At 47.0% G+C, this 71,522-nt stretch overlaps 2 protein-coding genes across 2 annotated transcripts; one reads left to right on the top strand and one right to left on the bottom strand.

Annotated features, from left to right (window-relative positions):
* Positions 1 to 31,843: 31,843 nt before the first annotated feature.
* Positions 31,844 to 32,395, bottom strand: LOC113407278 (immediate early response gene 5 protein-like). The gene has a single exon (XM_026655602.1). The coding sequence runs from the start codon at positions 32,393 to 32,395 to the stop codon at positions 31,844 to 31,846; it is 552 nt and encodes a 183-aa protein (XP_026511387.1).
* A 20,890-nt stretch (positions 32,396 to 53,285) lies between these two features.
* On the top strand, positions 53,286 to 71,115 carry LOC112114871 (syntaxin-6). The gene is made up of 8 exons (XM_024211789.3): positions 53,286 to 53,324; positions 56,738 to 56,907; positions 57,593 to 57,687; positions 60,898 to 60,960; positions 63,458 to 63,580; positions 66,201 to 66,307; positions 67,772 to 67,866; positions 70,792 to 71,115. The coding sequence occupies exons 1-8, from the start codon at positions 53,290 to 53,292 to the stop codon at positions 70,866 to 70,868; spliced, it is 765 nt and encodes a 254-aa protein (XP_024067557.1). The 5' UTR covers positions 53,286 to 53,289; the 3' UTR covers positions 70,869 to 71,115.
* The last annotated feature ends 407 nt before the right edge of the window (positions 71,116 to 71,522 follow it).

The following is a 71,522-nucleotide window of genomic DNA, read 5'->3' as shown; positions in this document are numbered from 1 at the left end:
CTTTAGTTCCCATTGCTGATCCAGCCAGGGTCATTGTTACAAGTAGTGGCCTGTGCAGGGATTTGGAACTGATGTGGACCCGCCCTGAGCAGGGGCATCTCAACATAAACAGTGTTAGGTAGGACAGTAGGCTGATATAGCTGGCTGGCAGGTGGGCCTGGCTCCAGAGAGGCACACACTGACAGAGGCTGGGATCCTTAGGGCTCCGTCTCAATCAGCAGGGTTTTCTAAGGTGTGCATTGAGGGTTCAGCCACCGGAAAGTGCCGAGTGACCTTAATTGGCACAAAACTGTTACTGTTTGGTAATACACAAAGACTCCCAGTTCCAGGTTCTTCAGATTTCTAGGGCCCCAGTGCACACAACCAATGTAAGGGGTCAGAGGGAGAACCAAGCCTATTGGCTCATTTAGAAAATGAGACCGTCATCCATAGCCTAACCACTAAGCAACAAGAAATTACCTGCTCTGCCCACACCAGCAGAAGATACAAAGATTGCATATGCAGGATGCGACAAATATACAAGAGTGTCCTGAACAAGGACTGATTCTTTCCCAAGTGATCTGTTCCTGTCTTGCATTGTCTATGTATGTTCTTGGCACTTTTGGCAGCAGGGGTGTGGAATGGGGAAAGCTCTATAAATAACCTCGTGTAAGCCAACAAGGAATGTTCTGACATGGTACTCCTGCCTCCCACCTCTTCTAAGAAAGCGGTCCTTGTGTATTCCATTATACCAGATGGCTTTTTATCTGGTGTGCCGCTTCAGATGTCCACTAGAGGTCTTTGCTGTACAAGAAAACAAAAGTCTGTTATTGGAGATAAAATTTCCATGTGCTTTTGGCTACAACACCAAGTATCTCATATACCTGCTGTGCATCTCTTTGCATTTAAGGTTTAGTGGGTAAGCAGCAGCAGAAGGGGCCCCACAAGCACAAGCACAGCATGGTGCTTAAGAGTGGGTAGAAAAAACTACAAAGCAACTATTTCACCCAAGGACATAGCATAGAAAATCTCAAAGAAAAAGTCTGAGAAACTCAGGGGGAAAAAAATCAATGGGCTAGTCCCTGCAAACAATGAAATGGACCAGTATCCACCTAATCCAGCATCCTGCCTCAGCCAGTAACCAAGTCCTTATGCACAGGGATAGGACACCCACAATGTACCTGGCTAGTTATGAGGTACTATACCAAAGAGGGGAAGTTTCCTCCTGACCCCAGCTGCTGAGATTAGTTTATGCCCTGAAGCATGTGGATTGTTAGCCTTTAGATTATCTTCCCTGGTAACACTAGGTGCTATTCTTAATACCTATTCTTCTCAAAAACAATACTATTTGCCTCAACAACTGCCAATGGCAGCAAGTCCCACATTAACTACACACTGTGTGAAATCTGTTATTAATTTGGGATACTGCAGCAGCCCTTCCTACTCGCCAGTCCAATGCTTAGGCTTTTGGAAAGGATAAATAATGGTATACTATTGTCACTCTCTCATCTGCAGCATTTAAGTTAAGGGTTTCCTGCTATCGCAGTGCTTCAATGGTATTACCATAAATGGTTTGTTTTTGAAGCATCTGCAGGGTAATTTCAGGGTGACCTACGCCCCAATGGCCTCAGGAAATCTAGCCTGACTTCCAGTCCCTCTGTGTGCAGCTGACACACCAGCTGGAGTCTGGAATGGCTCAGAGGACATTCTCAGGCACATGATGAGCCTGCAGCGACAAGCGGCCTTCCCTGTTCTTCCCAGAAGGGGTCAGCATGGTAATGAGTTTGGGGATGAAAACCATTCAGATCGGAGGTAGGTTCCACTCCCAACAGTTAATCAGAACCAAAAGCTACTGTCCAGGGCAATTTAACTGCTCAGTCAGCTTGCTCTACTCTCAGGTGCTGGTATTGCTACTTCGATAGCTGAATGGATGTCACCAAGATGCATCGGCACAGCCCAAACAAAATAGGTTGCTGCTGCTGGTTCTGTAAAGATCATGCTGTTTCCGGTGCCGCTGATCAAGGGTGGGACTGTTTTCCTTGATATGCAAGGCCTGGAAATTAAAAGAAGCTGTGTTGTTGGTTACCACATCACGCAGAGAGAGAAAACTTTCCTAGCAGCTGGATTTCCCTGCGAGACACACTCAGTGTCAATTTCCAGAAGGAAGCTTGCGTAAAACCTGGTGCTCAAGCACAGAACTGGCCCAGAGAAGGATGCAAATGCAACATGGATAAGAAGCTCATGCACAACATCCTCCAAGGCTCAAAAAGAAGCATACAAGCTTGCCTCCTACAATCTTATCTGGCCTCCATCACTGTAGTATCTGAGCATCACGTATTTAGTCTCTCAGCACCCCTGGGAGGTGCTGGTATCCCCATTTTACAATTAAAGATTGAGGCACAGACAACTAAGTGACCTGCCCACGGTCACACAGAGAAGCTGTGGCGGAACCAGGAATTGCACCAACATCTTCTGAGTCCCAGTGTAGTGCCCTAACCACTAGACCAGGCCTGCACAACATGCGGCCCGGGGGCCACATGCGACCCGCGTGGGCTCACTGTGCGGCCCGCGGGGGTTGAGTAGGTGGGCTCACTGTGCGGCCCGCGGGGGGGGTGAGTAGGCAAGCAGCGGGTGAGGGAGGGGGGCTGAGTAGGCGAGCTGGGGAGGGCGGAGGGGGGGCTGAGAAGGCGAGCAGGCGGGCAGGCAGGTGAGCCGGAGGGGTGGGGGGCTGAGGAGGCGAGCGGGCAGTGGCTGGGGGTGAGGAGGCGAGCCGGGGGAGGGGGACTGAGGAGGCGAGCGGCGAATCGGTGGCTGACCTGTTCTACTGATCTGGTCTGGCTCCCATCCCCTCTCCCAGGGCCGGCTCCAGGCACCAGCAAAACAAGCAGGTGCTTGGGGCGGCACATTTCTAGGGGCGGTATTCTGGTGCCGGCCATCATAGGCGCCGACTCTGGGGCATGGGGAAAAAGTGCTGCCGCCCCAGTTTGCCACCCCAGCTCGCCTCCGCCTGCTCCCCTGAGCGCGCCACCGCCGCTCCGCTTCTCCCCCTCCCTCTCAGGCTTGCCGCGCGTGAAACCACTGTTTCGCGCAGCAAGGCTGGGAGGGAGGAGAAGCCGAGCGGCGGGGCGCTCGGGGGAGGTGGCGGAGGTAAGCTGGAGTGAGGAGTGGTTCCTCTACCCTCCCGTTACTTCCTGTGCAACCCCACCCTAGCTCACCTCCGCTCCGCCTGCTCCCCTGAACGCGCCGCCGCTCTGTTCCCCCCCCCCCAGGCTTGCCGCGCGCAAAACTGCTATTTTGTGCAGCAAGGCTGGGAGGGAGGAGAAGTCGAGCGGCGGGTGCTTGGGGGAGGCAGCGGTGGTGGAGCGGAGGTAAGCTGGAGCGGGGAGCAGTTCCCCTACCCCCCCCCGTTACTTCCTGCGCCCTGCCACCCTAGCTCACCTCTGCTTCGCCTGCTCCCCTGAACGCGCTGCTGCTCCGCTTCTCCGCCCTCCCTCGCCTGAGAGGGAAGGGGGAGAAGCGGAGTGACAGCGCGCCCGGGGGAGCAGGCAGAGCAGAGATGAGCTAGGGCACTAGGTCGCGGGGGGCCCGCAGGAAGCAATGGGGGGGAAAATGCAGCACGCCGGGGGAGGAGGCGGGGCTGGGAATTTGGGGAAGGGGTGGAGTAAGGGCGGGGCCGGGGGCAGAGGGGCACGAAAAAAAGGGGGGCGGCCAAAATTTTTTTTGCTTGGGGAGGCAAAAATCCTAGAGCCGGCCCTGCCCTCTCCAAGGGTTGCAGCTGTCTGGAGGTGCCTGCTTTCCACGCCTTCCTCATTCACACTTCATTCATTCAACAGGGCAATTGATTACAAAGTGGGGGGAAGATCTTATTCTACTTCTAGCAAAAAGTTCTTCTTTTATCTTAATTATACTACCTTAAGGGCCCGCTATAACAAATTACCGGGGTTCAATACTGCTGTTTCGGTGGGGCGGCGCTGGGGAAGGAGGGTTTGTTTCCGTGGGGCAGGTGGCGCTGTGGGGGGTGTTTCGGCAGCGCTGGGGGGGTTGTTTCCGTGGGGTGGGCGGGCGGCGCTGGGGGGGGGTTGTGTTTTGGGGGGGGCTGGATGGCGCTGGGGGTGGTTGGCGGCGCCTGGGGGGTTTCGGCCCTCGGCTGTTTTCTTTGGAGTAATATGGTCCTTGCCGCTTTAAGAGTTGTGCAGGCCTGCACTAGACCATCCTTCCTGCTTCATAAGCAATACAGAAGCATGTTCTCCTGGTGGTATAAGTCATTTGTGCATCTCCCTCCCCACGCACGGTAGCATTTTCTTGAGCCACAGCTGCTACCAAGTGAGCTAGTGGGGTTTTGAGTCTCTATTTACTGATTTTCTAGGGGGACTAATTGACTAGCCCCTTTACATTGCTTTTCATTTACATTCTTTTCAGCGTTTAAAAAGAGATCCAAATCATTCTGAGAGGGGCTTTGGTGGTAAAGTCCTCAGGGCCAGGTTAACGGCCACACGTGAAGCCAATGGGGTTGCACCTGCTTGTGCCAGCCGGCTCTGTTATTTATATTACAGCAGCACCTAGGCAAATTTAAGTGCATTTGTTTGGGTATCTATTGACTCCTGGGTGTAACAAGCGACTGCTGGAAGCAGAACCTTTAAACCAACGCCCTCCTCCCACACTGCAGTGTTCTCACTATGATGGATCTTTAACCACTCCTGATTTTGGTTTTGTAAGACCCAAAGCACAGCCCATCTCTAGTTGGTCTATCCAGGCTGCTATCTTAGGATATCAGCCCTTTACAGACAGGTATCAGCATGCAGCCAGCAGTGGGGACAGGAGTAAGGTCAGAGGGGGTCAGATTATGAAATAGAAATGACAACAGGCTGTAGAGCCAGCAAGCTGCAGGAGGAAGTGGCAGCTTCCCTTTCAAAGTCATGCTGCTGTATTTCCCCCTGCACCTGAACTCCACTGGGCAACCCTGAAGCTGAAGTTAGGCTAGGGAGCCGGACTAGGAGCTGGTGTAAGTATCCCAATTCAGTTGCTTAAGAATGAGTGAGGGAGGGAAGAGAGCCCAGGGGGGCAGCCACTTCCAACCCTGATATTCTATGATTCTATGACCTATTCACTGGCAGTTCTGCTTTCTCTTTCCTGCATTCCTTGCAGGTGCCCCCTAAGGCTGGGTGAGCTGGTGCAGGATATGTGCTCAGTTCAATACCCTCAGACGATAAGGTGTGACTTAATTGCAAAGTGCAGACAGGTGTCCTCTGGCAGGGACCCCAGATGGAATTCCTTGTGGCTAAAGGGGATTCTCCTTCAGACCTTTATTGAGGATACTCCACCCTTTCACCAAGAAAAGCAGATTCTGCCCCCTCTCCCCATCACGCAGACATTCATTCAGACACTCTGGGGAAGGTTTGAGCATGAATTCAGGGCCACCAAAATTCCCCAGCTTTCTAACCTCCCAGGAAGAAAGTCCAGGGGAAATGAAAGCAATCCTCCAGCTCGGGCCAAGTATGGGGGATTTCTCAGCCGGCAGCCCTGGTGACCAACTCTGAGGTTAGTGCTGGTGGGAAAGCACCAGCCTAGCTCAGTACCCACATCCTGGTCCTGTATGCTTCTGCGCTCACTATCTAGATTTGGAGGAGCCACGGGCAGTTCCCAGGTAGTGTCCTCAGCAGCTGCTGCTATCAGTCCTGCCACTTTCTTGACTCCCTGCCTTGTAAGCAGCCTTGGGAACCAGGACATGAGGATCTCATCACAAATGCAGGCAAAGGAAACATAGGCAACAAAGAAACATGTGACCATAATAACCTCTTCTCTGCTCTGTCAGGGAATTGCTGCTAATACCTCATGGGCCTTTAACAAAAACATGCCAGCCACTCATAGGGCTCATGCCCGCTCCTCCCATCCTCCCCATTTGCCTCTCACCTTCCTGAACTTAGCACCTTCGTTCCCACTTTTCAGATGGGACGAAAACCCAAGATCGTGACTGTAGCACGATTTATGACCCAGGAAGGCTCTTCTGGTGACCCACCCTGCTAGCAAAGATAAGAAGCCTGCAAAAAACTATTAAGTTCTGCCAAGACGTATTGCCAAGAACTATTAAGTTCTGCCAAGAACTAGGGGCAGAAACAAGGTGATCTTGCAGGATACCCTATGTAAGCTTGGGAAAGCTCAGGCTGAGGTTAATATTCTGTTATCTGACTTGCCAATCAAACCAGCCCCAAGAAGGGGAGCATTTGAACCAACTTGTGCAAGTTTTATTTAGGCATGCTTACATCTGCCTGATAGGTTTCCCCCTTCCAGTCCCACCACCTTACCCCTTTAATTGTCAGCACCTTTCCAAGATTGCTGTGTGGCTTCCGCCTCTGCTTGGCTAGATGAGATATAGTGTCTATTTTAGGAGAGATCCTGCAGGGGGCAGCAGCATGTGCCTTAAAAATTACTGGGTTTGCGTGCTGGAAAGATGCAATCTCAGATCCGGAACATCAATGCCAGTAGGGAGCTGTGGAGGAATATGCGCTGTTCAATCCCAGAAACAGAACCTGGTAGATGGCAGGAGGACCAAACCAATCGGCAGCAGCATTCACCAAGACAACTAGATCTATCCCCTAAGCTCATGCCCTCTAAAGCTCAACTCCCCCAGCCCCCTACTGGGGAAGTGCCCAAGGATTGGAGAAGTCATCCACAGGTCCAACAGCTTCTAATGAGAAGCTGGAGTAAGAGAGAGGCCAGCAAAGCTTGACATGGGGCAGGGTCGTGAAGAGTCATTCAGGTAGTCCTGGTCACCCATGAAGGCACGGGACATCTTATTATTGCTGGCTTGACAGACCTGGAGAACTCAGTCCTCTCTTTAGCCACAAGACAGATAAAACATGGGCAGCAGCCCTGCAAGCTTCGCTATCATTACTCAACCCAAACCTACAGGAACCACCTTTAAGCCTTAGAAGATCTTTCACTCCTCAAGACCAAGCAGAATTGATCTCCCTTCTGAGAAGCCAGGGCTCCAGCTGGTGTAACTGGTTGCTGGTCAGTGAAGGAGCCACCTGGCTTATTGAATTGGATCGAGACTCTCAACTCATTCCCATAGGCCATAAAACAACCCAGATGCACTGATGACTTTTGCCCACTACTGACCTGGGCTGCTGCTGAACTTCTCTATAGTCCATTGCCAATCCCATCAAGCCACCTGCAGCTATTACTAATGTCAGGCATCCCTAATGTAAAAGAGGACAGCTAAGATGCTGAAACTTGGATCTTCCAGGCTCTGCTCCCCTCACCCCTGCTACTGCCAGAATAGGCACCAAAAGACTTGCAGCAGAGGACAGCCACACAAAGGGGTTGTTGTATACGTATGAGCACAAGGCTGGTTATAAATGCAAGATACACGTGACCTAGTGGCAGTGTGTTCAGATGTCAACTACTATCTAAGGACTCCTGAGCATTCAGCTCCCACTGTCAGGCCATCAACCTTTGGCTCAGCAGCTCTGCACAGACAGTGGCCAATTTGCCCATTCCTGACCAAAGCACCTAGGAGCCTGCATTTTATCCCGAGGGCACAGGGGATGTGTCTGCACCATCTGGATTCCTGCTTTGTGCTTCTCTTTGCACCCTCTTCCCATCCCCCCCAGTCACACTCTGATGCTGCCAGCAGAAGCTGTCACCCAGGGCCGGCTTTAGGCCAATTCAACCAATTCCCCTGAATCGGGCCCCGCCCCTAAGAGGGCCCCGCGCCCAAGCCCTGGTACCGGGGTGGCCCAACTTCCCCAGGGGGCAATTTAAAGGGCCTGGGGCTCCCAGCAGGGGCTGGAGCCCCAGGCCCTTTAAATTGCCACCAGAGCCCCACTGCTGGAGCCCTGGGGTAGGGCTACGGGGCTCTGGGGGCTATTTAAAAAGTCTGGGCTCCCCTTGCTTCTACTGCCCTGGCCCTTTAAATAGCCGCTGGAGCCCCGTCGCTTCCCCAGGGCTCCCTCGGCTATTTACAGGGCCGGGGCGGTGGAAGCAGGGGAGCCCCGGGCTGCTGCTGCTGCTACTACCCCGGTGGGGGAGGGAGGAAGAGGGGGCACTTACCGTACAGGGTGGGCTGTACCTGCACCCCCTGCCCTGCCCGCAGCCAGCCCGTCTCCAGCCAGCCCCTCACCCCCTACCCTGCCTCCAGCCCCGCACCCCCTGCCCTGCCCGCACCAGCCCCTGTCTCTAGCCAGCCCTACACCCCCTGCCCCGCCTGCAGCCAGCCCTGCACCCCCTGTCCGCAGCCAACCCGTCTCCAGCAAGCCCCGCACCCCCTGCCTGCAGCCAGCCCCTGCCCGCAGCCAGCCCCTGCCGCCCCCCCCTGCCCTGCCTGCACCAGCCCCGCACCCCCTGCCGCACCCCCCTGCGGCCCTGCCCGAAGCCAGCCAGCCCCCCACACACACCCCTGCCTGCACCAGCCCTGCACCTCCTGCCCTGCTTGTAGCCAGCCCTGCACCCCCTGCCCTGTCTCCAGCCAACCCCTGCCACACCCCCCTGCCTGAAGCCAGCCAGTCCCACACTCCTCTGTCTCCAGCCCTGCCAACCCATTCCGCACCCCCCTGCGGCCCTGCCTGAAGCCAGCCAGCCCACCCCACACACCCCTGTCTCCAGCCAGCCCCGCACCCCTTGCCCTGCCTGCAGCCAGACCCTACCTCCAGTCAGCCCCTGCCCTGCCTCCAGCCAGCCCCATGTCCACTGGTGCCCTGCAGTTCCCAGGCCAGTAACCCTGCACACTTGCTTCAATGAGGGGGGCAGGGAGCAGCTGGGACCCACACATGTGCACACCCTAGGGTGACCAGACAGCAAGTGTGAAAAATCGGGACAGGGGGTGGGGGGTAATAGGATCCTATATAAGAAAAAGACCCCAAAATCGGAACTGTCCCTATAAAATCGGGACATCTGGTCACCCTAGCACACCCCCAGGGAGTGGCGGGGACCCACACATGTGAAACGGAGCTCATTTCTAGTTCAGGCCCATCTTTTTAAAAAAGAACTTTAGGTAGGGTTAACATACGTCCGTATTTTCCTGGACATGTCAGGCTTTTTGGTTCTTAAATCGCCGTCCGGGAAAATACGGACGTATGTTAACCCTATTGGTACAAAAAATACATACTGTGGCACATCCCTTAAATCAGAACTTTTTATAAGAAATGAAAGGCTTTTTTTTACATGTTTTTTTTTTTTTTAGTCATCCCTGCTGGGGCCCCGCCGAAAATGTTCGAATTGGGCCCCACACTTAAAGCCGGCCCTGCTGTCACCCACTGTCCTCTTCTCCCCCCCCCCCCCCCCCCCCCCGTGTGCCCTGGATTAAAGGGGGCAGGTTCAAGGTTTAATCAGAGTTCATTCCAGTTGGGGACAAAATTCCAGCTCAGATTCTCCTACCAGGAAATAAACCCACTGCCCTTTCCAGGTGGGGTCAAGAATCCAGTTCTGGCTCCCCAGCTACTGCTTCCTGGTGTGCTTCAGATGCTGTGCAAACATTTGCATCTGAAGAAGTGAGGTTCTTACCCACGAAAGCTTATGCTCCCACTACTTCTGTTAGTCTTAAAGGTGCCACAGGACCCTCTGTTGCTATTTGCATCTGAGATAGCCATGTGGAAACCCACAGCTGGGCTTCTTGTCCCTCTCTGGGAAAGGCCTGGAACACCTCCATTTGTGGGCCAGGAGAAAAGGGGGATGGGGAAGATCAGCAAAAGGATCAAATCTGCCCCCTGGCCCCCAGTTCAAGTGCAGATTCCATGGAAGGATCACAACACGCACTGGACAGGGCTGTCCTGAATTGTTACAGTACTGTATTGCCAACTGCATGTGTTCCAAAATCAGGAGCCAAGGCCTGGCAAAATCATGGACTGGCTTAAAAATTGTGAGGGGTTTTTTTTAAAATGTATTTTGGGTCTTTTTCATCAGTCTTCTGGTGCTGAAGCCTTTAAAGGTGTCCTATTTTTCAAGCTTTTCTGTGCAACCATGAATGGTAGAAGCTGCCTTCTTTTTAAATAGCTGCAATACTGACATAATCAGATAGCAGCCATCGATTGCAAAGTGCTTTACTCAGGTGAGTAAGACATCTCATCACCATCCCACAGATACACAAACTGTGATGGGATTTGCCTGCACCAATATAGCAGAGCTATAAACAGAGCCCAGATTTCCTGCGTCCCAGCCCCATGCTCAGTCCACTAGATCACACCTGTGCCCCTTAACCTGAGTATTTTAACACTCACATCTCTCTCCTTAGAGAAGGAGTTGGAGAGATCATATGGCCCAGTGTCCCCACGCCTATCAATTGGTGTCTTTTTCACCTCATCATCTATGGGGGCTATTTATTTTTACAACCCTTCCCTCCCGGTGTCTGCCATTCAGCCAGCTGCTCCCTCCCCTGGCACATCCTGGACAGAACCTTCAGTCTTGCTGTGACCTCTGGCCTACATGGCAAAACCTTCTGGTATTCTCTCTGCACTAATCCAGCACTAATCTGTCTTCTCCCACCGTTATTCAAATCAAGACCAGACAGTCACTGGCTGGCCATCAAACGGGGACGATACATCACAGCCTCTCAGCCAATGCAAATTGGTGCGGGGATACGGATGAGCTGAGCGCATGGTGCTCAGAGGTGTGAATCCATGCAGCAATGGAGGCAGGGCAGGCACACAGATGATGTCTTTACTACCAAAAAAGGTGGATTTGCACAGCGAGGTAACTAATGCGCATGAGCTACCTCACCACAAAGTCTTAGCAGAGATGACGTGTGGGCAGATTTTACCCATATGTAGATAGGAGAGCTCAAAATCCGCCTTCTCGCCCCCAGCTTGCAAGTGGATTTGATGCAAGATTCACCACAGACTGGGCAGGACTGGCCTGAATTGTTACCATAGCACCAACCACAAGTGATCTACAATGAGGGCCAGAAAACCATGTGATTGGCTATAGTATGAACTCCACCTTCCCTAGCTACAGTGCAGTAAAAGGTACAGGTGCCTGGTCTCCACATGGCTTTGACAGTAAGGTAGCTAATGGGTGTTAGTTATCCTGCTGAAAACGCCACCTTTTTTTGGCCTTGAAGCCATAGCCTGAGAAGGAATCCTTGCACCAATGTGCTGGCAGGTGGGTAGATCCCACTGCACTCTAAGGTTTCATAGCGTTGTCCTATGGAAGCCAAGGGGTAAAATGCTAGAGTGGCTCTTGACTCCTCTCGGGCGGTGGTATCTCATGAAGAAAGAGCTGCAGGGGAAGAGCAGTGTCAGCGGTCAGGCTAGGGAGGCCATATCCTAGAAATGGGGATCAAACCCATCCTGGGGAAAGTGAACAGAGAGGGTTGGTGCCTTGGCTATCCAGCTTCTCAGAGGAGCCATTACCACATGAAAGGTCATTGAGTGGGTAGAGATGGTGTCTCCACTTCTCCATTTCCAGCATGTGTAATATCCAAGGGATAAAGGAAGCACAGCTGAAAATGCGGGAAGGATCCCAAGGACGTGGACACAAAATCTCTCCGTACAGAAAGCAGCACGTGGGAACACATAGTGATGGGGGAGATTCTGCGACTCTCTAGTGGAGTTTTTAACCAAGTCTCTCTGGATGCGATTTCCGCCCCTTTGATGTTTGCTTTCCATGAATATTCAAGTGGAGCAGCAGGACTGTCCACTGACTGCAGAAATTAAGCAAATGGCATGAGATATTTGCAGCTATTTGTAATCACACATTCACAGAAGTGATCGGATTCCCAGACTTATGCCCCTCCCATTAAGGAAGAGGAACATAACCCTGTGGCCCACAAGTCCAATCAAAACAGATCACATTTAAAAAAAAAAAAAAAAACATTCAATTTGAGCTACAGCCCAAGGATTAGTCACAAAAAAATATATGGCAATTAATTTCATTAATTCAAGAGTCACTCGCCGGTCACAGATAATTCACACCCACAAAGAGAACTGTGATATGCAAAGACTACCCAGGTCAGCAACAGCAGCAGCTAATGGAAATAAGCTTTCAAGAAGAGTTAGATAACTGTATGAAGGAAGTATCAATGCTTATCAAAGGGAGATGGCCCCGCAGTGGTATCACCTCTATCTGTGGGCCTGTCTCCTCAGCCAAGCTAAGTAGAGCCAGTAGATGGATAGGGCAGGGGCCACTCAGGAAAACCCAGCTGCTGCAGGAAGCTGTGTTGGTGATTCAATAGGTGGCACTCTTCCTTCTGTGTCAGAACTGATCCATGGTGGAAGAGCGCACTGTGCTGCAAACCGCAGCCCTGGCTCCTGCAGCGACAACGAGGAAAAGGGTTAAGATACCATGAAAGGTCCCGCAGCAGTTTTCTCAACTGTACACGTTAGGCTTTCCCTCCCCACACGCACACTACCACATCTTCTAACCAAATACCAGCATGGGTAATTTACAACTCTCTGGATTCCCCCTGCAGTTTCAGTGGGATGCAATATCCCTTTTTCACTTCCTGTCCTAAACTGTTGAATAGTTTCTGCCTTCCATCCCAGAGGTGGCTGCATTTCACAGACGTGAAGGGATCCCTGCTTGTTCTTTGGGACATGATTTGGGATGTGTGACAGTGTACCCCATAAGGCTTTATGGGGAGGGGGTGCTTATAAATGTATGTATGACATAACTGAAATATGTTTGGTGCTGCCTGTGCCAGGTAACATATCTCCGTAAAGGTTATGGTCTACTATATCTATTCATCCTATTTGTACATATATATATCATTTTCTACCTGAGGTTAAGAATATGGGCTGTATGCTTGCTTGGTTTCTAAGTAAGCTTTGGGAGGCATTTGGTCAGCTTCTTTAGGAAGGAATTCGCCAGGTTAAGTACCTGATCAGGAAACACTTGGGGGAACAATGCATCTTGGAATGCTCCAATCCACATAAGAAGTCTTCCTGGAGACATGCAAGATTCCATGTGGGCAATGGCTTCAGCCTGTAAAGACTGAGTCATGCAGGGACATGTGACTTGCCCAGGTGACTCCAGAACTCCATCTTGGAGCTGGACTTTGCATAGAAGGGAGGAGGGGGGTCTCCTCCCACAAGAGAGAGTCTATTTAACCCTGGGGGAGACCCCTCCATTTTGTCTTCAGCTGGCTAAAGAAGGAGCCTCTCCAACCCCCCAGGATGCTTGAAGGGAACTGAAACAAAACACAGTAACTACAGGGGTTGTGAGAGATTGCTGGACCCAGGCTAAAGGGAGATTAGCCTGTGAAAGGGAGCATTCTGGAACTGGTGAGGAACTTATCTGTATTTAGTTTGATTAGGCATAGATTTGCGCATTTTATTTTATTTTGCTTGTGACTTACTTTGTTCTGTCTGTTACTACTTGGAACCACTTAAATCCTACTGTCTGTATTTAATAAAATCACTTTTTATTTAGTAATTTACTCAAGAGTATGTATTAATACCTGGGGGAGCAAACAGCTGTGCATATCTCTCTATCTGTGTTATAGAGGGCGAACAACTTATGAGTTTGCCCTGCATAAGCTCTATGCAGGGTAAAACGGATTTATCTGGGTTTAGACCCCATTGGGAGTTGGGCATCTGAGTGCTAAAGACAAGCACACTCCTGTGAGCTGTTTTTGGGTAAACTTGCAGTTTTGGGACAAGTGATTCAGACCCTGGGTCTGTGCTGAAGTGGACTGGAGTGTCTAATTCAGCAAGACGGGGTGCTGGAGCCCTGAGCTGGCAGGGAAAACAGAAGCAGGGGTAGTCTTGGCACATCGGGTGGCAGCTCCCAAGGGGGTTTCTGTGATCCAACCCGTCACAGGATGATAGTGCTGTATCAATAGAAAGCTTATTAGGTGGGATACTTCATCCCTAATTGTATATGATCTCCAAGCACTGGACCAGAGTGTGGGGGCAAGCCAAGCCAGCCAGGGGTCTGGTGACAAGGACAGCTACTAGAGGAGATACAAATGGAGACAAACAATGAGTCAATAGCCTGGAGGTTTTTAGAGCACTGACCTCAGAGACTGGGACCTCACCCCTAGCAGCCTGGACAGTTATCCCAAAAACCAAACGTCACACTGCAAGAAAAACGTTTTCAAACCCCAGTCATTTGAAAGGGGCACTGAGATTTGGAGGCGGAGAGCAGTTCACAAACAGGAGATACTGACAGAGTCTGAGCTGAAAGGTATGCAGAGTGAGGGATGGGGAAGAAAGCCAGAGAGAAGGGATAGGGAAAACAGATCCAGACTTAGACAGACAGGGAAGACTGTCTGAACTTTGCCCTCTAGGCTCATATCAGCCCAGGCAGCTAGTGGCTGGGAATAAATACCATATGACAGCTGCGTCCTGTCCTGTGTAAAATTAACTAGTCTCATTCCGGTTCCTAATGGACAGGTGTCCACACTCCACGTGGCACTAACTAGCCCCCTAGTTGATATTCTCTGCAGAAGGGGCTATGCCCCTAGAACAGGTCCCTCCATTTGGGACAGGAGTGAGGCAGGTTGGTGGGGAAGCTGCTGCTGCTGCCCATGCTGTCCCTTGCTCTACGGATAAGGAACTGCAGGGCTTTCAATTCGGCCCCTTTCATCAGCAGCGATTTCACCAGTGTGAGCGTAACACTTACAAGGAAGGAACATTGTCCTATAGGTGATGTCACTGTGAATAAATCACACTGCAGACATCGCTGTGGCACGGCACAGCACAGCATGGCCTGGCCACTCAGTTCCACCTGGGACCCGTCACAATCTCCGCTGGCCACATGAAAACAGGCCACTCACGGGCCTCCCTGTACCCACGTCCACATTTAAAGAGCCAGCGGCTCAAGAAGCCTTGGCTACAGGCCTGTTAACGAGTGGGCAGCCAGCTGGGGCTAGACTTTGGCTCTGCATGAGGCCAGCTTGCGGTCTTTCAGTCACAAGGAAAAATAAATGCCCCACTCCTCCGCCTCCTCTTGCTGCTGCTAGACCCTTCCTTCCTTCCCTTGCTCCCTCCCTTCCTGTGGGAGTTGCTCTGCTGGGCCTTCCTGCGGACACGGCTCCTCCCAGCTTCTCTGCAGCCAAGGGCATCCACTGTCAAATATTCCCTTTCTGAATGAACAGCATGATTGGGTGGAGGAGGTGGGACAGGAGAACAGAGAGCAGCTCTTCAAAGCGGTGCAAGCCAGAGCTCAGCCTCAGGGGAATAGCTCTTCTCATTAGTGCCTTGCTGAGCCTGGGGGCCAGCAGCCACCTCCTCCAAGGCACCAGATGTACCCTAGGAAGCTTAGCTCGCCAGCACAGCCCTTTCAGCCTGGGGATGGGCCGCTGGCATGGTATGAGGGAGATTAGCCTGCTGTGGCTTTAATTGCTTTCTCTCTGCATTCTGTGCTCTTCTCACTGCAGTAAGTGGGGATCACTGAGAGACAGACAGTTCTGGTAGGGGGCAAGAGATGGAGCTCAGGAAAGAGGGGAGAGACGGAGCTGACTGTGGGAAGGGGGAGTCTGGAAATGGGACAGAGAGAGGGAGAAAGGGTTCTGGAAGGACTAAACAAAGAAAGAAGTAATATATGGGAGAGGGCAACAGCAGTAATGGAACCAAGAGGAGAGAGCCCTGGAGGAAGCATGGAAAGAGAATTTCAAGAAGCATGAGAATGTGTCACCAGAAAGACAGCAAGGAATCACCATGAGTTACCAAAATTCCACCCACATTCACAGCCAACTCAGCCACCTTGGGCTGAGAGTCTCCTACCCCACTGACAAAGGGGTCTCCTATCCCAGGATCAGGGCACCAGCTGCAACCCCTCTTTTGAGCTGTCTTAGCCCCCCCATCACCACCATGCCCAGCAGGGAATCAGTCACTTGTTTATGTTTCGCTTCGCAGCCGCTTGCTCCTGGCCTGCGATAGAATTACACCCTGGGAGGGTGCCATTGGAATCTCGCCTGCATTGAAAATAGCAGCACCATTACCATGGAGACAAAACAGCTACTCCTTCCCCAGGCCCTGTCTCTCCCTCCCTCCTGCCAGCGCAGCAGGCTGCTTTCTCCTCCAGTTGTCACACAAGTTACCCTGGTAACACATGGCATGCAAGGGCAGCTCATTAACCCAACCAGTGACTCCCCTGGCTACAGGTCCCACTGCACTCCCACATTCTGGATAAGACAGGCCAAGGTTGAGGTCAGCATGCTGCTCACAGCAGCAAGGGCAACTGCATGGAGAGCCTGGGCTAGGGAAGAGCACGGCGCCACATGGGCATATGCAGGAAATCCTCTGTCCAGCCCTGGCCCTGAGCTCTGAAAAGTGGAAGGGAGTCAGCACCGTGATAATATTTCCATCGGTTCCACCTCATCCTCCCCTTCTGCCTGGCATGGGAACAGGGCAAGGAAAGTCCTGCTCAGGGTGCCACTAGCACTACAAAATGTGCACACAAGCTGGCAAATCTCTGTCCACCTGCCTCCTCCAGCAGCCACCCCACACACTCCCAGGGCCAGCATAGTCATGGCACTAACTCAACGAGAGATTTATAGGTGTGGTCTGCGCCCAGACACGAGAGTCTGGAAGCTCTACTCCTTACTAACACTACTTCCCACTGTGACCTTGGCCAAGTCACTTAACCCAGCCTCATCAGTGTCTCCATCCGTAGACTAGGGATAATGGGCCAAATTCCCCCCAACTGTAATGGAGGTCCAGCAGGGATCATCTTGACCAAGTAACACCTCCCTCCCCATGACGGATCACCCCCGCCTGCCTCTAGCACTTTCACTCTTTATTCCATGCTGCCCCAGCAAGAGAGAAGAGTGCCCGAACTCCACATAGCCACCCCCTTATCCTCATTCAAATCCTTCTTCCAAACTCACCTCTTCTATACAATGCATTCCAGAAACTGCAATCTGCTAATGGCCAGGCAGGGGTGAATTGTGACAGTTGCTCCTAATTGGCTAAGAATTACAACCCTATTCGTTTTTTGTAATACTGTCTTCCTCGCACCCCGGTTTGAGCATTGACCTGCTAAACCCAGGGTTGTGAGTTCAATCCTTGAGGCCACTTAGGGATCTGGGGCAAAAATCAGTACTTGGTTCTGCTAGTGAAGGCAGGGGGCTGGACTCGATGACCTTTCGGGGTCCCTTCCAGTTCTATGAGATAGGTATATCTCCATATTATTACCTGTAATTCTTGTCTTTTAGATTGTAAGATCTTTGGGATAGGGAGAGACTACTATTTATTCTGTATTTATACAGCATCCAGTACAATGGGGCCCTGCTCTGGCTGGCCTCTAGGCACTACTGCAATCTCTATGTAAAATCACCACATTTTGCTCTTATATAGCACCTTTCAGCCGAACATCGCACAGTGCTTTGCAAAGGGGAGTCATTATTATTCTCCTTCGGTAGATAAATGGGGACACAAGAAAATAAAGTGACGATCCCAAGGTCACAGTGAGTCGGGGTGGAACTTACAACTACTGGCTTCTGGTCAGTCCCTTGCTCCAGCCACTGGACTTTCTGCCTCTAGCTAGCACAGTGTTAAGTCCGAAGACCAAAAATAAGTGCTCCTGACGACCATAACAACTGCTGCCCTTAGCGAACAAAGTGTGCATCAAGAGCTAGGATCTGTGCACCTGGGTCCAGACCCTCAAAGGTTTTTAGGCACCTAATTCCCATTGAAATCAATGGGAGTTAGGCACATCAGTACCACTGAGGCCGGGACCCCTGTCTACACTAATGTCTTCTATGATTATTGGACCTACAAAGTTATCCTAAGCTCAATTTTAAAAGGATGTGAAAGTTCATAAGATGTTACAATAATCATGAAAAACAGGTCCAGCTGTTTATAATGATGAAGTTTGTAATAGGTGCAAAAACCAATCAGACAGAGAAACCATATTAGTCTAAACAAAATGGCCTAGTAACATAAATCAAGGACTGTGGTGAGATTATAGTTGGTAAACGAGAAAATGTGGGAAGCAAGTTAACTATGCCAAGTTTGGCCTTACAGAAATGGGTTTAATTGGTGGACAAAATAATGAAGATAAAATATCCCACCCACTTTTACTCCTTCTGGGGGCTTTTAAAAAAAGACTTTAGGAAAAAGAAAAAAGAAAAAAAGCAGAATCATCTTCCCCGCAGCTCTGCAACTCATCTCAACTCATCTAAAGGACTTTCTTCTTGAGAGGAACTTTGTTTTCATCTATAAGTGCTGAAAGTCATCACATTATCGTGACATCCAGTTCTCAGCCCACCAGTGGGGATAACTAATTACCAGTAAAGGCAGGTAAAATTGTATTCGCTTCCCTTGCTGTGTTATTTTCTGCCCCCCAGTTTCTTTCCTCTTATCCTCTCTCACTCTCTTCGCTTTCCATCAGATCCTGATGTCATCTATTCTGCATTCATCCAAACCTGCCCTGTCTAAGGAGAATGGATCCAACCAGATGACAGCCCTGACCAGATCGTAACTAACCAGGGTCCAAGCAGCAAGTGCTGTGGTTGACTTCCAAGCCAAAGCATCCTCTCGTAACTCACCAGTGGTCCAGTATGCCAAAAACATCAACAAAAGCCACATTTCATCTATCTTTTCTATCCTGTCTCTCCTCTACCTTGTGTCTGTCTGTCTGTTAAGAACAGGATAAGTGAAAGCTCTCCAAACAGTAGGCCTGAGAGTAAAATTAATCTTTTCCTTTTCATCAAAAAAGGTTATTCTGAAAATAAGAGACTGATAGTTTGACTCCAAAAGGAGACTTTGATAAGCTCTGACTGTGCAAAACAATCACTCACTCAATCATAGTTTCAATAGAAATGCTTGTTGTTATATCTTGTTCTTTCTTGTGTTTAATCAATAAGCTTTTGGTTTGAATGAATGCTTGTGTTTGCCAAGTAATGGAGTAAAGCAAGGGCTCGGTTTAAAAATAACCCCTAACCCATCTGTCAAGGCTGATTCCCCACTTTGGCACTTCGAGTGCAGAAGGTGGGGGCCCGCAAGGATTATAAAAATTAATACTGGCCACTCCAGGCTTGTATTAAACTCCCAAGGTTACAGCTTTTCTCTGACCTTGGATGGGTAGATGCTGCCACCACCCAAGTGCAAAAACCCCTTTTAGAACCCAGGAAGGCGCACTTGGGAATTCCTTCCTGTGGGGTACCCTCAAGCCCTTTCACCCCGCCCCCGCCCCCTCCAGGGAAGAGCTGAGAAAGAAAACAAAAGAAATCAACTGTTGCCACCAGCTAAATAAACAACATGCACAAACCTCTTAGGGACACAAAAATCCAATCCTGTTCTTAAAAAAAAAATGTACATTTTATTAAAAACAAAAAGAAAGAAAATACATCTGGAATTTAGACTTTTTGCTAGGTTTAAAAAAAACAATTACAGGGATTAAGCATCAAGGTAGCTTCTTGAGGTCCAGCTTAAAGGTTACAAGCAAAACAAAAGCACCTGGGTTTAGCACAGAGGAGTCCATAAGCCATAAAGAAATAAAAGAGATAAACCTTATCGCATCTTCCTAGATATTTCCTGATCTACTTACATATCTGGGGTTTTAAATGAGTAGTTTTTTAGGTATGATCTCATGATTTCCATACCTGCCCCAAAGCTTTTTACAGCATAGTTCCAGCCCTGTCTGTGCTCTCCAGGAGAACAACACAGACAGACAAAGGGGAATGTTCCCCCCCCCACCCCATTTTAAAAAGTTCTAGCCTTCCCATTGGCTCTTTTGGTCAGGTGCCCACTCCCTTCCTTTTACCTATGGACTTTAACACTTTACAGCTAAAGCAAGTAGAGAACAGCTACTAAGAGGGATTTTATAGCTAACTGGCTGGCTAGGTGTCCATAAAGGGAGCTACACTCCCCCTTCATTTATCACACCATCTATCACTGTTTAATATTGGACAGTGAAAGAGTTAGTTTATAAACACTTTTAACACTTTCACCTTTGGGATCAATAGCCATAAAACATGTCTCAGATCAGTGCTGCTTATATGAATACTAGCTGAGTATACAATTGTATACCACAGCTGTAACTCAGAAGTAAGCTGCAATATAAACAGACTAAGCCCAGAGAAAAACTTGTTACTGGTGAGCTATGGCAAGGAGGAGATACAGCCCCGACTCCTGCCAGTTTCCCAGAACACCTGAACTGGGATTCCAGTGTCCCCAAACTCCCAAAACTTGAAGGGGACCCTTCCCTCACTCTGAACAAAGTGCCATATACACTGAAACATACCAAAGCAACAAGGTATCTAAAGGTAAAAGTAAAAGGATCATGGAAAAGTAAGTTAACCTGGGGAAGGGCTACACTGTCTATGCACCACCAAACCAAATACCCACCAGACAGGAGTAGAGGATTTCTAAGTCAATATCAGCTAGGCTAGGGGAATATGGCTGTTATACAAGAAGACATTTTCCATGCAGCAAAAATTAGAGTTTAACAGGGATCTGAGAATCACAGCAGTGATTTGAGCCAAGTCAGAAAAAGAAAACTACATTCTAGTTACAGATACCACAATGGCATTTAGGCTCCTAACTTATTTCAGTGGGATCTGGGCCTAAGAGCAAACGAGGTCTGAGCTCTGCACAAGTTGTGGTTTCCTTCCTTTTACAGTTGTGAGTGACTCAGTGGTTCATTTTTAATGGATCCTTTGTTGTAGAGTCAAGATGCCAAACAATCCTTCAATGGAGACTCCCATGCACGTAAGGGACTATAAATGGTTTCTAGCCAGTGGACAAATTTTGCTAAGCAGGCATCCTCCAGGCATCTTTAGGAAAGCAAGTGTGTTCTGACTTGCAGCATCCTTGCTAGTCAAATCCTGAGTTCCCACACATCTCTGCCACTGCACCCACATCCTCACCCATAATATCCACAGGGCCAGGTCCCCATACAGCCTTTGTCAACAAACAGCAGAAACCCCAGTCATAGACAGACTGCTTTGTATTTACTCAGACCATGGGAGGGACAGAAGAAAGTGTGTGCTGGGATATGCCCCCAAACTCCTGGCAGTTTAAAGGGAAACTCCCCAACTGGCTAGGGAGCATTTAGAGAGAAAACTGCCAGATACTGAGAAACACTGGCAAAAGTGACCAAGTCACTTGGGAACCTACTTCCCATTTTCAGACATGACTTAAGCACTTCGGAGGCTGGGTTTACTGAAACTCAATGGGACTTCAGCTCCTAAGCCACTTTATCACTTTTGAAAATGGCACCCAGTGTTCCTACTAGATCCCCAGGGCAGCCATCTATGCCAGTCATGGGAATTTCCCGAAAGACCACCACCACTCTCACTCATTTGTTGCCAGTATTTGGTGACTGAAGATTGATGGGGGTTTCTCTCTAAGAATGTCACTTTCTCCCCCGTCTTCCCAAGTGAAATTCCACCCCAGTGGCTGCTGAACATGAAGAGAGGGGGTGTGGAAGTCTGCATTCTCCCTGGCCTGCCTTGCTCTGTTGTCTGGAGCTTTTCATTTGTGTGGCTGGGAAGGAGCGGGAAACTGCAGCAAGCCCTCAAACCCAGGAGGAAGGGGGTGGTCAGGAGAGGAGGCATCCGCTGAGCCTTTGCTTCTTTTTGGGAAGTCGAAGAGGGAACTGTCCCTGGCTGCAGGAAGCATCAAGCTGCAGGGAAACAAATTGCACATTCCAACCTCTGTTCAGGCACAGGGGGGCTATTGGCTCAGTCTCCCCACTTTCTCTGGGCCTGCTCTCTCTTTCCTGTCCTTATGTGCCTCTGATTGTTAATACTTTCAGGTTGCTCTCCAGATTTCAATGTGGGTGATACTCTGCCCTCTGACTGGCTACACTCCCTCTCCTATTTCAGCTGCCTCTACATCTCTTTCTTTTCTATTCTCTCTTCCCAGCTCTGTGTTCACAGCCTTGTGCTTTCCCTTGCTCACTATTCACCTTATCTGCATCTCTGCCCTCCCTCTTCCTACACACCTATTTTCTCTCTGAGATTAAATCAGTCATTTTGTTGATGTGACTTTAATGTAAGCCTCACTAAAGAACACAGAGGACCAGGAAGAGCTGCTGAACTTAGAAGAGGCAAAGACCAGAGTCCATTACAAACAATTCTCTGGGAATCTTACTGATTGCACTCCCCACCACGCTGGTATTACATTAACACAGCAGTTATGGACTTGAGGAAGAGATTACTGGGTGAGTTCTGGCCTGTGTTATACAGGAGGACAGACTAGACTAACAAAACAGTCTCTTCTGGCCTTAAAGTCTATGAATTACAGTGACAGAGACCCTAGAAATACTGGGCAGAACTATTAGAGATGGGCCCAATCTGCACATTTCAGAGCCTGGAGTCTCGTGGATCCATGGATCCTGGACATCTGACTGTCCACAGATGTTCAGCTCTGGGGTTTGGGCTCAGCTTGTAGTGACAGGAGTCATTTCCAATATTCAGATCTGTGTGGCTTAAGAACCATCCCATCCCAGTGCTTGGAGTGATGGGAAAATGAATCGGGGGCTCAGATACATCTTTAACAATTTATAGAAGCATTTCTTCCTCCTACTCTGCTCAGCTGCCTTGTGGAGCTGCAATAGAATGCTTCATTGTCCTCCTCCCCAATGCTGTGTGCAAAGCTCTCCTGTGCATTAGACATGCCTGAACCTGTCCTGAGGCTCAGTTTAATCCCCTACAACATCAGAGACGACAGCAGAGGTCAGACACTGTCGGCTGAGGGAAGGAGGAGGAAATCTTTTCCCCAGGAAACCACACAGGTTCCTAACCAGAGCACTGAACATGAACAATAGACGGCCATGCCTGTTTCTCTTAGACCGTTAATACTGCTGGCAAGAGCCCAAAGCCTGCACAGCCACAACATGCTACTGAGTCCCAGTGCTTTCCACAGATCCATAGGAAGGGGAGGAAACTTACAATCCTTATGACACAGCTATAACCTTCCCAATGGGGAGACTCCAATCAGCTCCACTCAGTAGGGAGACAATTCTATTATTCTCTCCAGTGTTAGAGGGCACCCTGAAAAACAGCACAGGGGCGAATGACAGAGTCCTAGCCGGCAGTGCTGGGAGGCAGCCTTTGCTGCTGGCACTGACTGCCAAGACTCTTGGAGAGATGTAGCAGCATCTCAGGGCTATTTCTGCAGCATAAAGGAGAGGGTTAAATGGTTAGGGTAGAGGGTTATTGGTCTCAAAAATAAAGATCAGTCAATGTACGGACAAAGCTGAGTTAAAGAAATCTGGTGCCCTAGACCAGGGGTGGCCAACCTGAGCTTGAAAAGGAGCCAGAATTTACCAATGTACATTGCCAAAGAGTAACAGTAATACATCAGTAGCTCATCAGCTGCCCCCACCCCGCTCCCAGCGCCTCCCACCGGCCAGCAGCCCCACTGATCAGCGCCTCCCCCGGAATCCCCACACCTCCCAATCAGCTGTTTCATGGCATGCAGGAGACTCTGGGGGGGGGGAGGAGCGAGGGCATGGCAGGCTCAGGGGAGGGGGCAGGAAGGGGTGGAGTCAGGGCGGAGCCAGGGGTTCAGCAGTGAGCACCCCCAGCACATTGGAAAGTTGGAGCCTGTAGCTCCAGCCCCAGAGTCAGTGCCTATATAAGGAGCCGCAGATTAACTTCTGAAGAGCCGCATGTGGCTCCGGAGTCACAGGTTGGACACCCCTGCCCTAGGCTCACCATGACTCGGGGTTCCTCTGTAGCTCCCCCCACCCCCAACATGAGTGGGTATCTTTTCCCCACCCCACCCTGCAAAGAGGCAAGTGTGCACAGCCAGGGAGCCCCACAGACCTCATCCCAGCAACTTGGGTGGGCCCACTGCTTGCTTCTCCAGCTGTCCATACGGCTCCTGCTGCAGTGGCATTGGCAGCCCCCATACCACATTAGCAGACCTTGAAGATAACACCCCATTGAGATACATGGACAGATTTCCCCTGTTACAGCTACTGTTCCAGGCTGCCTGCAGACTCAGGCATACATAGCTACACAAGTCATGTTTTCAGGCTTTTCTCCATCATGGCAGCTGGATTTTTGTTTTTAAATGAAAGCTGAGAGTCTGCTTTTATCATGACTCCAGGGGCTGGGCCCTGGGCATGGGTCTATAATATCCACCTCTTGATCAAGCCTTGGGTAGAGGTAGAAATAGAAGATGTTCTAGCTATGCATTGGGCAGCATGGATGCACTCACCCTGCTCCACTCTCACATTATTGAAAGACCACACCATCCTGCCCCCCAGTCTCCGTCTTTACAGCTGCAGGCACGTAGACAAGGAGGGGCAGAAGACCAGGAGCAATAACTTAACCAGATCAGGTACTCTATGTATTTCCATTATACAGGGAGGGACCCATCCAATTTTCCATTCTAAAGCCCTTATTTTCTGTGGTTTCTACCACAGCTGTAGAAAATATTCACTCCAGATTGGAACTTGGCACCTTGCAAAAAGAAAAGGGAGGAGCTGTTCTGGTTTGCCAAGAGTGTTACATGTTTTTTAACAAACACCTGCCTAAATACAAGTCAAAACAGCTCCCTCGGTCTGGTCCAAATCAAAAAATAGTTTGGAAGTGAAGTGATCCAGGTTGTGACCCAGATTGACAATAGCCAGGAAATTCCAAATTAAGGCCAAGTGTGTCTGCCCTGAACTCACCCCATGTATGTTCAGACTAAATATCTTGGAAGCTTTGAATTAGTTCTAAGTGGGAGGCCTGGAAAATTCCCCCTTCTCCCCCCAAGCTATCTATTCACTATCCTTTCTTCCATGACTTCTCGGGCAAGGAATGCATTTTTTCCTCCTCCTCGTTCTCCCTGAAGTTTGCATTACTATTTGGGAAATACATTAGGACAGCTTCAGACTACAGCGCCAAGACTCGTCCACAGTTGTCCCTCTCCCACAAGTAACAAAATCACACACACACACACACACACACACACACACCCCCCAAACAAAAAAACAAAACAAAACCACCACCACCGCCCACTTTGGACAGGAGAGGAGAGAGGGTCAGCAGAAACATGAAGCAAAAGAGACCCAAAACTCAAATGGAGTTTTTTGGATTTGCTAATCAGAGAAGCGTGTCATTTCATTCTCTCTCTCTGTTGACCCCAAGGCAGCATATCTAGTTCTAGCTCCGCAGTGATGGCGGTCACATCTTCTCGTTGGTCTGGATCTGACCCCACCTTCTAGGGTTTACTGGCCCAGTTCAGTCTGGCACTAGTACTCCCAGGACTAGGCCCCTCGCCCCCTTGAACAGCACGGTCCCCTAAATGGCTAATGACACTTTCAAGGTAGCGTCTGCCATCTCACCTGCTTATGGCCATGTCAAGGTGAGGTACCCCCAGCTCAGCTGCCACTTCTGCTTCCAAAACAGGGCTCTTTCCACCCAATGTTCATGGCCCCACTGCTGAGCTTCCTGTACCCTGACTGGCAGTAGCATTTCCATGACTGCAGAGTCTGTACATGTCCTTTAGGGTAAGGTTCTCTCTTCTCTGGTCTTCTGAAAGCCCTGTCAGCAAACCAAACCCTACCCCTCCCTGCCAACCTTCCCCTCTTTTTCCATTAGCAACCCTCCCTGTACTATCAAATTCTTTCCCAATGAGCCTGTGTTCCCCCCAGAGCAGCAGCAATAGCCTGAGGCCAAGGCTGGAGAGCTCTCTCCTCTCTGCCCTAGAGAAAGCTCCAGGAGCCAGCAGGGAAAGCATTAGCCAGCTCTATCACCTTTGTAGTTTCAGGCACACAAAACATACCCTAACCTAACAGCACAGAGCTCAAGACGAGGGTGTAAATATTTGAGAGGGGAGGAAATTCTCCCTCTACCCAGGTTAACTAACATCTCTAGAGCATCAGAGGGATGCACAGTACTGTATAGCCAGGGAAGTCCCAAAGAGCTTCCAAGGGGCTGGGGGAGATCAGGTCCCCCCGCCCTTCAATTAACCCTTAGAATCTATACAGGGGCAGTATGGAAGGTTTTTATAAAGCACCAGCTGCCCCTCTTCCCCCTGCCCCCGCCCCCACAAAATGCAGGGAGCTTTTTCAAGCCTCTCCACACATACTTTTTCCCCTTCTCCATTAAGGCACCAGCCTGCTATTTAAACCTCTCCAGTCTTTTCCTCTCAACGCCCAAGTGTTACTGCGGCTCCAGCTCTCCCTGAAGTGGGCAGCAACCAGCTGCTGCTCCTCTCTAGGCAAGGGAGTGGCCGCATCAAGAATGCAGCCCCTGGAGGTTTCTCTCCCTCGCTCCAAGCAGCTCACTAGATTCCAGAGTGCTGAGACAAGTCCCATGGAGATGCTGCAGCAATGAGTCTAGGCTCCCTGAGGCAGGAAAAGGTATGTGTAAGCAGGGTCATCTTGGGGCACGTTCTTCCAGGGAAACCCTGGAGTGTGCCAAATGGGAGAGAACACATTAAAAGCCAAATCCAGTGTCCCTTTTCACCTCCCCTCTACCCACGCCTGTTTTGTCCACTATCTTGGATGGGAATACTGGCTGGCATCCGCTGAAATACATATTTATCATAGAATATCAGGGTTGGAAGGGACCTCAGGAGGTCATCTAGTCCAACCCCCTGCTCAAAGCAGGACCAATTCCCAACTAAATCATCCCAGCCAGGGCTTTGTCAAGCCGGGCCTTAAAAACCTCCAAGGAAGGAGACTCCACCACCTCCCTAGGTAACGCGTTCCAGTGCTTCACCACCCTCCTAGTGAAATAGTGTTTCCTAATATCCAACCTAGACCTCCCCCACTGCAACTTGAGACCATTGCTTCTTGTTCTGTCATCTGTCACCACTGAGAACAGCCGAGCTCCAACCTCTTTGGAACCCCCCCTCAGGTAGTTGAAAGCAGCTATCAAATCCCCCCTCATTCTTCTCTTCTGGAGACTAAACAATCCCAGTTCCCTCAGCCTCTCCTCATAAGTCATGTGCTCCAGACCCCTAATCATTTTTGTTGCCCTCCGCTGGACTCTTTCCAATATTTCCACATCCTTCTTGTAGTGTGGGGCCCAAAACTGGACACAGTACTCCAGATGAGCCCTCACCAATGTCGAAGAAAGGGGAACGATCACGATCCTTTATCTTTAAAGGAGGAGATGATTCACAGCATTAATGCTCCTTTACCATTAAATGTATTTTTAAAATGATTTCCTCTCTCCAGAAGGCATCCCTAATTAGAGCAATAGCTCATACACCAGGGGCGGAAATTGGCCATAATTCATTAATAATTACAGTATAGGAAAGGTGAAAGCAAATGCATTCCCCCTTCTCTCAAGATACATCTCCTTCATGGGAGAAGGACTTCACACCCCATTCCAGCCCAGCTCTTTTCAAGTTATTACTACCCTCTTCTCATCCTAAGTGAAAGGATTTTTATAGCACCTTCCACTCAGGCCCTCAAAGCCTTTACAAAACACTGATTAAACCTCATAGCAGCCCTTCCAGGTCAGCACTACAGCTAGGGAAACTGAGGCAGGGTGCTGAAAAGGTCACATACAAGTCCATGCAGAGATGAGAACAGAACACAGATCTCCTGCTGCCCTGCTTTAACTGTTCTTAATTCTTAATAATAGTTCAACATTCATTGCTATTATAGGAAGGCAAAGATTCTGCCATATTACTATTATGTCATATCCTTCTAGGCCTTGTTAAGTAGTTTCCATAAGACTTTTCCTATCTTTCAAGTGGTGGAAGTTTTTAATTTGTATCTGGTGTACTTATGTATTTCTCTTTCCTCCATGGGCATTTGCACATAAGTCGTATTTGGATTTGTGTGCCTATTCTTCATGTTTCTTCTCCAGCCTCAATTCTGTTTGTGCCATCACCTCTACTGCAAACTAAATGCACTGCCATCAACAGAAGAAAGTCAAGAGGCAGAATCAGAAGATAGAACAGATGAACTAAGGAACACAGGCCCAGAGCCTCAGATTTCAATAGGAGTTTGGCACCCAAATAACTTGGAAGACCTAGGCCACAGTTCCTTTTTATATGCCAGCATCCATAGTAATAAGAAAATAAAAGGTATCGGAAAATCTGATATAGAGTGGATTCTAGATACAGTCGACTATTTGCCACGAGGCTTCAGTGAGTCTAATGTCTCTTCGATGTGGGCCTGCTGTTTGCTATACCATCAGTATTCTTGTTTGCACCGGCTCCCACAGAAGAGGGCTAATGCTTTAGGAAGGTGCAAAGGATTTGCTAGAGAAGTTTGTACATTGCTGCATAGATCACAAGTCCAGAAGTGACAGGAAGCTTAAGTTCTCCCTCCCGGGGGGGGGGGGGGGGGGGAATACACGGCACTGCCTCAAGCACGAGGCCACGTGCAGTCTTTGAACCAGTGTCAGAGTGTGCCAATAGCATGAGGAGCAACTATAGTTCAGCTGATCCCTCCAGAGCTATAACTAAAGAACAGCCTCTCATTCACTATGTCCCACTCTTATGGTTTTGTCTAACCAGCACAGCCATCAAATAACCTCATCAAGAAAAACAAAATCTCTGCTGCACTCAGGCTTCCTGGTACATTTGTTTCCAGGCACTGGTGAAACCAACTTTGTTTGTAAATACGTTGTCTTGTTTCCCTTTATACCAATAAGTTCAGCTATTCTGTGAGTTGGAACCATACTAGTTGGTGGGGATGCTGGTTAGCTGCTACTCACTGCCCCACATGTGGATGCATTTCATTGTGCTTGTATTAGCCAAATGCTCTATCACATCTATGAAACCCCACTGAAGTCAGTTAGTTACCAGTATAACCCAGGAGATAGTTCTGGGGGCAGCTTGTGAAGTTGGACTGTGCCCTTTTTTGAGAGACTACTTATCATTTGATAAAGGAGAAATCACACATTTAGATGTAAACTGGATGGCTCACTGCAGTCATAACCAGAGTTGTGATATGTACCAGAATAGCCTTTAGTGCTGCCATTTCAGATGCTGCCAACCACCAAGCTATTTTGTTGGACACCAATTACACAACTCCTCTTTGGACATTAATTATATGACCACTGCCAAGCACTCTGTTGAAAGGATGTTATGGCTTCTCTACAATGTAGACAGGCATTCAGTGCATTCTGCCCAGCTGTAACATCAGACTTTCCTTCCTTTACTGGCTTTTAAATACAGAACCCCCATCGGGTGATGTGCAGACATGGAGTTTTACCTGATTAACTCCATGTGTGGACACTTATTCCAGAGTAGGAGTATTCACACAGAGTTAAGCAGGAACAGCTCCATGTCTACACAGGCCAATATTTTAAGAGATGCTTCAAGCTGTTTGGGAACAGCTTTCCAAAGAGACGAATCAGGAAGTAGGAGGATTGAAATCTACTTATTCAAGATTTGAATAGAAATCCTGACTGGACAGGAGAGACCTTGATCTTATGATCAACCCTTTTGCGCAAGAACAGGGCCCTCTCTCAGCCCAAAACTTTCCCCAGTGAAACCATGGAAAGGGAGAAGCAAGAGAGGGTTCCCATGGGCACATCCCCAAAATGGTATAAATTAAAGGATTAAAGTCTCCTTAAATCCAGCTCTCTTCTCCCCACCAAGCTCAGTTCTTTTTTCACCTCTGCCAGTTGGCAACCCTTTTCAGTAGAGGACTGAAGACTTTGTTTGAAGGTGACCTGATAAGGGAAAGAGGAAAAAAAGAGGGCTTTGGACCTTTTTCCTGGATGTATGAAGTTGTGAAAGCTTCCCCCTCCCCAAAAATTTAGTTATATTAGGAATTGAGTTTGTATCTACCAGCCTGTGTAGTTAGAGCCATACAGTATGACATAAGTATCACAAAAGTGAAACCCTATTGAGATTAAAGATAAAAAAGTACTTAACCCAGAAAACCGTTGGGAGAAGATCTGTCATTGTTAAAGGTAACATGCACAGGTTTGTTTGTTTTTTTAAAACCAGAGCAAGATGGGCCCAAAAGGTTTTTTTCCTCCCCATCAAAAGCAAGATTTTCCCCTCTGCTGGTTGTCTAGTACCCTAGAAGTGCCAAGTCTTGTCCTTACATGGTTTTGCTAGAGGACTTGGGGGTTTCAGGGCATAGTTTGTTTTAAGCCTCAAAACAGTGCATCTTTATCAAAAGCATCACTTATCCAAAACATTAAGGAATGTAACTACAACACAAAAAGCAATTATCTAGACAGCTACAAAAATCCTCTTTTAATTGCTCAACTTTCACTCATGATATCATTTTACTAGTTGTCCAGTCTTCCCAGACAGACTGGAACTTAATTTGTATTTTTAAAAAGAGGGGGATAAAAGATGTTTCAGACTATTTTGATATAAAACAGCAGCAAAACAGGAAAGCATAAACGCATTTCCACCCACATTTGCATGGGATTTTTAAGAATTAAATCTTTATTTATCAATTCCAGGCTGAAAAGACTCCCATTACCCAACTAAGACCAACAAAACAGGACTTTCCTTTGAAAAATTCTCTATGCATTATGAAATAAGGTTACACACCCATTTTCTCCCTCTCTAAGTCACCTTTAATTGTAACCTGAACACACTTTGGAAATAAGGACAAAAGCCCTTAAAATGTATAGCTATTTTGTTTTAAGTAGTACTACTTCAGTACTATATAGAAGGGCTGTTCTACACAATTACTTTAAGCACTCACAATTGGTGTCTACCACAGAAGTAGGTGAGCGTGTTCTGAGGAATAGGAAGGGGGGGGGGGGAAAGAGGAGAGGAAACCATGACTTGAGTTGGTTAAGTCAGATATCCCTACCTAACAACTGACTGCAAAATCTGACAGCTATATAGAACATTATGCAAGAAAAATTCAAGTTAGAGATGAGTAGTAGTCTAAGTGCTGTTTTGGCATGGAGCAACTGTTCTCAATGCAATGAAGTATGAGGTGCTAAGCTAACAATTTTGCACGCTGACTATTTTCTGAATAAGAGCTCAAACTGTTACAACCCCATCCCACTCACAAGTGCATTACTAAAAGTCTCTGGACCAATGAGCATATGTTATAAATAAGGAGAACTCGAGATCCATTCAGCACTTCCTCCTCAATCAAACCTCACTAAAGTCAGTGGGCAGTTTGCTTAAGTACAGCCCTGAACAGGGAATAGACCGCAGCAAGAGGTAGTTCAGATGACTTGGTCAACTCTTGGGAGGGGTTTTTACCATCTTCCTCTAACAGAAGGTCCCTTTATACACAGTTCAGACGAGTTGGAACCAAAACCACCTCAAGCCTCTAGCTGTGCAGGGTGGATACAGGCCACAGCCACATAACCACACCCACTCCATTGCTATCTACCCAGTCCTCACCCTCCCTCTCCCGCCAAGCGGCTACAAAAATATGACTACACTTAAACAGCTGCAAAATATTTAATACGTGTTTTACACGTAGAGTTACATTTATACAAAACAAAAATACATCAGTGGAGGAGAGAATACTGTACAAGAGCCCCAGCACATCCCCAAGCCTTTATAGAACAAAGACCAGGAGTGACCAAGCCTACTCCAAAAGCCACAACGACTTTCTATCAGTCTGTAAACTTTTTGTTAACTGCATTAACCATTTTAAAGCACCATGTAAAAGTTCCGACTTCCAGCTTGTCAAAACAGAAGCTTCCAATCAACGTAAGTCTTTCCCAACTTAAAGTATTATCTGGGGGAGTGCTCCAAGTGTTTAGGATGGAAACAGCCTCTGGAAGATGTCACTCTACGGGTTTGGGGTTGGGAGACATGAAATCAGTTAAAAGCTGGAAGGAGATTCCTGGCAGGAAAGGCGCCACATGGGAAGGCAAAGAGTCGCACAGTCAGATCCCTAGGTGGGAAAGAGCGCAGGGGGAAGAGATCGCGGCATGTCCGTGTGCGGGGAAGGGAGAAGTGAAGTGCTGCTGCTGCTGCCCAGGGCAGTTCCCAGGGCGGCGGGGTAAGGCCCCAAAGTTCCCAGCGCCGCCCAGAGCTTCCTGCCTGCTTGGAAGGAAGCCAGTCCCGGCCCTCCGCCCGCCGGTGCTGCGGGGCAGGGGCGGCCGCGCAGAGTGGTCAGTCCGCGGCGGGGCTCAGAAGGCCACGATGGCCGTGCTCCAGGGGTTGAGGCTCCGCAGCGCCGGCTGCTCGCAGCAGACCTGCCCTGGCTCGGTCGCCTCCGCCGCGCCACGCTCCTTGCCCAGCAGCCCCGAGAAGCCGGAGCCGAAGATGCTGATGAGGCTGGCCACGTTGCCAGTCTCCATGTCCTCCTGCGGCGGGGGCGGCTCCGCCTCACGCCGCGGCTTCTTCCCCGGGGAGCCCGCCACCTGGCCCCGCTCGGCTGCGCTCCGCTTCCGGGGGGACTCGGCCGGGAACTCCGCCCGCCCCCGCGCCGCTGCCTCCGAGCCCAACGGGCGGCAGCCGCGCCGCAGCCTCTCGCAGTCCGGGGGCGGCGGCGGGCCCGGGCGGGGCGGCAGGGCGCACTCGCCGCCGGGCTCGCCCAGGTAGACCCGGCGGGCGCTGCGCAGCACCAGCGACACCAACAGGTTCTTGTGCAGCTTAAGGCCGCCGCGCTGGCCCCGCGCGCTGTAGATCTTGCCCAGCGAGATGCTGACGATGCGGTGCGCCTCCAGCCGGAACTCCATGGCGCCGCCGGCCCCGCAGACCGCGCGCTGCCCGCTTGCGCCGCCGACTGAAGCTAGCCCACGCGCCAGGATCGCTTTATATAGCGCCCCTGCCCGCCGGCCAATCAGAGCACCCCGCCGGTTGCGCTAACAGCCGACTGGCCCCCCTCCACTGCCCTCCGCGCGCCCGCTCTGGCCAATGGGGAGGGAGGGAGAGGGTTCGAACGCTAGCCCCGCGTAGAGGGCTCTTAAAAGGGCAATGATAGAGCAGGTAGGGGAGTCCATGGCCGGCAACAGCCGACCCTGCGCGTGTCGGGCTAGGGGGCGCTCTGGCTGTGCAGAGCGGCGAGTGGCTGCCATCTTCCCCGCCGTGCCGCAGCCTCGGATCCTGTCCCAGAGACCTTGTCAGGCGGCTGGGCCCGAGTCTCCTCTCGTTCACCCCCACGATGTTCATGCAGCAGCAACCTCACTGTCTGCTGGTGCGGGTGCGAGGAGAACCGGGAGAGCAGTTTGGGCAGAGCACATGCAAGTCCCCCAGGACTCATCTTAGGCATAGTACATACTGAACCTCTGCCCCGCAGATCTTCCAGTGAGTCCTGTCCCTCCCCACTTCCAGAGTAAAATCCATAAGGTGAAAGGGAACGGGGAAAAGAGATAGGCTGTTTGGCTGAGAAAAAGAAAAAGGAGGCTCTCTCCCTCACCCTTCCAGGCACAACTGGATGCTCACCCAAAGCAGCCCCTCCCTTGTGATGGCATGGGCACCCCCCAGCCCTTACCTTATCTGACAGGTGTCCCAGATTTCCTTGTGCTCGTTTGTGTGAATTTGGTGCTGCTGAAAACTGCCCTATTCCAACTGAGGTTCTCTATGGGTCTGTCCACGCTGCAATTGGAGGTGTGATTGCAGCTTGCGTAGACATACCCGTTCTCCTCGGAAATTTCAACGCTAGAGTCCGGCGTGAGTCAGATCTCTGGAATGGCACTATCGGAAAAGAAGGTGTAGGAAAGGCCAATTCCAATGGCATCCTCCTCCTGAGCAAATGTGTAGAACATGGACTGGTCATCACGAACACCCTCTTTAAACAAAATGAGAAGTATAAGATCAACCTGTAGACACCCTCACTCCAGGCGTTGGCACCTTCTTGACTACGTTATCATTAGAGCTCGAGATCGAAAGGATGTCCACATCACAAGGGCCACACATGACTGTTGGACAGACCATCACTTTGTTAGATCCATCATGAATTTCCAGATCGTCTCAAGGCATCGTAATCAGGCAAAATCAGTACAAAAGAAATTAATCGTCAAGTCTCTTCAAGATATGTAGTGACTTGTGAGAAGCTTCAGCAGTGTCTTCAAGAGAGGTTAACCGCCATATCTACATCTGATGATGACAATGAAAATTTCTGGAAGGGATTAAAGGCTGTCATTCTCTCGGCATGTACTGAGTCCTTTGGCTATGTCACCCACCATCTCCAAGATTGGTTTGATGAGAATGACATTGAGATTCAGGGCCTGCTTGACCAGAAAAGAAAAGCTCGTCACATATGGCAAAATGACATATCACACCAGCAGAAGAAAGAGTCATACAAGCAACTCAAGGCTGAAGCCCAAAGGAAAATCCATGACATCAAAAACAAGGGGTAGTGAGAAAAGGCCAAGGAGATCGAGCTTTACGCTAATCAACATGACATGAGATTTTTTCAAAAGGGCCATTTATGGTCCATGCTCCCATGGTGTCACACCACTCTGAGCCCAAGACGGGGGGCAATGTACCTTAAGCACAGTGAAGCCATCAAAGCCAGATGGAAGGAGGATTTTGAGTCACTCCTGAACCATGAGTCAACTGTCTCTGATACTACTATCGAATCCATACCTCAACAACATGAACGAGAATCTCTTGCTGATCCCCCCGCCCTCGAAGAAGTAACACGAGCCATCATGCAAACTAAGAACAACAAGGCAGCAGGACCAGACGGCATACCAGCTGAACTCTACAAGTTTGGAGGTGAAGAACTGGTAAAGAAACTCCATAAACTTTTTCTTCAAATTTGGTATAATGAGAAGATTCTGGAAGACTTGAGAAATGCCTACATTGTTACAATCTTTAAAAAAGGAGACAAGTTGGAGTGTGGAAATTACCAAGGCATTGCCTTGCTATCTACAGCTGGGAAAATTCTCACCTGTAGTATCCTCTTAAACCGATCACTTCCCCTTGCTGAGGAAATATTGCTGGAATCTTAGTGTGGTTTCAGACCATCCCACAGGACAACCAACATGATCTTTGTTGCCTGCCAAATCCATGAAAAGTCTCAAGAGCAAAATCAGGACCTGCACATAGCCTTCATTGATTTGACAAAGGCTTTCAACTCCATCAATTGTGAAGCCCTGTGGAAGGTGGTGGCCAGATTTGGCTGCCCTCCAAAATGTATTAAGGTCCTAAGGCTTCTTCACAATCAGATGACTGCCACTGTTCTCTGTAATGGCTTTGAGACGGACCCTTTCATCATCAAAACTGCCATTTTCTCATCTCCCAAAACAAACCCTCTACTCTCCACTCACCTATGGTCACATATGGTCTTGTGGTGGTCAGACGAAATACTACAAAGACACACCAATGTGGACATCACAAACTGGGAGGAGCAAGCCACAAACTGACCTCACTGGTATCACATCCTCCATCAGGCAGTGGCCTGCTTCGAGAAGACGTGCCTTGCCCTCAAAGCTGAAAAGAGAGAGAGAGAAGGAAGAAAAAAGAAAAAAGTTTCTCCCACCAGGCAGCTGACCCACCAGGAAATGTCTGTACCTATTGTGGGTGGATCTGTGGTTCCAGAATCAGACTCCTGAATCATCTCAGGCATCCATATGTAAATCCATGGCAGAGATCGTCCTCGAATAGAGGAAACACCAATGATGAGACATACCCATGCTGGCTTTAGTTTAGCTAGTGCAGCTAAAAATAGCAGTGAAGATGCAGCAGCACAGGTTTCAACACAGACTGTAAAAGACAGCTCGGAACTCTGAGTACATACTCACATTGCTAGCCCATGCTGCCGCCAGGGCCAGATTAACCCACAGGCTAATAAGGCTATACCCTTAAGGCCCTCCTATTTTTAGGCCCTACTGTAGGCCCTCCATTCCGTATTGAAGGAACAGCTGAGCGACAGTAGCGGGGCCATCGGAAATTTTTTGTCTCGTTAGATATTGCTTTGTACAAATTAATCCATCGAGACTGCGAATTCAATGTCTTTGTGGGCTAAGTAAGTGTTTGTGGGCCCAAGCAATATTGAACTTTGTACACAGTAGGCCTAAACTGGACAACAGAAACCATGTCAAAGAAAGGAGGATGGCAGAAATTGAAGGAGGCCAAAGAAAGACGGCAAAGACAAGATGTAGTGCTGAAAGGTTCTGCTCTCCTAAAGTTTTTTCCTCCTACTAAGTCCGGTGGTGAGGAAGTTGAGGCGAATACCAGCCCAAGTGAACCCGCTGCGCATGCGCCTGATGAAAAGGAGTAGCCTCCTGTGACTTCTCTAGCTGCAGTCTCACCCCACTCCTCTGAAGACTTTCCCAGTGATAGTAATAGAAAAATATCCTTCTCCAACGATCCAGGTGAGTGGGACATGACTTCTCAAGAGCTCATTGCACATTAGACTGAGAAGGGCCCACAGAAATTCCAGACTCTAAATGCTGACTTTTCATTGACAAAGTGAGAGTACACCAATCAGAATCGTTATCTGACCATATCAATGTTTGAATATGTGAAGCCTAACAAACAGATTGGCAAGCGAAAATGGCTCATCTATTCAACTTATAAGCAGAAAGTGTATGGTTTTTATTACTTCCTGTTTTCTGATACCAAAAAGTGGGGAATGTTTTGCGAAGGCTTCAATGATTGGAAGAATACTGCATAGATTACTAATCATGCAATGAGTGAGCAGCATACATTGTCAGTTAGCAGCTACAATGCCCGAAAGAAAGTTAGTGGTAGAATTGATAACCAAATGGAAACCAGTTTTTGGAAGCTCGTGCTTATTGGAAGAACATTCTCAGACGCGTAGTTGAAACCATAGTTTTTCTTGCTGAGCGTGGTCTGCCATTACGTGGCTCAGATGAGACTGTTGGGTCGAAACACAATGGCAATTACCTTGGCGTTCTAGAGCTAATCGCTAAGTTCAACCCTTTCTTAGCTCAGCATGTCAATAGAAAAGGCAATATATAATATCTATCAAAGACTATTTGTGAGGAATTCACTGCACTGCTGGCAAAGAAGACGCTATCAGCCATTGTAGTTGAGATCAAAGATGTGGGATATTTTTCAGTGTCCGTCGACCCAACACTGGATGTGTCATATGTCAGCTGACTGTCATCTTGCATTATGTGCTACCCAATGGATTTATAGTCCATTGTCTATTATTGCATGATATATCATACATCTCTCTCCTAGATACTTATTAGAGACACAATCTCTCCTCTTTTTTACAGAGCTCTGCTCTTTTCACATTCCGTCCTAACTCTCTCGCCTGCTAGTTGTGACAAATCATGCTTAATCAGCACTACTTGTCCCACTCCTGGGGTTTTACAAATGACTCTGATTTCTCATGCTAGTCAGAAGGCTAGTCTACACTGGCAACACTAAAGCACTGCCGCGGCAGTGCTTTAACGTGGCTTGTGTGGTCGCGGCAGAGCACTGGGAGAGAGCTCTCCCAGCACTCTACAAAAACCACCTCCACGAGGGGCACTGTCTATATTGGTGCTTTATAGCGTTGAAAATTGCTGTGCTCGGGGGGAGGGGGGTGTTTTCACACCCCTGAGCGAGAAAGTTGCAGCGCTGTAAACTGCCAGTGTAGACAAGCCCAGAGACAGACAGAAGGGGAACTGCAGTTTTCTGAGGCTTTTCAGATGTGTCCCTGGATTCCTAAGCATTTTTTCCCACCCTTGAGTGCCACCCTCACCAACATATGAAGGCTATAAATGGAGTCATCTGGGGGTGGGAATAGGAACATCTGTGGACTGAAATGCAGTGGACAAGGAAAGCTTTTCAGAGGAACAGAGTGGAGAATGACTGTAATTATTCGGCTGAAAATGTGGGATTTGTCCTTCCTACGTAGGCAGATGTCATGGTGGCGGAATTTCTCCACGATAACGGAGTCCCATATGTGAACTCCCCATTATTTACTGAATTCATTTCCATTCCTTTGGTTGTGTTCCCACACTTCCAACACTCAAAATGTCAGCTTTCACGTGCCAGTGACTCCTGTCCTGAGAGCTGATGTTCATTGGCAATAGGAACTTCACCAAATTCTGGCTTCCTGAACGTGCAGTTGATTCTGACAGTAACAAAAACCAAGGGAGGAACAAGCCACAAATACATCAGAAAGCATCTTACACTGAGGAGTTAACAAAAGACCCTCAACTTCATGTTCTCCTCTAGCTCATCAACTCTATATTTAAAGTCCAAAATACTGCTCTATGAGATTGTCCTCCTGAAAACAATGCAACTGTCTCCTAAACAAAGCACAGTTCATGGTTTGGCATCAAATTTTCCCCCTTTCCACAAGCCTGCCGCAATTGCCCCTCCCCATTATTATAATAACATAGCCTCAAAATAGGCAATTTGTGGCATCTACAATGCTACACAAACTCTTTTGTGACTTGGAAATTATTTCCATCTCTTTTGTGCCTCCAGCCCTTCTTGAGTTATGGAGAAGCTCACTGTCACATGAGTTCTGTGCCCCACATGTGGTCTCTGGCAAACTGGGAGGGAGAAGAAATCAGAATAGTAGAAGAGAAAAATGATAGTTTAATGGAAAAGAATTGGCTCAAATTCCCAGATCCACAGAATCTGATTCCCTGCCATGGAAAGGCTACAGTTCTATGGTGTAAGTACTTAAGTCAGGCTTTAATTAGCAAAGCTGATTCTAGGCCTGGATGTTTGGGGTTTGCATTGCTGCTATTTATCTGCCTGTGACACGTTGAAATAAGTCCATGATGTGACATCATGCTATGCGGTCACAAGCTAATTTACATTTTTTTTAGTGACACCACGAGTCACATTCAGATTCTGGAGCTTGCAGGATCTGGGGCTGTGATGTCATTCAAAGAGATGATTCCAATAATTAGACTTGATTTTATAGTCTTTATTCAGGTAAAATTCCTGTGGATTTCCTGATGCCATATACCTGACACATGAAGCAATTAGTGTTGGTAGGAATGTGATTCTTTTACCCCAGAATCCCTAAGATGGCTGGAAAAGACTTTCAGTGGCACCTTCATCTGGGTAAAGGCCCCTGGATCCAGCCCTTATTACAATAACTCCTCACTTTTAAAGTCGTCCCGGTTAATGTTGTTTCGTTGTTATGTTGCTGATCAATTAGGGAATATGCTCATTTAAATTTGTGCAGTGCTCCCTTCTAACATCGTTTGGCAGCCGCCTGCTTTGTCCACTGCTTGCAGGAAAAGCAGCCCGTTGCAGCTAGCTGGTGGGGGCTTGTAACCAGGGTGGACTGGCAGCCCCCCTATCAGCTCCCAGCTCCCCTAAGTTCCTTGTGCTGCAGGCGCCCAGCAGGCTATCAATCGGCAGTTCAGCTGTCCCTCCCCCCACTGCCATGTGCTGCTCCTGCCCTCTGCCTTGGAGCTGCTCCCAGAGACTCCTGCTTGCTGTGCAGGGGTGAAAGGGGGGGGGGCTAACGTCAGGGTGTCCCCCTCCCCCCTGCTCCTGCACCCCGCTTACCCCTTCTCCATATAGAGCAAGGAGGTGACACTGACGAAGAGAGACAGGGAGAACTTGGGGCAGCAGCTGCTGTCTCAACTTCCTGATCCACTTAAAAAGACAATGCACTTAAGAGTGGGTCAGCTTACTTAAGGGGGCAGTGTGCATCTTTCTCTCTCTCCCACACACAAGGTGTGTCTGTCTCTGTCTGCTATGCTGTCTCCCCTCCCTCGTGTTTGTGCTGCCTTGTGTGAGAGGCTATGTTAACAACCATGTGTTAACCCTTGAGGGCTCAGCCAAGTGCTAGTTCATCATTTAGCAGCAAGGCATTCCCTGAGAAATATCCCTCCCTTTTCCACCCTCTAACTTCACCAGCTCAACCAAGCTTCACAATCATCATAGCTGTGAACAGTATTAAATTGTTTGTTTAAAACGTATACTGTGTGTATATCTATATAATATATAGTTTTTTGTCTGGTGAAAAAAATTTCCCTGGAACCTAACCCCCCCCATTTACATTAATTCTTATGAGGAAATTGGATTCGCTTAACATCGTTTTGCTTAAAGTCGCATTTTTCAGGAACATAACTACAACATTAATCGAGGAGTTACTGTATTTACTGACTCATTTCATTTGTCACCAAGTGATTCCTCAAAAGACCTTAAGGGTATGTCTACACTGCAATTAGACACCTGTCATAACTGGCCCAGGCCAGGTGACTGGGCTTGCGGGGCTCAGGCTAAGAGGCTTTTTAATTGCAGACATGTGGGGCTGGGCTGCAGGGTCTCACAGCCCAGGCTCCAGCGCAAACCTGAAGTCTACAAAACAATTAAACAGCCCCTTGGCCCAAGCCAGCTGACATGGGCCAGCCATGAGTGTCTAATTGCAGTGCAGACATACCCTAAGATGAGTCAAGATTAGAGAAGGGCCAAGGCTTCGATATAAAACTTCCCCAACCCTTGAAGCTGGAGCCATATCCAACAGTGATAAGCTGCCAACATTTTAAGAAGAAGCTCCCACAAATATTTCCTGCCTCAGTGAGCAATGAAAGTGGTATTCCCTACATAAAGAGCCCTCCCCTTCATGCAACTCCCTCAATCAATTTTTGGTCACATTAACCAAGTATAACCAATTTCTGTCTACAACTATCACATGGCTAAGTACAAAGCAAGATTTTGGAGAAGGTTAGTGAGATGATTGTGTGGGAAACCTGCCAAACTGAATTGACTCATCTCCTATAAAAACTGTATGTGGTGTGTGTACATGGGGAGAAATCTTGCTGCAGAAGTGGAGCCCAGCTGCATGTTCCTTTCAGCCTTAGCAATCAGTTTGTGTGGGTACACATTTTACTTCCCAAGAAAAAGAGCTCAAGCCTTCCTTTTACAAAACAAATAGTAAACTGAGATCCTTTACCAGGACCAAAGGTCAACTCTATTAATAAGGGGCTTGGCATAAGCTCCCTCTTGATCATCAGTGTACCTGAACTTTGCAGCTTGGGACTCTCTCTATTCATGTTTCCACTATACATTAAGTTTCTGGGCCCAAGTCTCCTCTGCCTTGCATCTTTGTTAGTCATTGACACCTATGGAAGGCAGCTGCTGATTTGCCTGGACACATACAAGGTAAGCACATGATTTCAGTTAGTGTATAGGGCCATTTTCATCCCTGGTTTAATTTGACTGGCTTCAGGGAAGTTACACCAGAGATTTATTTATACCACTGACTTTACTGACTCATTTCATTTGACACCAGATGTTATCGGCTTCCTCACTGGAGAGAAGAGAGGAAAGGAGAAAAAGGGAAGGAGCACAAGGAGCAACTTGCCTCTGATGGCCCAACAAGCCATGTGCAGGGCAACAGAAAAGTGGAGGAAGCTAGTAAGCAGTGATCCTGCCCTCCTGGGAAAAGCTGACAGGTATTTGGAGAGAAAGCACCATCTATTGCTGCAGAGCAGGGGATACAGAGATTCTCAGTTTTACCACAGATTTTTTCCGTGACCTTGGGCTAACAGCTATATTTTCAAAAGTGGGCACTGATTTTGTGTGTCAAGTTGGACACTAAAAAATTAAGGTATCCTAAGTCAGCGGCCACTTTTGAAAATGTTGGTCTTAACTTCAGTGCCTGCATTTCCATTTCTAAAATGGCCATAACATCACCAGTCACATAGAGGCGAGAGGCAAAATTCATCATGCTCATAAAGTGCTGTGAGATCCTTGCATGGAAAGTGCTACGTAAGTGTCAACTATCATATAGCCTTAAATTTAACAGGCATTAACTAATACCTTTATATTTCCAGTGTCACCTATCTCCATAGAATTAAATCTCAGCTGCCCCGTGCTTGGCCAAACCCTGTTTCGAGCCTACACAAAGGTTCTCCCAATTCTACCTCAGCATATGTCATGATCGTAAATGGGTCCTGCACTTTAAGACTTCACAAAATAAAAGGGTTTTACTATAAACATGCCCTTCCCACAACTCTATGACATCTGCAAGCCAGGCAAGAAGGCAGAAGGGAATAGCACTCAAGGAAACAGTCCAGTCCTCCTTAAAACTATGGATGTGATTGCCCTTTTAAGAAGGCCAATATTTTGGTCCCAGTGCTTTTCTTTCATTCCCAGGCTGATGTAATGCAGTAAGTTTCAAACAGAGTCACATGGTGGCTTTTGAGGTCAGAGCCCTGTGTGGCTTTGTTGTCTGTCTGCCTGTCTCTGGGGTTGTGGTTGTATGTGAAGTCTCTCTCTGCTTTGATTAATGGGAATATGTGTGTGTTTCTCTCTGGGCTGTGATTGGTTTTAGAGTGTTTCTGTACTTCATAGCCTGTGCCACGATTGGTTTAGCATTTGCTGTGTTTCTGGATGTGTGTCAGGGTCTTTCTTTGAACTTGGACTGGTTAGATAGCGTGCACCTCTGTTGTGAATGTCTCAGTGTTGTCCTCGCAGCTGTGGTTGACTATAGAGTATGTCTGTTGTTTGTGACCGTGTGTCAATGTGTGGTGTTCTGTGTCTCTCTCCCTGCCTGGAAAAGGGGCATTCCCCATTTCCTCCCAGGTCACAGGGGGAAAGGAAAAGGAGGCAGAGGAAAGGATGTGACTATGCACTCTAATCTCTGCATGGGATCTAACGGGTCTGGAAGGGTTTGACAAACAATTAACAATCCTCCAGCTCAGCTGCTGTTTCCCAAAATAGCTCCTCAACAGGGGGAGGGGGAAGGGCTCTCAGACAAAGGTGGCCTTGTTGCAAGGGACATCGAAATCGTTGCAGCAGGAGATGATGGAGAAAGGAAACCTAAAAGATTAAATCAGCAGGCAGCCACAACCCCACCTGGAAGGAAAAACAATACAAGATAAAAGAAACTGGACAGGACACAGCTTGTGATGCAAATAACAACTAAAGAGGGCTACGCACTTCACTGTTTTTTTGTTGTTTAAATTTGTGTTCATCATCCAGTGAAGGAGACCTTAGCATGCCCCTCATGAGGCTCATTGAGTATTCATGACATCACCTCTTGGCTGGTAAACACACCATCAAACCAGGTCCTTCCTACTTTCTCGCACACACAAACACAGACAGAGAGTCCCCTTGCTAATACCACTTTCTCTCAACTAGCATTAGGATGCTCTAGCATACATGGGCTGCAGGTATTTTTAACATAGCCTCAATTAGATATGCAAATGCCCATGGCAACCAGTGACCAATCTACACTAGGATGCCCAGTGTTGTTAACACCCGGGAAGCTGAATGTGTGCTATTAGCAACTATGAAGTGTAAGAAAATTTCCATACCAGGTAGATAAGGCCACACATACATTAATACAATCAAGATGAATAGAAGCATTGGTTCTTTTTGATCCTTTGGCTCAGTTTAAGTGTACCAACCTACACGTCCTCTCTCTGGGGACTATATCCCAATATTGCAGGGAGGTGGGCATGATGACCTAATAGGTCTCTCTCATCTCAAACTGCAGCAGCAGTCCTGTCCTGATAAACGATGCTTCAAAGCTCCTATCCATTTTGCACATGCTTTATTTATTTTTAAATGCAAGGTTAGAATGACTCAGACCCTTCTAAAAAGGAAACAAAAAGGGACTGCTGCTTAACAGAGTCTAGAATGATTTTCAACTACAACATCTACATAGATTTACTAAACTGGTACAGATTTAAACTAGAATTACAAATACATAAATAAAAACCTACACCAAAAGGTTAGGAAGTTACTGGCTCAGCTTCTGAATACAATCTAGTGTTAATATATCTGGTGAGGAAAACCCAGAAAAGGATCTTATTACAGCAATCTGTTAAACACCAGATTTCAAAAAGTATTGAGGCACCTAAAAATGCAGATAATCACTTAGTGTGATTGTCAAAAGTGCCAGGCATCTGACTCCCAATAAGGACTGTGCAACAATAAATCTAAGGGTATTTTTGTTTTATAGTTCTTATTAAGAGTCATTTTTCTGTGTTCTTTCAACTGATATACTTGAAATGGTTCTGTGGTGGTACCAAAGAAGTTTCAGAAGCATGCATAATTTGAACAGGTTTTCTCTCTCTATCCCAGTTATGTCCTGTGTATCCAGGAAAAAGGATCCTTGTTACAGTTTGACATTCAGATCCCAATTGAGTTGTCCTTCCTTCGGGTTATGTCTACGCAACAAGTGCTATAGCAGTACAGCTGCAGCTATGCCACTGTAGTACCGTAAATTAGAAACTATAGTAACAGAAGTGGATTTTCTGTTGCTGTAGTTAACCCACATCCTAGAGAGGCAGTAGCTATATTGCTCAGGGCTGTAAAAAATGTCACAGCGAGTGCACCGTAGTTAGGTCAACCTAACCCCCCACAGTAATCACAGCTAGAATTGGAAGGACTGTGCAACAATAAATATCACAAGATGTTTTTGTTTGGTTTATGGTTCTTGTTAAGAATCATTGATACCAAAGCAAGCTCCAAAGTAAGTCTGGAGGAAAGCCCACAGATAGGTCTCAGCATATCAACTACACCCAGAAGAGCACAATGGGCAGAGCAGAGCATGAGGTTATACCATAATCCTCTTTAAGGTGCAGAAGCCTATAGTAAAATAAACACTCTGTGCTGTATAATGAGATGCAAAATTATGTGGCACGTGCGGAGGGGGGGAGGGGGGAAGGTAAAGCTCCTATGGAACTTTTGACCCTCTCTGCTCAAGGATCAGGGTGTGAACTCAGGTGTCCTAGCCAAATCCCACCTTGAGTAATTCTGGTCCCAGTAAAATTCCCCTTATGTCCTCAGTGATAATGGCCTTCCTCCCCACTCTCTCTCGTGGCAACATGCCTCCACCTCCAGGGCAAATAACAGCCCCCTTTCCTCATTAATCCGCCCACTGGCTCAGTACCCTATGGTGCCAGCATGTACTTGATGAGCTGCCCTAATCCACACCAAGCATCAGGGTTTGCTCTCCCTGCTCATTCCAAGTCTATGGCCCCATTCTGTTAATTAATAATGAATATAAATAACAGTGTCTATTTATTATATAGTACTTTTCATCGGTAGATCTCAGAAGGGTTCACAATGTATTTAGCCTCCCAACACCCGTGAGGTAGGGAAGCATTATCATCCCCATTTTACAGAGGCACAGAGAGGCCACATGACTTGCCCCAGCTCACACAGAATGTCCATACCAGAGCAAGAGATTGAACCTTGGTCTTACACCACCTGGGCAGGGCCCTACCCACTGGACCATCCTTCCCCTATTGTGAAGCCCTCCCTTTGGCTGCTCTATCACCATCCTTTGCTCTGTAGTTTTCTCATGTTATGAACTGGCTCCATGACTCTTTGCTCTCGTAAAAATGGGATTTTCAGGCAGTTGCTTAGGAGACAGGGAGAGGGTACACAAAATCAGGAGTCTCCCAGGGAAACTGGAATACTTAGCATGGTTACAGATTAACTTGGCCCAGGGAAAGTTCCTCCTAAATCCCCCAATAGTTGAGAGTTTGGCTTCAGGCCCAAACCAAGAGGGATTATCTCCCTTCCAGAACTCTTGGTTATTTTTTTGTATATAACAAATCTGGCTACTCTCATTATCCATATCAATACTTCCTTTTTGAATCCTGCTAAGCTCTTGGCCTCAGTGATATCCTGTGGAAATGAGTTCCACCGGTTAGCTGTGCATTATGTGAAAAAGTATTTCCATTGTTAAGCTTCTTGAATTTTATATAGACATTTACCGTTTATTTTTGGACCATGCACCCATTTTTATTTAACTCCTTCATCTGACACCATGTTGATTTAATAGCAATTACCTCTGATATTTACCAATCTTTGTTCCAGTTCTGCTGTATTGTGTGTCCTATCTGGATGCAGAGATACCTTTGTACTACTGACATCTCTCACATATGTCTCTGCCTGACTTGAATGCTCCTCATTACCTGCCAGCTTTCCTGTCTAGCTGCCCAGAGTGTGGAACTGGAAGCATTTCAGAGAAAGCGACTACAGAAGTCCTGCTGCGGAGCCTTCTTCCTAGCAAGCTATATTTAATTTTCAGGACCAATCTCCTATGTCTCCCTGTGTCACTGGTACAATATGTAGCACAAACACAGTAATTAGAAATCTCATGGTATCTGCTCCCTTTGCATGCAACATGCAAGTCACCGAACAATTCTCATGATCCCCACTTACCCAGCTACTGATATTTCTAAAGATGAAGTCCCCCATCACCATAGCCTCTTTTCATTGCTCACATGTAACCACCTCCCCTAGAGCAATATCCTTGGTGCATGAGAAATGATCAGCCTTGCCTACCTCAGTCAGAAAGTGTGTTCTGTCCCCCATCGTGAGACTGTCTTCTGCAACTGGAGGATCAGAGAAGTCAGTTCTGAGATGTCTCAGGGCCCTACAAGGGATGAGGTGCAATTAAAACCCTAGTTGACTGTTATAACATTGAAAAATTAATTATTGTGTAGGGTTTAGTGTCAAGTTATCGCTGGCTTATTCCCACCATTGAAAACCTTTAAAATCTTTTACTAAAACACACACACAAAAGAGGAAATGAAACAGTTACAGCATTTGAAATTAGTAAATCTCATTTAACTTAGTTCTCTTATTGCCTTTCCTTTAGTGTGCAATCTTCTCTAGAGACGATCCTCAGTTTGACACAGTTTAGCCAGTATTAAGGAAGAAGGGTTAGCTGTCCATTTTGGGGAAAAGAGGGCAAAATCAGTTTGAATGGTCTTGAGTTATTGATGAAATCAGAATTTGTTCCCTTTAAGACCAAGATAAAAACCACAAAGTGAGAAAGAAATAATAGCAAATATAGAAAATGTATCTCCTGTTTCTGATACCTTCTTACTTTCAACATAGCTGCTGAGAAATTACAGGCCCACCACATAATCTTATCAGATATTCTAAGACCTGGCCAACTTTTACTAGCATCAGCTTTACTTTTAGCTTATACAGGCTCACAGCAGTGTTAGAAAAGGTGAAAGTTATTGTGGCACTCTGTACCTCTAAATCAGTGGTTTTCAAACTTTAGCAACCCGAGGACCCCCATTTTGATTTAAAATTTTTCGCAGACCCCCAAGGCCCCCGTTCAGCCCCAAGCCCTGCCCCCACTCCACCCCTTCCCCCAAGGCCCCACCCCCACCCCACCTCTTCCCGCCCCCGGTCCACCCGTACCACTCCTCTTCCCCGCCTCTTTCCGCTCCCGCCCCAAAGCGCGCCTGTGTCGCTCTGTACCTCGGGGAACACCCAGCACCCCCATGTTCATCCTTGTAAAATGAAAGTGTGGTATCCAATGCAAAGTTTGTCACATCGGGTGTCTTCGGAAGGCTCACGATGCACTGAGCATGGTTGTTTTAGTGATGTTATAGTAACTGTTGTTACAGTAATGTTATAGTAATGTCATAGGTTATAATTTCATGTATATAGTTATGAGGCTGAAAAATGTGTCTTCATGGTTTAAAATAAGCCCAAGCAAAAACTCTCGAAGAGCAGAGAGGCAGTTCACACCTCATCAGGGCATGTATGGGACAAACCCAGCCCAGCCTCACAGGGACAAAGGATGCTGGCCTAGGCAGCAACAAAAGGATCTGTTGGACTCTCAAGTGAGTTACCCTCCCTTCTCTTTGGTCAGTTTGGGACTGTGATGAGGTAATGCTCACCAGACTCGGGGGGGGGGGGGGGAGAGAGCAAAGCCAAGAGGGAAGAAAAAACATGATAAAAGGGAGAGATATTTGCCATGCTCTCTCTCTCTCTCTTTCTACCTACATCTACAGCAGTGGCTCTCAAACTTTTTTAGTGGTGACCTCTTTCACATAGCAAGCCTCTGAGTGCGACCCCCCTTATAAATTAAAAACACCTTTTTATATATTTAACACCATTATAAATGCTGGAGGCAAAGCGGGATTTGGGGTGGAGGCTGATAGCTCGTGACCCCCCCCATGTAATAACCTTGCGACCCCGAGGGTACTGACCCCCAGTTTGAGAACCCCTGATCTACAGACACCACACCAAGCAACTGAAGCGCTGATCAAAGGGGAGAGCCTGGCTGAAGAACAACCAGTCAGCCTGTGGAGAGAAGCATCTAAGTTTGTAAGGGCACTGAAAGTGTTAAGACCAGCTTAGAATGCATTTTGCTTTTATTTCATTTGACCAAATCTGACTTGTTATGCTTTGACTTATAATCACTTAAAAATCTATCTTTGTAGTTAATAAATCTGTTTGTTTATTCTACCTGAAGCAGTGCGTTTGGTTTGAAGCATGTCAGAGACTCCCCTTGGGATAACAAGCCTGGTACATATCAATTTCTTTGTTAAATTGATGAACTCATATAAACTTGCAGCGTCCAGTGGGCATAACTGAACACTGCAAGATGGAGGTTCCTAGGGTTGTGTCTGGGACCGGAGATATTGGTTAGTGTCATTCTGTTGCATAATCCAAGGAGCAGCTTACATGCTAGAGGCTGTGCATGAACAGCCCAGGAGAGGGGGTTCTCACAGCAGATCAGGGTAAGGCTGGCTCCCAGAGTCAAGGATTGGAGTGACCTAGCAGATCACTGGTCCAGATAACACCAGAGAGGAACATCACAGCGCCCCATCCCCGCTACTCCCTCTCCCTCCCAGTGCCTCCTGCACGCCACTGAACAGCTGTTCCCTGGCATGCAGAAGGCACTGGGAGGGAGGGGGCCTGCGGAGCCCCCTGGAGTACCGGATCCCACTTTGAGAAACGCTGCTCTAAACAACACCTTGGAACCAGTGTTCCCTCTAATTTTTTCCACACCTGTGCGGAATGAATTTTGTTATGTGCACCAATATGGACGTGATATGTGACACATCCCTTTCATATTGGTGTACATAACAATATTCATGTGGTGGGGGTGGGGCCAAGAGGTTCAGAGTGTAGGAAGGGACTCAGGGTTGCGGCAGAGGGTTGAGGTGCAGGGGTATGAGGGCTCCAGCTGGGGGTGCGGGCTCCAGGATGGGGCTGGGGATGAGGGGGCTCAGGGCTGGGGTTCAGGGGGTTAGGGCTCCGGCTGGGGGTGCGGGAACAACGGGTTTGGGATGCAGGAGGGTGCTCCGGGACTACTGCAGGGAGAGAGGGCTCCCCCCAGCTCTCTCTGGTCAACTTAGCGTGCCCCTCATGAGGCTCATTGAGTATTCATGACATAAATCTGTTTTATATTTTACCTAAACCAGTGTACTTTGCTTGAAGTGCTGGGGAAATCTCTGCTTAGTGTACAAAAGCTGGTGCATGTCCTCTCCACACTGAGGGAGGGGCGGACTGGGTAATAAACTTACACTGGTCAGGCTTCTGACCAGGGCTAGGTGATACAGTTCTGGAGTCCTAGGCTGGGGAGCTGTGGGGAATTGGTTGGAGCCTCTCTGTTGTTGGTTCATGAGTAGCTGGGAGAAGCATTCATGTAACGTAACTGGGTGCACAGGTGCCCACTTTGTCATTTCCTGGGGGGTGCTCGACCCCCGCTCTCCCCCAGGCCATGCACCCACCCTGCCTCCTCCCTCAAGCGCACCCCACCCTTGCTCTGCCTCCTCCCTCCAGCACCTCCTGCATGCTGCTGAACAGCTGACTGAGGCAGGCAGGAGGCACTAGGAGGGAGGGGAAGAAGCTGATCGGTGGGGCCACTGGTGGGTGCTGAGCACCCACTATTTTTTTCCGGTGGGTACTCCAGTCCCGGAGCCCCCACAGAGTCGGCGCCTATGGCTGGGTGTGTCGCTGTCTATGGATGTTTGTGTAAATGCAGTACCTGGAGAGGTTTTCAGCTTGTCACATCATCACAGTGTGAGAGGGAGCCCAGGTTGGTAAGCCAGAGGGCTCAGTGGTACCCCAGTTCCAGGTTGCACCCCAGGAAAACTCATCATAGTTGTCCCTCTGCCGTGTACATTGGCCAAACCGGACAGTCTCTACGCAAAAGAATAAATGGACACAAATCAGACGTCAAGAATTATAACATTCTAAAACCAGTCGGAGAACACTTCAACCTCCCTGGTCACTCGATTACAGACCTCAAAGTCGCTATACTCCAACAAAAAAACCTTCAAAAACAGACTCCAACGAGAAACTGCAGAATTGGAATTAATTTGCAAACTGGACACCATTAAATTAGGCTTGAATAAAGACTGAGAGTGGATGGGTCATTACACAAAGTAAAACCTATTTCCTCATGCTAATTTTCCCCCTACTGTTACTCACACCTTCTTGTCAACTGTTGGAAATGGGCCATCCAGATTATCACTACAAAAATTTTTTTCTCCTGATGATAATAGCCCACCTTAACTGATTACTCTCGCTATAGTTAGTATGGCAACACCCACTTTTTCATGTTCTCTGTGTATATATAGATCTTCCTACTGTACTTTCCACTGCATGCATCCGATGAAGTGGGTTTTAGCCCACGAAAGCTTATGCTCAAATAAATTTGTTAGTCTCTAAGGTGCCACAAGTACTCCTCGTTCTTTTTGCTTATATTTAATAGGGTTGAGCAGAAGGTAAAGAATTAAACACTATATTACAAATAAGTGACTAGTGTTGCTTGAAGAGAAAGTGTAACCTTTTGATACTAGTTCACCATTTTGATATTGTGTTTAGCGTGAAAATACTGAGCGTGTAAGTTTTAAGGCTCTCAACTGAACTGTTAAAAAATTCTGTTGAACATTCTGAAAACAAGGATGCTTTTAAAAATGAATGTGGCATTTGGCAATTAATATATACTATATGTTTTTCAGGTCAAAGGTTTGAATGCAATGGCATAATTGGACCTAACTGGCTGGTTCACAGCAAATTGGTAGGAACAAAAGACTAATATGAGTATATTTATCAATGTTACATTGGACTACATTACTTCAGGCAACTTTCCTCTTAACAGAAGACTTCTGTATTTAAATTCTTCCCCACAATGCCTTGCAACAGCTGAGCGCCCTGGACAGAGCAAATTCAGTACAGCTGACATGAATCCATAGAATAGTGTAACAAATGACCAAAAGGTATAATTCCTATGTAATTGCATGTTGCACCACAAAAACATAATCTATGTTTTTAAAATATTAAATATCTTTAAGGATGTTTCCTCACTGTGTAAATTAAATAAACCATGATTAAAATGATACAGATTGCAAAATTAGTTTATTTAGTTCACACAGTGAGGAAACATCCTTAAAAACAGTATTATCTGCCATTTATGGCACAACACAGAAATAACACAGGGGTTGCACATTTTGGTAATGGGGACGGGTGTGGTGGTGACCCACATCTATGATCTCCCCAAATTTAATGAATGCAGCTCCACATATATATCCATACACAGGTACATGCCCGTCCCCTCTCAGGGGCACCCTCCCTGACCATGCACACAGTGAACACATCTTCTTCTGTCCAATTACTGCCAGCTGCACCCTCTCTACCTTGCTACTGCTTCTCTATTGTCCTCCTAGGGCCCAGGGACTCCCAGCAGCTCCTGCTGCTCTGGGCCTCTTGCTCCTCTACCTTGCTCTTGTCCAAGGAGCAGAGAGAGACCTGTGAGAGAAACTGTGTAGGAGCCAACAAGAGATTTAAGGTAGGAATGGGTATGGAGTGGAACCATTTTTTCCACAAGGAGGTAAAGGTAAGCAGAAAGAGCCCAGCAAATCCAGCTCCACTCTCTCTTCCCCTTCCTGTTTTGGAACTAACATGTCAGCTCAGAACTTCCTCTCTTGCCTGCCTCCCCCACCCCAAAACTAAAAACAAAATAAATAAAACCCTTTCTGGTTCTCGGGCAGCTCCCCTCCTTTTGGCCCAGGCCTGTCTTTGCTCCTGAGAGAGGGGCTGAGGAGCAGGGTTCCAAAAGTGCAGGCAAACTCTGTTCTGTAGAAGACCAGTTGGGAATGCAGTGAGGCAGGGCAAAGAAGCTGAGCCAGCCCAATACAGGATGTACTTATTCAATGGAGTATTGTTGAGAGATCTGCCTAGAGAACGCTGTGGGGCTGGAATATAAGGAGATTTTCATCTCTTAAACACTACTGAGCCATGTGCTATTGGCCATTTTCAAACATTTATAACTGGCCAAATTTGGGTAGATTTTCACAGGGACAGTAAAAGAAATCTCCCTGAACCCAGGGCTCTCTCTTCACCCATTTCAAGTCCCTACTCCAAAACATGAAGGCACTAGAACTTTTTAAATATATGGCTATAAGGGTTTTTTTGTTTTTCGTTTTAAACATTGTCAAAACAACCTAATCCTTGGAAATGGCTATACTGTTTTTGCTAAAACTCCCAACAAAATTCAGCCTGAGGCAGACATCTGGCATGGAAAATCTCAACCCAGATGGTTAAAGTGTGGCAAAGTTTAACCAACTGAAAACAGAGTGTTATAATGGGAAATATTATGCAGTCTTAAATTTAGGCATTGCTGCCAGCTCCACCTGTAAGGGGACATGTGAAGGAAACAAATAGGGTGGATAGGGCCAGATTAAGGCCATCCAGGGCCCTAGACACCATAACATGGTTCTCCCATACTGTGGTCCCACCTTCCACTTGGAGTTGTGGTGGCAGGGGTACTCTCTTCCCACTGAGGCAAAAGCAGTGAGACGAGGCTCCCTTCTGTAACCCCAAGAGTGGTAGCAGATTCCCCTCCTCAAGAAAAGCAGGGGTTCCCTGTAAATCCAAAGGCCAGGAAGTATCTGCTTAGCTGGGTGCATAGAGTGGGTACTGAAGGAGACCCAGAATTCTGGACATTCTGGTACCTCCAGGAACACCATGGGCCTGCCCCTGCCAGCGTGACGTGTATGCAAGCTCATGCCTCACAGACTATGCCATTTTGAAGAGCGCATCACTCTGCTCCCACCGGTACAATCTGAGATGCACAGTGCATGCAAGGTCATGTCAGTGGCACTGGCACATTCTTTAAAATGGTGCCCTCTGTGCATGCTACGAAGAAACCATGCTCGGTTTTGCCTCAGTACTGGACAGGGGACAAACCACCCCAAAAAAGGCCTCTCTGGCTTCAAACTAGCCCATGGGTGGCCTGGGGCCTGTTGCACGTGTCTCCTGCCACACAAAGCCCCCGGATAGGGTGTTTACAGGACCCCCTCTGCCCCCAGCAGTGGGGCATGGAGTCACCACACCATTCAGACGCACAGGGCTGGTCACCTCTCTCAGCTACCGCACCAGGCTCTCTGCAGACTCAGGCCTTGTTGCCAGCTATAACTGGGGACTGGGAAACGGCACCTCTGCCCTCACCAGGGAACTCCAGGAGCTGAGGGCCGAGCCCTCAACGCCCTGGGGCCGGGGCTTCAAAGGACACTGACGCCTCCCCTCAGCCTGAGAGCGCGAGGCGGCAGCCCCCGCCCGTGATACAGGGCGGGAGGACGCCCGCCTCGCGTGACGCACGTACCCCATTCTCAGGGGGAGGCGATGCGCTCTCCTGTGTCACGTGACAGAGCACCGCCCATTTCCCATTGGAGAACGCTCTCGCCTGTCACGTGACAGCGGAAGCCCCTCCTCGCGGAAACGGCGACAGGGCCACTTGGGCGCTACCCTCCGTCACGTGACGGCGGAGTGGGCGGCCCCCGGCGTGGGGAGGAGATTGGGGCTCTCTGGGCTCGCCTCGTTCGCCTAATCTTTTCACACGGGGCGGCTGGTGGTGCGGGAGAGGAAGGCCGGAGCTTGCGCCGTCGCGGCAGGGACACTGAAGCGCCCCCCCCCCCGCCCCGGGCTTCAGGGAGGGGCCCGGGCGGCGCTGGTGCGGCTGGCCATGTCCATGGAGGACCCCTTCTTTGTGGTGAAAGGGTGAGTGGGGGAGGGGCAGGGTAAATGGTGAGGTGGGGGCAGGGTTAATGAGGGGGTGAGGGTAACTGACAGGGGCAGAGTTAATGAGGGGGTGAGGGGAGGTGGGGCAGGGTTAATGGGGGTGAGGTGGGGTAATTAGCAGAGGTAGGGTTAATGAGGGAGGTGAGGGTAACTGACAGGGGCAGGGTTAATGAGGGGGTGAGGGGAGGTGGGGGCAGGGTTAATGAGGGGGTGAGGTGGGGTAACTGGCAGAGGTAGGGTTAATGAGGGGGGTGACTGGCAGGGGTGGTGTGGGGGTGCTAGTGGCAGGTTAGTAGAGAAGATGGGAGAGATCAGTGGAGGTGAATGGAAAGGGGTGGGGGTTATAGGTTTTATGACATGTGAGAATCTCTGGGGCAGAGGAATTCCCTCCCCCCCACTCCAATGGAATCCCCACTACTCAGTCTTTCTATCCAAAGAGAAACGAACTTCCTTGTAAGTGCTTCTGGCCCCACCTACCTCATGCTCTGCTCCAAGGGTGTATGTGGGATGGGTGACCACATTTCCAGCCCCTGATCTGCTCCCATTGAGGTACAATGGACTATGCCATAGTCCACTAGGGCTTGTATGTACTTGAATAAAATTGCCAATTAAAATGGGGATAGCTAATGTTTGTGAAAGCTAGTCTACGTTTCACAAATATTTTTTCCAGGAGACAAGTGTTTGTGATGTCTTTCAGTCTAGGCTGAGCAATAGAGTATACCAGAAATGTTTAACTTAGAGCAAATGTGTGGGGACTGTCCAGACTAGCCTTTATAAACCTGTTACCTATCTTGAGTTAATAGGCAATCAGTTAAACTCAGGGTAAAAAAAAAATCTCCTACATACACAAACAATAGTGGTTAGAGAATGGTATTGGGGTGGGGGGGGGTTGGAAGAGTATTTCTTCATTGCAGAGTTAACAAAGGTGATCATTATTTGGGTGTGACCACTTGAGTTGGCCTAGCTCTAGTTAGAGCAGAAAAACTCTACAGTCCTGTGAACCTAAGCAGGCATTTTGAGGAGAAAACAGCTTTACAAATGTTGGAACCCAGCCTACTGCTGAGAGAGAGGGGACTGGCTCATGAGTTGCCAGTTCATTGTAGGTATATAGTGTTCCCACAAGTGTGGCATTGAAGGGTTTGCATGCATTTATTGTACGTATGGCTGGCCTTGCATAGAGAGAATATTTTACTTGAGATAAGTGGAGACAGATGGGCTGGGGGGAAAAAATCCTTTATCCCAGTGGTTCTCAACCAGGGGTATGCATACCTCTGAGGGTACACAGAGGTCTTCCAGGGGTACATCAGTTCATTTAGATATTTGCCTAGTTTTACAACAGACTACATAAAAAGCATGAATAAAATCAGTACAAACTAAAATTTCATACGACTTGTTGATACTTCTGCATATACTGTACACTGAAATGTAAGTACACCTCTACCCCGATATAACATGAATTTGGATATAACGCGGTAAAGCAGCGCTCCGGGGGGGAGGGGGGGGGAGGAGTGCACTCTGGTGGATCAAAGCAAGTTCGATATAACACAGTTTCACCTATAAGGCGGTATGATTTTTTGACTCCCGAGGACAGCGTTATATTGGGGTAGAGGTGTATATTTATATTCAAATTGATTTTTTTATAATGATAATGAGAAAATAAGAAATTTTCAGTAGTAGTGTACTGTGACACTTGTATTTTTGTGTCTGATTTTTGTAAGGAAATAGTTTTCAAGTGAGGTGAAACCTGAGGTACACAAGACAAATCAGACTCCTGAAAGGATTACAGTAGTCTGGAAAGGTTGAGAGCCACTGTTCTATCCTAAGGAGACAAGTAGGCAGGTGGAAGGAACAGGCTCTGAGTTCAGGAGATGTTGGAGGGATATAATTAATATGATGCTAGTCTGGTAAGTCAGTGGCTCACTGGCTTCATGAATGCTGAGGGCCAAATATCTCAAATTGGGGATAAGGTACAAAAAATTGGAACGAGGGAGATCAATATTTAGGGAGAGCTGCTGGCATAGGGCAATATTGTCTAAGAGCCATTGATGTGGCATGACTTGTATGTGGTTGCAAAGAGTTTGGGCTAGAAGGGGTTAAATAAACTGGAAAAATTATCTTAATTTCAAGTCCTGATGAAATCATGACAAGCTGAACAGAGTTCAGGGATTGTTGAGAGATACACAGGGAAGCAAAAGAAGGAAAAAGCAGTTGTGAATATGGTAAGAGGTGGGTAAGAGTTCACCAATGTGGAGGGTGAAAGTGAAACTTGCTTCAAGGATGAAATGGTGTTATGGGAGAGAAAACAAAATGCTCTGGGTTGGGAACTGGGCTATGTCCAGGCAAACTTTACAGAGTTTGTCTAGAAGTGTGGAGACTTGCTCATGCTGTGTGAAAGGAGGAGATGTAGCTTCTCTCATGCTGTCCCCTCAGATGACACTAATTCTGCTTTTGTCCTCTTCAAATTTAGCTCTGAGGATAGCCTTTTAGCTCATCTTATTTAAGTAGATTTTTCCTTTGTGTAACTTTTCTCATCTATGAACATCCAACCTTACTTGAAATTTCCACTTGTTGGTACTTTCCAAATATGTTTGGGTACAAAATAAAGAAACCCAAACTTCCATTAACAAAGTTTACTTGTGACTGAGGAAAACAAATAAGTTGTACTGTATCCTTAGTCAAAGCTATTATGTTTAGTGCCCCAAAATATGCTAGGCCATTTGATAGGCGACAAATAAGGGGAGGAGAAGGGATGTGCCTCTTACGGAGGGGTGGGCAAACTTTTTCGCCCAAGGGCCACATCTGGGTATGGAAATTGTATGGCGGGCCATGAATGCTCACAAAATTGGGGGTTGGGGTGCAGGAGGGGGTTGCAGGCTGGGGGTGGAGCAGAGGAGTTTGGAGTATGGGAGGGGGCTCCAAGCTGAGACAGGGGGTTGGGGCGTGGGAGGAGGTCAGGGGTGCAGGCGCCAGGTGGCGCTTATCTCAAGCAGTTCCCAGAAGCAGCGGCATGTCCCTCCTCCAGCGCCTACACGGAGGCGCGGCGCTGACAGCTCTGCGGTTCCCGGCCAATGGGAGCTGCAGAGCTGGCGCTTGGGGCTGGGGCAGTGTGTGGAGACAAGATGTTGACTGTTTCGCATCCATTGTATGTGAAGAATCTTTCATTTTCAAAAGAAAGGAGGGTTTGGAGGAAGAAGTTTTGGGGATTATTGATGCAGGCAGGTTTACAGTGAAAATTAGTGACAACAGTTCCCTGCTCAGGGTTTATCTACATAGAGAAAAGACTGGTATAACTAATAGATTAGTCAATTTCTCCATCTGGACAAGTCCTTAGTCTTGTTAATACAGAGAATACATGCTAATCATCCTTTACCTTCCCCTCTTTTCAATTGCAGGGAGGTACAAAAAGCAGTGAACACTGCGCAGGGGCTGTTCCAGAGATGGACAGAGCTCCTGCAAGATCCCTCCACAGCTACAAGAGAAGAAGTTGACTGGACCACCAATGAGCTCAGGAATAACCTGCGGAGCATTGAGTGGGACCTGGAAGACTTGGATGAAACTATTAATATCCTTTCTATAGGGCTGCTGCAGTCCGTTGGATAAATCATATATGGACCTACATAATAGCTAGCCAAGAGATCATTATGGCTCTTAAGGAGGAGTTCAGTCTCAAATATGCATCACACGCTATATAAATTTCTCATTGGAGTTACTGTTTGCATTAAATTGCACTATGTACAGTTTAGTTTAGACAACTGTCAGTTATATCCCAAATTTCAAACAATAAAGTACTTTCAGGCAAAAGTGTTCCTTATGTTTTCCTCCCCAATAAGATGCAGTTTAAAATGAAATGTTCTGTTCACTTAAGCACCTTCTGTTGGATAAATTTATTTCATGCAATCAAGCTTATATTAGATGATTTTGGGAGGATGCTAGTCTTTCTCCTTCATTTTAAGTTCAGACTTCTGAAAGTGCTACACAGTACAGATCAGAGAACCCAAATATTTAAGCGGGAGAGGGAGACTCTGCATGCTGATACATGTCCTGTAGAATGCATTCCTTCCACACTTTTTTCTTTAAGTGATTGTGATAGGAACATAATCTATCTAGTACTTTACTAACCAAAGTTTTGGAAAGGTACAATTACACTTATGAATTATAGGAGTTGGGGAGCCCTTTCCAGGCAGCCAGGATAGCTAGATCTTCATAAATGCTGAATACCAGTTAAATTATTTCCTTGACTTATTTACGCATTGTTGAAGCAAATCCTCGGAAATTCAACCTTGATGCAACAGAGCTGGGTGTAAGAAAAGCCTTCATCACAAGCACACGGCAGGTGGTCAGGGTAAGGAGCTTGGCTGCTTATTGTTTGTGGAGGGGATTTTCAGTGATAGTGTGTAAAAGCCCATGGCCACTTCAAAGTACTGGAAATTAGTTTCCAGTGTCAGTCTAATATCAAACTGTTACCTGATTTCTCACCACCCTCATTTTCAGCATAATTCCTCTGATAAGGGTTCCCAAGCCGTGGTCAGTGAAGCACTTGCTTGTTGTCTGCAAAGAGCTGGTTGGCTTCTACTACTGGCTCTCCTCACTTCCAGCTGCTTCTACAAGTGTCCAGGTTCCTCTTTGCAATGAACAATCTGGACCTATAGAAGCAGCTGGAAATGAAGAATCAACATAACTGCCTCTACTACAGCAAGAGGCGGAGAGGAAATGAGTCTAGCTTTGAATGCTGTTTTAATTGTGCTGTGCCTAGTTGAAGTGCAAACTTTCAAAGATTCAAATCAAAATCAACTTTCACTGAACTGTTCAAAGGCATGTCATGCTATTTACATACCAGACATCAATTTCCTACCCTCAGCTGTTCTGGCATTATAGCCGTTAAAGGTTACTAGTGTTTAGTTTACTAAGGGAGAATTGGGGGTTTTTATTCACCAATGACTTAGTTCTTGCTTAGATTTTAAAAAGCTCACCTTTGGGCAGACACGCATCTGGAAAATTTTGACCTAAAAGATCACTTTCACAAAGCTTTATATACAGTAACTCCTCGTTTAACGTTGTAGTTATGTTCCTGAAAAATGCTACTTTAAGCGAAATAATGTTAAGTGAATCCAGTTTCCGCATAATAATTAATGTAAATGGGGGGTGGGGGTTGGTTCCAGGGAAACTTTTTTCGCCAGACAAAAGTCACTCTCTAATAAATAATAAAAAAAAAAGTGTGTGTGTGTGTGTGTGCATATAGATATATACACACACACACACAATTTAATACTGTATGCAGCAATGATGATTGTTAAGCTTGGTTGAGGTGGTGAAGTCAGAGGGTGGGATATTTCCCAGGGAATGTCTTACTGCTAAATGATGAACTAGCACTCGGCTGAGCCCCTCAAGGGTTAACACGTTGTTAATGTAGCCTCACGTTCTACAAGGCAGCTCGAATAGAGGGAGGGGAGACAGCATGGCAGAGTGTGTGTGTGTGTGTGTGTGTGTGTGTGTGAGAGAGACACACATATGCTGACCCCACTCTAAGTACACTGCCTTTTAAGTAGATCAGCAACTTGAGACAGCAGCTGCTGCCAGCAAGCTCCCTCCGTCCTGAGCCCTGTCATGTGTCCCTCCCGCTCTGTGGAGATGGGGTAAAGGAGTGGGGGGAAGAGGAGGACACCCTGACATTAGCACACACCCCAACCCCCCTTGCACAGCAAGCAGGAGGCTCGCAGGAGCAGCACATTGCAATGAAGGGAGGGACAGCTCAACTGCCCAGCAATTGATAGCCTGCTGGGGGACTGCCGCACAGGGAACTTAGGGGAGCTGATAGGGGAGCTGCCGGTCCACCCTGGTTCCAAGCCCCCACCAGCTAGCTCCAACCAGGCTGCTCTTTCTGCAAGCAGTGGACAAAGCAGGGGGCTGCCAAATAACATTATAAGGAAGCATTGCACAACTTTAAACAAACATGTCCTCTAATTGATCAGCAACGAAACAATGTTAACCGGGACAACTTTAAGTGAGGAGTTACTGTAACTGAAAACAAAGTTAGAATGGAAATGCAGTTTAACTGTAATGGGAGCAGCAGTTACTACTATAAGTATGGAGAAAAGGTCTGCTGGGTTTAGTTGGGCCTGAATGAGTAGGATAGATTCATATTTGGTTGGGAGGGATTTTAACAACCAGAAAGTAATTGAAGGAGAAGGGAAACTTTAGTGTTTGAGAGAGTGTTAACATCTGATAAGTAAATGCTAGTTAAGAAATTCTCTCCCAATTGGATTTAAGATTCCCCCCCCCCCCCTTTTTTAATATTTTAACACAAACCTTAATTTCTGCTGGTTCTGACAAGATTCTTAGTTGATATTCATAGCAAGCCACCAAATTGTGTTCTCATTGGGGACTGAGTTCTTACCCTATTTGCAGTATTGTTATCTAACTACAATTCTTCCTGAAGTAGAAGCCTGCTTTCTAGGGAACTAATCCTGAAACTGTCAGACAAAGGTAGTGGATCCATGCTTATGTGGCTGCCTTTATATAGTCTGGTTTTTTATCTTGAGTAAATCAGGTAAATTTACACTGTCCCCTCTTGTCCAGGCTGCAGTCTGACTAATGTGAAAATAACCCAGCTCAAGAACACCTCTAAACATAAATCACTAGCATGGTCTTATTTTTAAGCAATGCTTTTTATTTTTAATTCTTAGGCATTTTAATTTACATAGTTGACTCTACAGCTTTAGTTAGCATTTCTAACAGATTTACTAGAGTGCTCCCTTGTGAAAAGTAATTCTTTGGGGAGGTCCCAGTATATTTGGGATATCTTATGTGGCTTTTATCAGTCGCTGTCTGGAGCAAGAATGCACCAGATATTCTGGTGATATCCGACATTTGTGCCAGCCTTGAGATTATCATCCACTTTAGTTATCATATTTGGCCACTACTTCACTTTTATATATCCGTGGTAGCAGGGGGTCTCACTTTCAGTATAGACTGTTCTGAATGCAACTTCTAGACTTCAAAGTCATCTGCTATCATAGTGGCTTTCATCTAAGGAGCTCAAAGTGCTCATTGGTCAAAGAAGACTTCCATGCACTTGTATAGTGACTTAAAGAATGATACCCATTTTATAGAGGAGAAATTCAAGCACAAAACGTGGCTTGTCCAAAGTGGCACTGGGGTGGGGAGGAAATGCAGGAGATCTAACTTCCAACAGCTAGAACGCAGTCCTTCATACACACCACTTAAGAAAATATTTTTTCAATCAGCTACACAAATCAAGCATTGTTACAGCAGTGGAGAATGGGGAGGAGCAAAACCAGTAGTAAATCACTAACCTTTTCAAAATATTCTGCCACAAGGGTTTCTAGGCTTCATTAACATTTTCCTTAGCATTAGGGCAACTGTGAATTGTAATATTACTTTAGTCTTCCAGGATTTTTTAAAGCACATGCTTGTAAGTAAAGGGCTCTTTGGTCCTCCATAAAACTTGCTATGTATGTTTAATTAAGCCATTATTTTAGCAAATTGGCAATCATTTAAAATTTGATCATATACCTTTTTCTTGAATAAACAGGAAATGAAGGATCAGATGTCAAACTCATCTGTGCAGGCACTGTCTGAAAGAAAAAACAGGAAGGTGAGAACCAATAGCAGACTGCTGGCTAAAGTGGACACAAGAATCCTTCGAGATGGTTGATAACTCCTTATAGTTCAAGTATAGTAGCTGCTGACTTAAGCTACATGTTAGATGAAAGTACACTGACTTGGCTAAGGGGCTCATGTACCTTAAGGTAGAGTACATTGGTATTAAACAAAATAAATGCCAGTTTAAACACCTGACTGCCAGCATGCATCTTGTTACCCTGTTTCCACCAGAAGCTTTGTTTACAAAAAAACATATCTATCTTAAACTGGAAAAGCATCCATTTTGCTGGCATGTGATCTTTTTGTGGCTAGTAATCAGTGAAAACACTTATTCTTGTGGGCACAGTTTGCTCTGGTTGCTTTCCAAACCTTTCACATGAGGTAATAAGTTACTACTCAGTGGTTTTTGCCTCAAACTGCTTATACACCATCCAGTCTTGCATTGCTCCTAGGAGGGAAAAAAATATCCCCATTTTTCAGAGGAGGAATCTGAAGCCGGAGAGGTTGTGAGTCTCTGATCTAGGACTGTAATTCTAGCATTCATGGCTTCTAATCCTATGTTTAGCAATATCTATTTGACTATGTAAACATAGCAAAGCCTCATTATAAGAGGAGTCAGGAAAGAGTTGGTGTAAAGGACGTGGTCATCAACTTGTCTCTGCTTGTAATGTAAGTAGACATGACTTACACTAGCACAGAGGTGGGCAAACTATGGCCCGCGGGCCACATCCGGACCGCAGGACCCTCCTGCCCGGCCCCTTCCCTGCTGTCCCCCTCCCCTGCAGCCTCAGCTCACTGCGCGGCTGGTGCAATGCTCTGGGTGGCAGGACTGCAAGCTCTTACCGGGCAGCGCAGCTGCAGAGCCGCTGCCTAACCCAGTGCTCTGTGCTGTGCAGTGGCATGGCTGGCTCCAGCCGGGCAGCACAGCAGCTTGTTGCGCCGCCAGCCACTGGTGCTCCAGGCAGCGTAGTAAGGGGGCAGGGAGCGGGGGGGGTTGGATAGAGGGCAGGGGAGTTCAGGGTGGTATGGATAGGGGTTAGGGCGGTCAGAGGGGGGGGAATGGAGGGGGGGGGTTGAATGGGGGCAGGGATACCAGGGGGGCAGTCAGAAAGGAGGGGGGGCTTGGATGGGGTAAGGGTCCCCAGGGGGCAGTCAGGGGTGGAAGGTCAGGGGACAGGGAGAGTTGGGTGGGGCAGGAGTCCTGGGAGGGGGCATCAGGGGGTGAGAAGCAGGGGGGTTGGATAGGGGGTGGGGGCTGGGCCATGCCTGGCTGTTTGGGGAGGCACAGCCTTCCCTAACCGGCCCTCCATACAATTTTGGAAACCCGACGTGGCCCTCAGGCCAAAAAGTTTGCCTGCCCCTCCACTAGCAGGAGAGAGTTACAAGTAATTGCAGAGTGACCTCCAGAGCAGCCTCTACTGAAGTGTCTGCATGCATAAATCACTTAATACAGAAGATACATTCTGACTTTTCAGTAGATTCATCAGTGTCAAATTTCCAGACAGGCTGGTGAGGAGAAGGCAGGCCTGATCATTATATGGTTAATGCAACTTCTTGCTCAACATTTAAAGTATAGTCATGACTCACTTATGACGGTCCTTAAAGCTTTATTTCCCTACTTTCCCAGTATCTGGATGTTGCCAGGAGTAAGAATGCAGCTGAGATAGAACAGTATGACCCAATCCTAGCATTGATAACACCTGAAGGAAGCTACTGGATTCTGCAGTTTATTTTTGGAGTTCCTTTCTTCCCCCAACCCCTTTTCAGTCTGAAGGAAGTTATGACAGCAGTGACCAGTAGCAAGTCACCACTGAGATATTAGCATCATGGTGTAAGTGAGTTCTCTTGAATGCTGCCTTATTAGAAAAAGTTCATTGACAATCTGGAATATAGGTATAAGGTTGCAAGTTCACTTAACTCTCATACCAGGTTAAATAACACTAGGATTGCCACCCCTGAACCAGGAAGTCCTAGCCAGAACTAATTTCTTAGTCACTGGAGAGAACCAGCAATGTACTCAACCTTTTTGGGGACAGTGTTTATTCTCTGTTGGCTTACTGCTTGTCTTCTGTTTTTCCCCTTCCCTGACCTTCTGTTCCATGCTCACACTTTATCTGGCACCTGTTAACCTTCTTTCAGTGCCTGGTCCTCTTCTCTCTCCTCACCAAGTGGGTCTAGCTGCTCTCAGTGCACTTTTCTTCATATTTGTTCCTTCTCTCCAGCTGCCCAACTGCAGCAGTCACAGAACCGTGTGACCCCCAACATTCCATCCATTCTCCTGTTTAAGGGCCAGCAACTACAGCAATCTGCTGCTGGAATAGGAATAGAGATGGAACAAAAGTGACTTCTTGTATATACTGAGTTGGGTAACATGGGGTACTACTTAATCCTCTTTCCTGCTTCCACTTGGAACTTGGTTTTAGGTGAGGTGACATGACCATATATTGGAGTGTCTTACTGATTAAATTCTCCTGTGTGTATGTATACAGGCACTGCTGGGAGAAAGTGGAGGTCAGAGTTGGAGCTCTGGATCAGATAAATATGGCGGTTTGGATCGAGAACTACAGTTAGCCAATTCACACTTCATTGAGGAGCAACAGGCTCAGCAGCAGGTATAGTATTTCCTGCATGATAGTGCACAGGGATCCCTTGCTAATGGCCGTGTAAGGAGATGGTGGTACTGGCACTAATAGCCAAAAGTCTTCAAACATCCAGCCATGAGCCATCTTCTGTGCTCAATACAATGAGAGCCCATTTGTTTTCAATGTTGGTTGCCTGCATACCTGTTGTAGGCACCTAAATATTGACTGTTGTGCTTAAGGTGGTTTTGGTGTGTACGTTTTGGCACACAAACTTAAAGTTTAGGGCTTGGATGTATAGGTCTGTGTGGAAGGCAACTAAAAGATATAACCCATCTGGAAGATGCCACATGCTGATGAAATCCTTTGTGAAGCATAGAAACGTAAGGGGGTGGGGAGAATACCTGATTCTGCCAGATTTCTCCATTCCAGTTCAAAAAATGACTCTGCTTTTACATGTATCTTGAATAAAGGTTCATTTAGGGCTGACGCATTAAATACCCCTTGATATTGCTGCATTGACTTTTCTTCATCTCAAAGAAAAAACGGATGCATTTATTCCACCCCTAAGAGGACCCTTCACTGTAAAATTTGTGTGCCAAATTATAATGCTGAGTTGTATTAAATTGATCTGTAATGAACCCCGATCTTAGCCTGTCTTGTCCTTTGATGTATGCTTTTAGCTTCTATTGCACTAGGACTTTATTATTTTATTTTTGGGGGGTGGGGGAGGAGGAGATGGATTTTCCCCTAAAGTCAGCTTGGCTTAGGTTCATTCTGATCACCTGTAGTAAGAAGACTTAATGTCAGAGACCCTCCACTGAGACTGGCTATAGATGCTGAGAATTCACACATGGGCATGGACAATTTCAGCTTCTCCCCTGAGAGCAGGTGCCACTGAACTGAAATGTTCTTTGCATTAGTGAGGCCCCACTCCCTTAAGTATTTGTACTATGTTCATCACCTTATCTGAGCACTCTGATTTAGTGCATTAAAGATTAGGACCAGAACCTTGAATTAGCTGAGGAGCCAGTGTGGGATACAAACCACTAGTATTATGGGCTCTGCCTGCTTAAGATAGGCTAATCAAGATGGATGTAACAACATACATTTCTAAGGTGATGTAATAGTTACAGCTAAGTAAAATAAAATGATAAGCTAGCTCTATACGGTAATATCTACTTCTTTGTGCTTTTGACAATACATTTATGATTTAATAGAAAATCAATCATTAGCAGTGCTAGGAACCATTGTAGGGTAGCTTACTTTGACTGCTGCAAGCTCATTTGAAGAATTGTCTGGACAGTGCCCAAGTTTATATGTAGCTGTCCACCCAAGCATAGGTTCTTGGAAGAAATGAAGTGAGGTATTGGTAACATTCTCCACAAAGTATTTCCAAACAAACTTTTCAGCTCTTTAAGTGATTGAATAATCCCAACTACTTACTGACCTTGTAAAGGGCAGCTGATAGATCTTTAAAATGTGTTTGTGCACCAAAGTCAAATGGTATAGTCTTACCTAACAACTGTTTCTTTAGTGTATTCAGAGCAGAGTTGGCAATTCCCTAGGAGAAATTTGTTTAGGACAGGGTCCAGGAAGTTCAGCAACCATAGAGCAAATCTTTTCAAACTGGGGATACATCCATTCAAAACAGGAATATCCACAACATCAAAGTTGGTCTGCTACTACAGAATGCTGCATGACTTAATGGACCTGGACTGGCAGTCTGCAGCTCTATCACTTCTGATTGCTCAGTGCTTCAAGCCTGCCACTCTGCATTCTTGTCATTTTCATATCATTGAATGTTTTCAACATGTCATTTCAGTTTTCAATATTACATAGCTTCCTTGAGAAAATAGCAAATCAAAATGTATACAGACATTCCAGTGTTCAGTAGCATAATTACATTAATCACAGCAATTTTATTTATTTAAGCCCTAAATCTGCCTTAAGTAACCACAACTTAAATATGTAACTAAAATGAAGTGTAACATGTGCCTTAATGAAAATTTTTTAAATAGAAAATGCTTTAAACTGGGACTAACTAATGTTGCCCAGTACAGTAAAACACACCTTTGGTAAATACCTTGCCATCCCTGATTCAGTCATATCCGATCATTTTAGTGACTAGTTTTGTACTTACGTTAACTCTTAGCTATGCTGACTCTGCAATGCGATCTGGATTCTGTTCCATCATATGCATCATCAGAATTGCTACTAAGTTCCAGTCTCTTCCACCCATTAAAGGTAATGGGATTGCACAAATATGACATCAGGCTTGCAGTAGCCTACAGAACTGTTCTACTGGTGATATGCAAGATGGCAAGAACCCATCTTGATTCTAAGCCCGCACTGAATTTGCAAGGCTGATAGGGAACAATTCCATTTTACTTGTCAAGTGAACACTTGATAAGGAGTTACTGGGACAAATGTGGAACCCAATCATGCTGCTTTGACAGCCATTCTTCAGGATTGACCAACACTAAGTATTCCTCTGAATTACAGGACTAGTCACTAGAAGTTCAAGCCTATTTCTAAACTCTGCTTGCTGGCTTGCCAGTTTGGACAGGCATGTGGCAGAGCATTGGGCTCTGAACCAGTTGCAACTGTATGTTGGATTTTAATTGTTTGTTTCCCTTCTCTCTGGCACCAGTTGATTGTGGAGCAGCAGGATGAGCAATTGGAACTGGTCTCTGGCAGCATTGGGGTGCTGAAGAACATGTCCCAGCGCATTGGTGGGGAGCTGGAGGAACAAGCAGTGTGAGTGCTGAGAAACAAACCCCAGGCTGTAGGAGTTCTCAGGAATAAGACATGGGGAAGGGCTGGTGATAACACTAAAATGTAACTATTGGTGCTCCTGTGCCCAGAAAGGACAAGAGCTGTATATCATTGGCTGACGGTGGCTTTGGAATAATATTGTCAGCCTGGTTAGTGACACACAGGAGATCCCAAATACTATTCAATCATAGCTAAAAAATTCTGCCCACACAAAGGATTAAAGGGTAGCTCACAGCAGCAGTTTTCATCCATACATTTATATATAAATTAGATGTCTTCTTTCCAAGTATGTATTCTGTAATCAAATAGTATATCTGGAGTTTCCAGTGACACCGGATAGCAGTTTCACTTTCAATAAGACTAGTGGTTCATACCTATGTTTAACTGTTTCTGAGAAACTTTAAACACATCTTTTGTGTAACTCTGCAGTGTTCTTCTGTGCTACCAAGGCAGCTCCCAGAGCACAAATTAACACAGTGGTTCAAGAACTATAGTGATAACATCATAGGTAACTACATACTAGTAAACAAGGCAAAGCAATAAGAATATAAGAGTGGCCATACTGGGTCAGACCAAAGGTCCATCTAGCCCAATATCCTATTTTCCGACAGTGGCCAATGCTAGGTGCCCTAGAGAGAATGAACAGAACAGGCAATCATTGAGTGATCCATCCCCTGTTGGCTTGTGTTCTCTTAAAAAGGGTGGGGGGGAGGGGGGAGAGGCAAAGAACAGAACAAATGGAATGGGAAGAGACAACAAACAATGGAAAATGGTGGGAGACAGGGAGAGAAGAAACTTAATCCTTTTAAAAGCAAAGCAACTGGTCAAGGAAGCTTTAAAATCTTACCTGTTCAAGAATAAGTGATAAGTTTATCCTGGATGTACTTCTCTCTCAAAATGGATTCTTGACAGTGATCAAACAGCTCCGGACAGGTTTTAGTAACTTTCCTACAGCATTTAAAACCAGAATGGTAGGATACTTAACAGCAATTCTAAATCACATTCCCTTATGATACATAATTAAGCGCTCCGCATAAGCGACAAAGCTTTTAACAATGTGACATTTTGGACCTTAAATGGTTAAGCCTAAACATGTTTCGCTAATTTTGGATCAAATGTTTATCATCTACTGCTCGCCTTGCAGAGATCACCAGAGCCGGCTTATGTACTGACTTCACACATCAGGGAAAGCACTTAGAAAATTAGTCCAAATGAGTTCTCATTTACCACCAGAGTAAAACTGCTGGTTGAGCAAATTTTTGTTTTGACACTATCAAATAAGACCCTAAAATGTGTTTTTGTACTTTGCCTGGGGATTGGGTTATTTTTTGTAGGTGTGTGACAGTCTTGTGCATGTAGTGAAGTCCTTGAGATACATCGCTAACTAATCAGTACAAGTTGCTTAGGTTGTTTACCTGACACAGCTCCCCTCTTCTTTGTCCCTAGGATGTTGGATGACTTCTCTCATGAGTTAGACAACACTCAGTCACGTCTTGATAATGTTATGAAGAAGCTTGCAAAAGTGTCCCACATGACCAGTGGTAGGTGGCGGAAAATGGGTTCTGACTTCTAAACCAGGGAATGAAAGCTACATTAGTCTGAGGCCTGGAATGTGCTGTGTTGTCTCCTGGAGCTGGGACTAGTGTCTAGTAGTTTCTCTTAAATAGTATGTTTTTTGAGAGCATGGCAAGACAGGAAGCAGTTCATGGTGAGAGAATGTACCTTGGGACTACAATTGTAATAGCTTTTGCATCATTCCACTTTCAAGTTTTACTGTAGGTTCCTACAAGCTTGGAGGATGCTTAAGCATGAAGCAAGCTAGAGAACTTTAGTTAAACCCCATGTGAGCAGGTGGCTTTTCCTTGCTGTAAAGTCCAAGCAGTAGCTGCCCACAGTGTACTCCTGGCATGGAGTTTGGCTTTATGGAGTTCTTTTTGTGAATGAAACAAAACCCAGCCTGAATCTTCACTCCAGGCGTGGAAACTACACCCAGCCACAGGAATGCTAGCATCTGCCACTGTCCAAAGGCTGTGGATAGTAAATCTCAAAGGTGCCAAAGCAAATAGCTTAATTCTAGATCGTGTGAGAGGAGGGAGAGATTATTGAAGGCTTCTAGTATCTTATTGGATTGGTTGCCAAAAAAAACACCTCAAATCTAGCAATGCCTCCTCAGCACTCATCTGTGTCTTGAAGCCTGAAGCCAATGGTGAGCTCATGCATCCAGCTGGTGAGATTCTCACCTGAGAACTGAAAGACATCAGGTTAGTTTTTCTAAAATGCAACAGGAAATGAATGAGAAATGCTCTAAATTAATCATGTTGTGCAATTCATGCTCCAGGTCTTCCCCTGTGCCTCAGTGTTCAGAATAAAGACTCCAAGAACAAGCTTAGTTTAAGGCCTGGTCTACACAAACCCCCCAATTCGAACTAAGGTACGCAACTTCAGCTACGTGAATAACGTAGCTGAAGTCGACGTACCTTAGTTCGAACTTACCGCGGTCCAGACGCGGCAGGCAGGCTCTCCCGTCGACTCCGCGTACTCCTCGCGCCGAGCAGGATTACCAGAGTCGACGGCGAGCACTTCTGGGTTCGATTTATCGCGTCCAGACAAGACGCGATAATTCAAACCCAGAAGTTCGATTGCCTGCCGCCGAACCAGCGCGGTAAGTATAGACAAGCCCTAAGTCTTAGCTTTACACTGGAACAGTGTCAGATGAAAAGCTCCTTGCCCTCAGTAGGAGGAAAGATGGTGTTGGGGCAGGCGTAGCCTCCAAGAGAGAAAAAAAAAAAAAAAAAGGCACTACTTGAACCCTGAAAGGGGGTCCCAGAGCTGACAGGATGCCAAGGGTAATAAAAACAGGAAGTATGATTGATTGTGTAGGCTGACTTCCAGGAAGTGTCACTCCCCAGAGTTGTTTTCATTTATAAACAGTGTGTGTGTGCTTTGTAATAGTCTACCTAAATGTATTATCTTCTCTTTCATGGTTGTTTCATGTATCTCTGGAAGCAGTGGGTATATTACAGGAGTCAGATAATATAATATACTATCAGCCTGTCAGTGTCAGTTGCCCAGTTATCTGACTGCTGCTTTGGGGATCCATTAAAAATCACCACCTGGTACCCTTTCAGAACTGATGTTCTGTGGGTCACTGTCCACAGGCAGTAAGCATCACAGAATCACATGGTGAGAAGTGCTTTCTGCCATATACAAACTGCATCTGAAATCAAACCGTTGGATTAATGCAGCATTTGGGTCAGTCCTGCTGGTGAACATTCAGTTGAAGTGACATGTCACTTAGCACTACAGACAGCTGGCAAACAACTCACTTCGGTGTTTTCTCCCCCAGACACAGGTTTAATGATCAGAAAATAAACTTCAATTTCCTTCAATTGTTGTGAAAGACTGACGTTTTTAGAAAAGATGACTTGTGGTTTCTATTAGTACCTGCATCCTAAACTAAGGATTCAGCACTAGAAAAGTTGAGACCTGTGGGTCTCCATTAGTGCAGTTTTGCTAACTGTAGCAATAATGGAAGTTATGGTGTGAGCATGGTTAGATGAGTGATACAAACAGCTCTGTCTACAGCTTCCACCATTGCCACCACTTGTGGAACTGCGCTAGTGGTGAAGTATGGGCCTAGCTTTGCCAATGCAGATATAGCCTGTGGGGAGCACCAGCAGGGAGATGACTGTCTTTCCTTCATCCTTTAAAAGTGCATTGCATAACACAGACTTTTTCCAGGACCTGGTCTGATGATGGCTAGAGAACCTCCAAACTTCTTTCCAGGGCTTTGACAAATTCTGCTTCTAAAACTCCACCTTTCTCCCTCCATTAAGCTGCAGCTCTAGTGTCGAACTGTGTGGTCACCATCCAGATCCCCTCAGGATCTTGCTGTAGCCCCCAACAAAGAAAGAAGTTAAGACCAGATGTTTTTAAGGCCAGGGGTAGGTGAAAATAGAAGAGGAAATCAAGGTAGTCTTGACACCTTTTAAAGGAGGTTTAACTAATTCTTTGCTATGGAGTGTTACTTTAAAGGTTAGTCTCACCTTCCTACTGGTGGCCGTTCTCTTGCTGAAATTTCCAGCGTCCCAAAAGCCCTTAGGTGGAGGTGAGGAGAGCTCTTGTGCAAAATCTTCAAGAAGCAATATACGGCATAATGTGTGTGTATGTATATAAAAAATATGGTGCAAAGTTCTCAAAGGGTGGGAGCTGTGCTGAGTTACATACAGCTGATGCACCTTCGCTTCCAGTCATAGTAATACTGCTGAGGCAAAATCTGGCTCCTGGGATTCTCCTAAGGAGAGTCTGGCTGAATTTTTCCTTATGTAGCTCTAGTTTAAAAGGCTTCCATCAGACTTTCCTTTCTTTCTGGCTTAAATCAGGTCCTTCGTAGCGCAATGGAGGAAGCTTTCTTCCTCTTCCCCTCCCCATGGAAGTAGAAAACTGATGTTTCCTTTTTCTTCCAGATCGACGGCAGTGGTGTGCAATCATCATTCTCTTTGTTATCTTACTGGTGGTGCTTATCCTGTTTTTTGTGCTGTGATGGACTAACCTCCCTTGGACTTGTGCCCCCGCCTCAAAAAAAAAAATGGGGAAATGAAACTTAGTTATCGTTTCCCTCCACTCTGAGATTCCTGTCATGAAAACTTACATCTGGACCTTACTGTTCTCTTTTGTGGACTAACACCTATGGCATGACTCTTGCAACTTCTTCATCTGATTCTAAGCCTCATCAACTTGCCTGAGGGGAAAATGAAGGACGGATGTGATCCCAAATTCTTCTGTACCTGGGACATACTCTGTGTGGACAACAGGCCCTCTTCTCTCTCACCGTCGTATGTGGAGTGGCCTAGATTTAGACCTAGAATGGAAAAGGCAATTCAGAAGGAGTTTACCACTGTTAATATTTTCATCCATTACAGGTGTGAACCATATGAAGCCTGGAAACATCCTAAGCTGCCACATATTCCCCTTTCCCTTGTCAAATGCCACTCTTGTCAGATTTAGACATAGAATAATGGTTCCTTGGGACAGTATTTCATTGACTACTGGAAGCTGATCACCAGCCAACAGTGCAGCACTTCCAAGCTAATAAAAGTTGCTCACTAGGAAGGAAAGAAGGCACTGGAGGAGTAGCGTTGATGTCAGTAAATGCATTAATTTATACTCTGGCTATCTTCACTCCAGTGCAAAGCTA

This window comes from Terrapene carolina, unplaced genomic scaffold, assembly GCF_002925995.2.
Source record: "Terrapene carolina triunguis isolate 2854851 unplaced genomic scaffold, T_m_triunguis-2.0 Scaffold210, whole genome shotgun sequence".
Taxonomy (NCBI): domain Eukaryota; kingdom Metazoa; phylum Chordata; order Testudines; family Emydidae; genus Terrapene; species Terrapene triunguis.
Note: the sequence above shows the minus strand (reverse complement) of the source record. Positions and strands in the feature narration are given on the sequence as shown.

Bases quoted from the DNA above. Each gene is read 5' to 3' on its own strand.
- LOC113407278 (XM_026655602.1), bottom strand. From the start codon at position 32,395: ATGGAGTTCCGGCTGGAGGCGCACCGCATCGTCAGCATCTCGCTGGGC.
- LOC112114871 (XM_024211789.3), top strand. From the start codon at position 53,290: ATGTCCATGGAGGACCCCTTCTTTGTGGTGAAAGG. The intron at 63,581-66,200 runs GTATAGTATTTC...CTCTGGCACCAG, and splicing joins AGCAACAGGCTCAGCAGCAG to TTGATTGTGGAGCAGCAGGA. The intron at 67,867-70,791 runs GTAGGTGGCGGA...TTTTTCTTCCAG, and splicing joins AGTGTCCCACATGACCAGTG to ATCGACGGCAGTGGTGTGCA.